Consider the following 72089-nt stretch of genomic DNA (forward strand, 5'->3'; position numbering starts at 1 on the left):
AGCGCTCGGCAGCCACCCGGCCTATGGCCGGACCCTGCGTTGCAACAGTGGTAGCGTCCATCTCCGCTCAGTATGCTTTAACACGGGCAAGGGCCATTCGCGAGCCTTCTATGCACGCTGACCTCTTCATCGCATCAATGCGCGGCACCGCACCAAGGACCTGCTGCACTAAGCTAAAATAGCTATTCGGCTTTGGCTTTTCTGGCCATAGCTGATCCACGACAAACCTCATAGCGAGTCCGGACAACCTATTTAGTTCGGCCCATTCGGCTAGCTGATCAGTCAAAGGAAGCGGACACTCTGGAACGTTGAATTGCGACCAGAACAGCTTGTCCACCCCACGATATGCTTGACCATGGAAGTATTTGGCCGCATCGGCAGTGCTCGCCGCCAAGTCCATATATGCATCTGCCGAACTCCACAGCCGATCCAGAGGGGCATACCGTGGATCTCCGAACTTCCTCCGTAGCATGAAGGGATTCCCAGCCGCAATATCCCTGGCTTCCCACAGCTCCTCCTTCTTCGCTCTCATAGCAGAGCGGGTGTCTTTGTCCGCCATCATGGCCTTCTCAAGGTCCGTTGCCTTCACTCGGTTTTCTTTTTCAAGAAGGTGGCAACGGTCGGCAGTGTCTTTAAATTCTACGGCCATCTTGGCCATCTTCTCTTTGCTCTCGCAATGTGTGGCCTTCTCGGTTTTCAACTCTTCGGCCGCCTTCAAAGCAGCCGCATTACTAATCCTCGCTTGTTCCTTGGCTCGGGCGAGCTCCGCCCGAAGGGTCTCCACGGTGGCAGCTCCGTCTGTAGTCACAACATATTAAAGATACTGGCATCATGCTGCTCTTATTGTGTGACATTCACCAGAAAGCATTACTTACCCTGTGATTCGTCAAGCCTCTTGTTAACAAGCTCGATGTCGACGTCTGCCGCATCCAGTTGCCGTTTTAATTCGGCAAACTCACTAGTCCGGCTAGCCACCGGAGCTTCCACCGCATACACATAAAGGCAGTCTAGTTATTGCCTGGGACTATGATCCTCTGTTCGCCGCCGTTCTCGTCGACAACCAGAGTCTCAGGGGCTACTATCTACACAGGGCACACCTAACATGTGCGGTACCATCACGTACCTCAAAGCCTGTCAGTAGACTCATAAAGGCTTCATGTAATTCGCTTTTGGCGGATGAAATTCTTTCCATCACCATACCCATCAGCGTACGGTGTTCTTCTAAGATGGCCACTCACCCCAACAGCTCCCTCAGAACATCCGACCACATACCAGACAGTGCCAGACTCTTTTGTTCGCTCTCCTCGAGAGCCGGACGCTGGGGACTTCGGGGGTCTATGGGATTATCTTCTGGCCTAACCGGATCCGGAGAGGCCCTCCGTGATGACACTTCGGGGTCGCCCGCTTCTTGAGAGGAGGAGTCCGGGGGAGGCGTTTTGCTCTCCATCATCTCTAGAAGAAGATCCCCCGAAGACGAGCTCAGCTGAGAGGGGCTAAGACCTGAATTGCAAGATATATGCGGCAGTTATTTTCTCAGAAGAAAGATAGTATACCTTCACTATTAAAGTATTTTTGGATCATTTACGACTCATTGGAGGGCTGATCCCCCCGCGGACTTTGTGCGGCAAGAGCACCCCCCGAGGCAGGACCCTCTGTTGGAGACTTCTTCTCCCGTTTGGAGGCCTCGGCTTCCGGATCCACGGAAGCAGTCCTCTTCCTCCCTCGGTCATCCTCCTTTATGGAGGCACTCGTTCCCTCGGTTGGAACTGGCAGCGATGGGGGCCCGCGTTTGCCCATATTATCCTCCCCTGTATCTTCCTTCGAGGGCTCCGGGCAAGGTGCGAGCTCGAGCATCTTTTCCAATACCGGATTTTCCAAACCCTCAGGGAGGGGGGCCAGACACCGAATCATCTTCGCCTTTGTCAGCCAGTCCTGGTCAAAGAGCGAACTCTCAGAAATAACTTCATGATGAATAAAAGACGATGTGTTCGGTTAGAGGGTTTCTTACTTGTTCGGCGGCGCGGTTGCTGCTCAGGCCCACGTCCTCGGTAGTATTCGGACACTCTATTTGAGGTCCGAAGAATGACTTGTACATCTCCTCGTGCGTCAAGCCGAGGAAACTTTGAATGGCACGCGGTCCTTCTGGGTTGAACTCCCACAAGCGAAGGGGCCGACGTTTGCAAGGCTAGACTTGACGAACCAGCATAACTTGCACTACCACAACCAAATTAAAATTTCCTCGAAGAGATCTTGAATGCGGCTTTGCAGTATAGGCACGTCCTTGGCTGGACCCCAGCTCAGACCTCTGCTAATCCATGACATCAGTTGTGGTGGGGGGGCGAGCGGAAAGCAGGGGCAGCCGCCCACTTGGCACTTGTGGGAGCCGTAACGTAAAACCACTCCCGTTGCCATAATTTGGACACCTCTAGAAAGGAACCTTTCGGCCATGGAGCTCCTGCCATCTTGCTTATTGATGTGCCTCCGCATGCTGCATGTTGCCCCTTGATCATCTTCGGCTTCACTTCAAAGGTCTTGAGCCACAGGCCGAAGTGAGGGGTAATGTGGAGGAATGCCTCACACACGACAATAAATGTCGAGATGTGGAGAAAGGAGTCCGGAGCTAGATCGTGGAAATCTAGCATGTAGTAGAACATCAAACCCCTGACAAAGGGATCCAGAGTGAGGCCTAGGCCTCGGAGGAAGTGGGAGACGAACACAATGTTCTCGTTGGGCTCGGGGGTAGGGACGACCTACCCTCGAGCAGGCAGCCGATGCGAAACCTCGGCGGTCAGGTATCTGGCCTCCCTCAACTTTTTGATGTCCTCTTCCGTAACGGAAGAGGGCATCCATCGGCCTTGAAGGCTGGATCCGGACATGATTGAAGATCCGGAGCACCTAACCTGGGCTTTGGGTGTTAGAACTCGAGGCGGGGGAAGGGTTCGATTGAGCACGAGAGGGAAAAAGCGAAAACCTTGTCCCTTTATAAAGGGGGTGAGTATCAAGCGTCCTCTCCGTAGCCGCTTAGGACTTGCCTATAATTTAGGAGTCCTAGACACGGTTGGGTTACCCATGCCCGTATTAATGAGAATCCCGTAATAAGGGGACATGATCTCTGCTTTGACAAGACGTGTCGAAAAACTGCCTCGCGTTATGTGCGGGGCTGGTTAAAGGAAACAATTCGAATAATCATCGGGCCATGACATAATGTCATGCCGCCAAAACAAGCCAGCAAATTAGATCTGCGAAAATATTATTCTCTCTATGGTGGAATGTGGAACTTATTTTGCAGGGTCGGACACTATCCTCGTATTCAAATTCTTCTGTGTATTCGGAGAAGGAACCCGCCTTGCAATGCCGAAGACAATACTGCGCGCCGGACTCATCGTCATTGAAGCCTGGTTCAGGGGCTACTGAGGGAGTCCTGGATTAGGGGGTCTCCGGACAGCCGGACTATCTCCATTGGCCGGACTGTTAGACTATCAAGATACAAGATTGAAGACTTCGTCTCGTGTCCGGATGGGACTCTACTTGGCATGGAAGGCAAGCTAGGCAATATGGATATGGATGTCTCCTCCTTTGTAACCGACCTTGTGTAACCCTAACCCTCTCCGGTGTCTATATAAACCGAAGGGTTTTAGTCCGTAGGACAACAACCATAACATACAATCATACCATAGGCTAGCTTCTAGGGTTTAGCCTCCTCGATCTCATGGTAGATCTACTCTTGTACTACCATATCATCAATATTAATCAAGCAGGATGTAGGGTTTTACCTCCATCAAGAGGGCCCGAACCTGGGTAAAACATCGTGTCCCCTGCCTCCTGTTACCATCCGGCCTAGACGCACAGTTCGGGACCCCTACCCGAGATCCGCCGGTTTTGACACCGACAACCATGGCGGCCCCTCAATAGGCGAAACATAAGCAGTAACGATGTGGGAGTCATTGAGATAATTCGTCAACCGAACCCTCGTGGTGTCCCAAGCCACAAAAATGCCTCCTCTAGTCTCCGACGCCGGTAAGTAAGTGAAACCATCATAATTAGGTCCCATGCATTGCAAGGTTACATACTTGTCCACCACTTCTAACTTAGTTTCTAAAATACAAACGATCGCCGCATGGACAGATTGCACGAACCCTCTAAGGGCCTTCCTCTTGGCTGGATTGTTAAGACCTCTAACATTCCAGCACACTAACTCCAAGGCGTTGCACGACAATAGGAAAAGATGACTCCAACACCACGGCGGCTAACGCCCCTACTGCGCCAAAAGGGGTTCGGCCATCCCTGTCTCTCCCGCTAGATTTAGCGGTATTGCCTTCCTGAAGATGGCCGCTATAGCCCTCAATTGCGGCTCCTGTAGTGACGAGTCGAAGACCGTACGTAGCTGACCTAGCGCGTCATCGGAGACCGCCAGATCATCGCAGTCAAATCCCAGGGTTTTTAGCAGCACCATTTCCGCGGCCGAAGCCTTCGTCTTCCTGGCGCCACCAAAGCAAACGGACCGAGTGGTGCGGCGTGGTGTGAAAGGATCCTGACCCGCTTTGACGCCTCTCAGACCCTCGAACTCCTTAAGAAGAGGTGGTGCAAGCTTCTTGAGAAGGCCCACACAGAAAGCCTTGATGTTACCTAGCGCCAGAATTTCCTTAGCCGGGAGATGCCCCTCTTGGTGTTGCGTTGCCACCACACATGCCACAGCCAACGCGTCCTTTCGCCATGCAGCGGCTCCTGCATGCATGCGCTAGACGTAGTCACATCAATGCACTCCAACTCCTGTAGCGTGGGTCAGTTGTCCAACGTATCATCTCCTGGAACCACCTCCCCTTCCTCTGTCGCAGGGTGCGTCAAATCCGCCACCGGCGCCCACCCGTCTGCTGCTTTGTCGGCCAGCATCGCCTCATGGGATCGTTGCATTGTCTCCTCCTCGGATTCCGCAGCATGATGGTATTTGGTGGCCCCCACCGGCTGGTCCATGCTAGCCTGAATTGGCTCCACCAATGCCGCAACATCCTTAACCTTATCTGTTCCCTCGGGATCCACAGAAGGCCCCATATCAATCATCAATTGCATGCATCCATTAGTGGCCACGCGATCCCCAGTCCCTCCTTGGTCAACGGTTGTTTCAAATGAGCCAATCGAATCATGCTGTACCAGATCAGCCACCGCAGCCTCTGGCGTAGGCCTGGCCCCACAGCTCTGAACCGGATCTTCTGTGGCCAGCCTCGCTACTGGTGGCACACTACGGCCGCACCCTCAACCTCTCGTTGCGCAACTGGTGGCACATGCGCAGCCGTGCCTTCAACATCATGTCTCGCTCCTGTTGCCGCAGTCACGGTGGTGATCACCGGCGCGCGCACCGTCGCCGCTGAGCCGCGTGTCATAGGTGGAATCCTCCATTCAGATGGCCCAATGCGTCCCGTCAGCGCATGCAGATAGGAACCGTCGTGCACTCCGCTTGCCGGCGCCCCACCGCGGTGATCACGAACTCCCCTTGTCCACGGCAAGACACGCCACTCACCCCGACCAGAGAAGTCTGCAGAGTCATCCGGCATCCCGCTTTGGCCGCTCCCATCAGAGCTAGGCGGCTGCAGCCAGCGCTTCGGACCCTCATGATCTCGCATCTGCCCTATGTGAATGAGCGTCTTGTACTCCAGCAAGGCTCACAACGTAGGCCGCCGCGCCGCCGGACCTCCGAACACCTCCGGCTCCGGCACCCAGATACGCTTGGCCATCGGCACCTCGTCCGGGTCAATGCACCATGCCCGAAGCTTGAAGAGGGACAAGTCCTCTCTGTTCTCCGTCTTCGGCGCCAAACTCTCCACCTGACATGACGAGCCAAGGATCTCCACCATCGTCTCGGTCGTCCACGCATGAGATGGGATCCCCTCAATCATAATGTCCACTTGTGTGCGCATCACTCTTGTAACAGCTTGAGCTTGTTTGAGCCACGTTTTGACGAACAACTTGAAGAACTCGTGCTCGATGGTGCCCTCCGCCAAAGCCCTGTTGCGCAACTCCGGCGCCGCAAAGACAACCAAGAAATCCTCATGGTGGTATTTGTGGACAGAGAAACGGTGATGAGGGATGTGCAGCTCCTCCGACAAGGCTTCCGCAGCCTCCTGGCAAGACACCGTTGGCCGTGTGCCTCCCACATAGGCCACCACCGCCAGCCTCAGGCGTTGCTCGAGATCCTCCATCTCCTGCGTACGGCGAAGCATGCAGATACTCCTGGTAGCAGCAGCGACAGCTGATGCCTGCCCGGACCCCACAGGTGTTGTGTCAGCCGGGACTGACGAGGGCCTCTCCAAGGGAGTGGCCTGCCTAGTCGTCGGTGATAGCCTGTTTGCAGGTCCGGCCTGCATCTACGGCTGCGACACTCGCACTACCTTGGCCACCGCATCTCACCGGAGATCCTCCTCTGACCTGGGGCTCCTTGGCCGCTTGCAGTCCGTGGATATGTGACCCTCCAAGCCACATCGGATGCAGAGCGGAGGGAACCAGCAATCTTCCCGACGATGGCCCTCGTGAAAGCAACTGAAACAGAGCCCAAACAAGTCCACCGGGATCTCCCTCCGCTCCGGCGACGAAGTCGGGGAGCGCGACGAACGTGGCCGAGCACCGCCCACCGCGGCCTGCTTCTGAAAGGCCTTCCTTTTGTGCCATAGAGCCTTGCGCGACGGCCCTGGCTTGCGCCATGGGACGGCGGCGCCCGCGGCTTGCCCAGGATTGGCCCCGGCCGGAGCGCCTCCAGCCCAGATCCCGACGACGCAGACAACCCCATACCGGAAATGATGGGCTGGGGTCTGGATGAAACCAAGGCCGGGATAGCGGAGCCGGAGGCCATGGTGATTGGCGAGCCCCGCGGGGAATGGACACAGGCGAAAGAGGGGGGCCGGGGCCCGAGCGGCCACCGGCAAGGAAGGGAGGACGCCGAGGCCGGGATGGACGCCGACGGAGGAGAGGGTGGACGCCGGGGCCGGAGTGGCCGCCGGCGGGGACGCGCTCGCTAGGCGGGGACGCGCTCGCTAGGGGACGCGCTCACTAGGGGACGCGCTCGCTAGGCGGGGACCCATTTGACGTTTCAATTCCGCAGAGAAATTCTTCATACATTTTTAGGGGTCATCTCTGGTAGGAAAACCGAATCAATGAGGGACTTCTACCTGTGTTATCCTGCAATTCTCACAAACACATTAGTCCCTCAACCAGGTTTGTCATCAATACTCCAAAACCAACTAGGGGTGGCACTAGATGCACTTACAATCTCCCCTTTTTTGGTGATTGATGACAAACTGGTTGAAGTTTTACAACGGGGAATAAAATATGTGAAATTGTAAAGGATAGGGTATTGTCTTCATAAGTGGCAAAGGCTCCCCCTGAAGATGTGCATATAAGTAATTTTCTTTTGGAATGCAAATGCACATGGCAGGTTGTACTTGTGGAGATCCTCTTCAACTTATGATGACAATTCATCATGCATGATTTGATATTACGAAGATAATGACATGCATAATGAAAAATGGATGTCTGCAAAATGACCTAAGTGTGGAAGTTATCATCGCACATGCGGAATTTATCATCGCATCACAGAATAGCAAATAAGTAGCAGACGACCATCGAGTTTAAGTGTTACAACTCAAAGAACCAAATGTATCAAAAAGCGAGAGTTGTAAGCACTTGGCAAAAGTAGCAAAAAGTAAAGTGATCACCCATATGGACCCGCTTGAAGACTATCAACTCGTATGCTTCTCCCCCTTTTGTCAGTAATGACCAAAAAGGTTTGAAGACATAGAGCTTCTACTCGTTCCCATGTGGTGTAGGCGAGGCAGCAGGGTCGTCGTTGAGGTCCGGTGGTGCAGAAGAGCTCGGTGCAGTGTCGACACGTGTTGTAGTTGGAGGAGGTGAAGTGGCATCATCTTGGTCATCGATGACTCTGGCATTCACCATCGCAGCTGAGGACGAATAGTCAGAGTCTTCAAGTGAGGGAGTCCGACGCAAGTGAGCATTCCTTGGAGGAGTTGAGTCAAACTTGAATCTTTCTGTGAAGCCATCGTCTTGCAGATCAGCTTCAGCACTAAGCAATGTCAAACTCTTCCAAGACCTCCGACAGGTTTCATGTGTAACAAAGGCATTCTTGGTGGCAAGATTGCGAATGCGATTGACGTCCACCAAGAGGCTTTGCATCTGACGCTTAAGCCAGTCATGATGCTTATCCTGTTTCTGATGTAGCGCGACGAGAAGCTCTTGGTCATTGAGAACACGAGATCGCTTCCGAGGCCTTTAGGCAATGGTGCTTCCACTGGTGCCAGTTTGAGCGCAAGGGGCACATGTGTTACCAGCCAAGGGATAAACACAAGAGACTGCCTGAACTCCTTCAATGGGCTGGGTGAAGCTTTGACGATCAACATTGTGAAGATAAATGGGATCCTTAGCAGGCTCTGGGTAAATAGCTTCAACAGACATATCAACCTCTGGCAAGAATACAAGATGATTGAGCGCAAACGGCTGCTAGTTGAAGGCAGAGTGCAGCTTGATAAGACACATTACCCATGGAGCATAGAACTTCAAACCAAAAATGTCGGAGCCAGATGCAGCCAATTGTCTGATGAAGAAGTCTTGAGCATTGAAGCTGATGCCACTGAATATATAGAAAACCAAAGTCTTCATTGCTCCTTCAAGCTTCGCTGCAGATGAATGTCCTTTGATAGGCCATAGAGTTTTTCTGATGATATGGTAAATGGTGCGAGGCAGATACTCTAGGTCTTCAACAAAGAATTCAAATGGGTAGTCATCGTCGTGAGGCGAATGCTTCATCATGCTCAACATTTGGCTCATGTTGGGTTCTGGCTTCTGAAAAATGCTCTCCAAAGCATTCTGGTGTTGTTGACAACCTGGTTCATAGTATTCACCAGGAGTGGGTAGGGCTGTAAGCTCAATGATATTAAGAGCTTTGGCTTCATGATGGACATTGCCTGTCATCCACTCAAGGACCCAAGTCTTTGGATCCCTGTTGTAGCCTCGAATGTGAAGAGTGGCAGAAAACTGTAATAGAAGCTCTTCATTCCAGTGTTCCTCGTCTGTGACAAATTGTTGGAGGCCAGCGTCTCTGAAGCAATCCAACGCTTCTTCTAGATAGGGCAGGCCAGCTATAGCTTCAGTGCCGAGACGCATATGTGGAAATATGCGCCCTTGATTGTATTTGACGCATGAATAGTAGCTGCGCTGCTGATAGCTCCAGAACCGATCCGATGAAATGCGAGGTTTGGAGTAAGGGTTCTTGGCGCTGTTGAAGAAGGTGTTATGTGTCACGAAGCCATTCACATTGAAGACCCCAGGTGAGGTTGCAGTGCCTGGGAATCTTGGAAGTCTTGGCTTGGGCTTCTGGACTTGAGGCTTGTGCTCGACATGATAGTCAAATTGTGGACCCGCAGTAGGTGGAGGAACCAGAATGGGCCATCGGACCATAACAGGCTGACCACGATCAAATGCCAATTCAATAGTATGAGGTCTTGGAGGGGGTACAGGAGCATTGGCATTTTCATTGACATGGGCTGCAAGTGGCACAATAGCTTCAGGAGGAATGATTACGTCTGGTGCTGCATTGGCTTCAGGGGCCACATTGGCTTCAGGTGCTTCATTATTGGCTTCGGGCATGACGACATCAGTGTCATCAGCAGTGTTGTTGGTGGTGGTGACGTTAGCTTCAGGCACCACATTAGCTTCAGCCGTGACAATATCATTGGCTTTAGTGTTGATGTTGGTGGCCGCCTCAGTATTGGTAACCTCCACTTCAGGAGCTGGAGGGTCGGACACGTTCTCCTCGAGAACAGCTTCAGGAATGGTTGGTGGTGTAGCAACTCTTTCTTCATCATGTGGTGCTTCTTCTTCATCGGCTGATGTAGCCGGAATATCTTCAGCCGTTTTGGCTTCAGACTCAGAGGCGTTCACAGTTGGAGTGGCTTCTGGAAACACTTGACGTGCAACAGATTGGTGGGGCACTTCTCCTTCTGGAACGCTCGGAAGAGTGACTTGGGGCCTTGGTCCTTTGTGAAGCCTGCGTAACACTGGCGACGCCTGTGGAGATGGAGTTGGCTGAGCCTCAAAGTCATCTTCATCTTACACCGGTGAGGTGACTTGTGGTTGGGGAGAACTTGGGGTGTCTTGTTGTTGTGGGTGATCAACCCACGATGCATCCTGAGCAGTTGGCATCAGATCACGACCAATGCTGATGAGCTCGTTGTGCGTGAGCATAGGCGATGATACCAAATTGTGCTCGATCTGAGGAAGGACTTCATCATCTTCAACATTGTTGTGAGGACCAATGTCTTTAGCTGCGGTGGGGTCAACAACTGGATTGTCTTCAGCTTCAGGAGCCTCTGTGGAAGCAGGCTCATGAACTATCAACTGGCGCTCTCGATGTTCAGACGCAGGACGAGCAACAGAAATTGGCTCGAAAAGAAGGGGCTCTGTGGGAGCAGCCCGATCTCTCTTCTTTGTTTTCCTTTTCTTGGTTGGGGGAACATCATCAGTGGTGGCTTTGGTCTTGCACTTTCTGGCTTCGGCTTCAGCTGCTCTAGTTTTCTTGAATTCTGAAGTCACTATGGGGACCTTAGGCTTCGAGCCTGTCATACTGGCTGGGAAGACAATGCGAGGTTCTTCCTGCCTTGATGCTTCTGGTTCTGCCACAGCTGGCTTCTTCTTCTTCTTGGCAGCCATTCGGGGGTCGATGCCTGGTCGCCCCAAGACCTTGCGCTTTTCAGCTTCATTGTAGCCTTGAACACATTTATCAGCAAGATTTTTCATGCGCTCACGAGAACCTTTTGGTTCTTCTCATTTCTTGTGGAATGCCTCCTTGAGCTCATGCATCATGACCTTGAAGTTTTGAATGTCTTCAACATTGAGCTTGGCCATGTGCTTCTTGAACTGAGCCTTTTCATAATCGATCTTATGCTTCAGCTCAACATTTTTCTAAGCTAGAGCCAGCTCAGGAGCAATGGCTCCGTGGAAGGCAATGCTGAGGCCAATGGGAAGCTGAGGATCATCAAAGCTGACATCTGGGCTGTCAAACCACTCATCAATGAACTTGTTTAAGATTTCCACATCAAAGAGAGGAAGATCATTGAAGATTTCCGCCTCTTGCTTGCTCTTGATCAACTGCTCAAGAGCGTCATCGCCAAGATCGTCGTCGTTGGACAGATCAATGGCATCATTCTCGTTTCTCAAAACAGCAGCAGGGGTCAATGCTTGACCAGTGAGTTGCACGGGCTTTTTCAACTTGGAAGACTTGGAGATGCGTGAGAGATCTTCAGACTGCACACTGGCTTCAGGAGGTGCAGTGGCCAGAGGCTTCGCCCGTGAGACATTTGGTGCAGATGAGGGCTTTGAAGCCTTTGGTACTGAAGAGGGCTTTGAAGCCTTGGGTTTCATTTGCTTCACAGGCTTCGGTGGTGCAGGCGCTTCGTCAGAATCCGCGTCGTCTACAGGTTGATCCACGTCTGCCCCTTGAACTATTATGTGAGTGATGAGACCTTCTAAGTTGTAGAAGGGCCCAACAAGATTGGGTTCAGCTTCTCGTGTGCCATCGACACGTGGCGCAAAGGGGCCTGGGTTGAAGTCTAATCCCAAAGACTTCTTGTTTTCCTTGGCCGAGTTCTTTGCAAACTGATAGTTGCGCTTGAAGAGATTATCTTCTCGACACCATAACAGAGAGGATGGGTCGGCATTTGCAGACTGAGGTCCATGAATCATGCAGGGGTAGAAGCCTTGAGCAATAGCTTCGGACTTCAACTTAGGCTGAAGACCTTTGTATATTATATCTCCCCAGGGGGCCTTGATGGCACTCTTCTCAGCATATTCATCGGTGACGAATCTGTACTTGAACCATTCCTCTGCCCAATGTCTTCGAATCCATTGGATTTGGTTCTTGCGTTCTCCATAGGTCTCTTCTGGATCTGACTTGTATAGCTCATAGAGATCTGGTGGCAGGTCCTTAGCAGTGTTTCCACGGCGCTGTCTGCCGCCCTTCCTGACTGATTTTTCTGTTGCCATGAAGTTTCGACGGAAAGGCTTCAACACTGTCAAAGTCTTCCGTACTGGTCAGACAAGAATTGGCTTCAGGAGAATTTATATGATGATGTAAGAACTCTGCAAATGAATGCAGACTATGAGAACCAAGGGATTCTCCCACGGACATGTACCTGTGACTGCATTAAAGGTGCGAGGGAAAGGGAAGAGGTCATATGCATTCTCAGAAGATTTTGAAGATAAATCAGTTTAGAAGACATTGACCTCATAGTGCGAAGACATTCACTCATATGTAGAGAGTTGGTTCCAGATTTGTACGAATCCACGAATAAGTACAAGTGAGGAATCTAACTACTTTGTGAAGCATAAGTGAACATACTAGGCATGCTATGAGATGCAGAATGAGATAGATCCAACTTGTGGGAACAGAAACCACTTGTGGTTGTAAAGGATGAATCTCTCGGATCAAAAAGACTGTAAAAAGAGGTTTTATTTACCACGCGAGGAACTGCTAGACGGAGTGGGAGAGGAGGCCGAGCAGTTCGATCTTTCGTGCCCTAACTTGGCGACGGAGGACACCTACGGCGACGGCGGAGAAGACGATGTCCGCGGCCGGTGTGAGGACGGCGTCGGTGAGGTCGCGGCAGCTAAGAGCTTCGTCGCCGGCATAGTCGAGGGCTAGTGGTGGCGCTAGGGTTTGTGCGAGAGTGGAAGAAGAGATAATGACTAGGGTGAGGCGTGTATTTATAGAGACAGGGATGGCACATCGTTATTAAGCAGGTGCCCCTGACGGTTCACATCTGAAGGACACGTGGCGATCATGCAACACATTGGAGGTTGTTCCACGTTCCCACGCACGTCTGGATTGTCGGGTGGTCTTTCCCACTTCTTCGGGTTTCAGGCAAAAGGATTGAGCATTTAAAAACGGATTTAATGTTTGTCTCTGTATCTCCTGCTGACAAGGACACAGTGAAGACATTCGACAGTTTCAATAGAACGCATATGATTTGGATAGATAGACTTGAGACAGAAGCATAGAAAGGTTAGGGTCCGATCACATTCACTTAGTTCAAAAGATTCAACGTGAAGACATAGCTATAAGTGAATGCTGTAGAGGACAGAAACTAAATCAGTACATTGAAGATAAACATGAGGCCATATTAACATTGAAGATAAACAAAATGCGAAGACTTTGCAAATGTAACGCCATGAGAAAAACACTTCTAAGGGAAGAATTTGGTGGTGGCGTTACCCACCGTATAGGAAGTATTAGACCCAAACACGGCGCACAATTATCATGGCGCTCCGAAGTCAAATTCCACGTTAATGTATTCACACTCAGAATGTAAGTCTTCATTGATTGAAGACATACTTTACTTCGTGTGTTGCACATCTAAGTCATCAACATGCATAAGTGTTAGGATGTGTGCCTGATCATAGGACATTTGAGGATTCCAAGATATTTAGCTCACACCGTAACTTGCAAAACCTTTTCTCATCCAAGGGATTTTTCAAGATATCTGCCAGTTGCTCTTCAGTGTTGACGTGTATGATATCAATATCTTCCTTCATGACATGATCTCTGAGAAAGTGATGACGAATTTCAATGTGCTTTGTCTTCGAGTGCTGAACTGGGTTGTTAGCAATCTTGATGGCGCTTTCGTTGTCACAGTAGAGTGGCACTTGCTTCAGAAGAATGCCATATTCTTTGAGTATTTGCTTCATCCATAGAAGCTGAGCGCAGCAAGATCCAGCAGCAATGTATTCAGATTTAGAAGTGGAGAGAGATACACAGTTCTGCTTCTTTGAAGACCAACATACAAGTGATCGTCCCAGAAAGTGACATGTGCCTGATGTAGACTTGCGATCCACCTTGTCACCAGCATAATTAGCATCCGAGAATCCAACTAGATCAAACTCTGAGCCCTTTGGATACCATAATCCTAGTGTTGGGGTGTGAGCCAAATATCGAAGAATTCGCTTCACAGCTAAGTGATGCGATTCCTTTGGTGCCACTTAGAATCGGGCACACATGCAAACACTAAGCACGATATCTGTCCTAGATGCACATAAATAAAGCAAAGAACCAATCATGGAGCGGTATACCTTTTGATCGAACTCTTTATCATTGTCGTCGGGACCCAGATGGTATTTAGCTGGCATTGGTGTCGTGTAACCTTTGTAGTCTTGCATTCCAAACTTCTTCAGGCAATCTTTGAGGTATTTCTCTTGAGATATGAAGATGTCGTTGCGTTGCTGTCGTATTTGAAGACCAATGAAGAACTTCAACTCTTCCATCATGGACATCTGATATTGCTCTGGCATCATGTATCCAAACTCATCATTGTATTTCTGATTAGTGCAGCCGAAGATAATGTCATCCACATATATTTGGCACACAAACAGTTCACCATCATATGTCTTCGTGAAGAGTGTGGGATCTAGGGAACCAGGTTTGAAGCCTTTGCTCTTCAGGAAGTCTTTGAGTGTGTCATACCAAGCACGAGGGGCTTGTTTGAGGCCATACAATGCCTTGTTGAGCTTATACACCATGTCAGGATGTTTTGGATCTTCAAAGCCAGGCGGTTGTGCAACATACACTTCTTCTTCAATCTTGCCATTGAGAAAATCACTCTTAACATCCATTTGATACAGAAGGATGTTATGATGATTTTCATAGGCTAGCAGTATGCGTATAGCTTCAAGCCTAGCCACAGGAGCAAATGTTTCATCGAAGTCATTTCCTTCAACTTGAGTGTATCCTTGAGCAACGAGACGAGCTTTGTTTCTGACAACTTGGCCATGCTCATCTTGCTTGTTGCGATATATCCATTTAGTGCCTATGATATTGTGCTTACGAGGATCAGGATGCTTGACCAGTTCCCATACATTATTCAGCTCAAATTGTTGAAGCTCTTCTTGCATAGCTTGAATCCATTCAGGTTCCATGAAGGCTTCATCAACTTTCTTGGGTTCAGATATTGAGACGAATGCGAAGTGCCCACATAAATTTGCTAGTTGTGTTGCCCTTGAACGAGTGAGCGGACCAGGTGCATTGATGTTGTCAATTATTCTCTCAATCTGTACTTCATTTGCAACACGAGGATGAACAGGATGAAGATTTTGCTCTTGCTGGTCATTGTCAATGTTAGAAGGATTGTCTTCAGGTTGATCAGGTGCAGAGATGATGAGTTCCTCTTCGGGCTGTGCTTCAGACGGTATGATCTCTCCAGTTCCCATAAGCTTGATGGATTCACTGGATGGAACTTCATCTAGCACATTTGGCAGGTGCTCTCTTTGCGAGCCGTTAGTCTCATTGAACTGCACATCCACAGTTTTAGCCACTTTATAGTGAAAGAGGTTGAAGACTCTGTAGGAGTGTGAATCCTTTCCGTATCCAAGCATAAAACCTTCATATGCTTTCGGTGCAAATTTTGAAGTGTGATGTGGATCCTTGATCCAGCACCTGGCACCAAATACTCTGAAGTAACTGACATTTGGCTTCTTACCAGTGAGGAGCTCATAGGATGTTTTGTTCAGAAGCTTGTGAAGATAAACACGGTTGATGATATGGCATGCAGTATCAATGGCTTCAGGCCAGAACTTTCTTGGAGTCTTGTATTCATCGAGCATCGTCCGGGCCATCTCAATGAGTGTTTTGTTCTTGCGTTCCACGATGCCATTCTGCTGCGGCGTGTACAGAGCTAAGAACTCATGAGTGATGCCCAAAGTATCAAGATAAGTGTCGAGGCCGGTGTTCTTGAATTCAGTGCCATTGTCACTTCTGATGTGCTTGATCTTGACACCATAGTTGTTCATGGCTCGATTGGCGAAACGTCTGAAGACATCCTGCACTTCAGTCTTGTAGAGAATTATATGCACCCATGTATATCTTGAATAATCATCAACAATGACGAAGCCATAGAGACAAGCAGTAGTAGTAAGAGTTGAGTAGTGAGTGGGACCGAAGAGGTCCATGTGTAGCAATTCGAAGGGTTGAGTCATTGTCATGATTGTCTTCGAGGGATGCTTGGCCCTCGTCATCTTTCCAGCTTCGCAGGCACCGCATAAGTGATCCTTCTTGAACTTGACGCCCTCGATGCCTATGATATGCTTCTTCTTTGCAAGAGTGTGCAAGTTCCTCATGCCAGCATGCCCTAGCCTCTGATGCCAGAGCCAGCATTCTAAAGTTTTTGCAAGAAGACATACGGCAAGTTATGGTCCTGCTGAGAAATCTACCATGTACAAATCATCTTTCCGATACCCTTCAAAGACTAGAGATTTGTCAGATTCCATTAGAACAAGGCAACGATATTTTCCAAACATCACAATCATGTTTAAATCGCAAAGCATTGAGACAGACATTAAGTTGAAACCAAGGGATTCAACAAGCATCACTTTACCCATGTGCTGATCCCTTGAGATTGCAACTCTTCCTAGACCCAATACCTTGCTTTTACCAGTATCAGCAAATGTGATGTGACTCTTGTCAGATGGACATAAGGTTGAGTCCATGAGAAGACTTCGCTTGCCAGTCATGTGATTAGTACATCCACTATCAATAATCCATTCTAAAGCAGCTGGTGTCATACCCTACAGTGCAGTTAGGGGGATAGGCTTCACGAAGAGAATTGTGAAGCATAAACATTTGACGAGCAAGTGGATTATGAAAGCTTAGATCGAGGTTAGGACTGATAGGGCAAGTAGCAAGCGACTCAGGAACAAAATACATAATAAGACCATTTGGGCATTTGATCTTGCGCCCTACAAGATGTTTAAAGTCCCCAGCAATAGCTTCAGACGCATTTGATTTTCGGTTGGAGACCCTTCCCTATAAAAGAGAGTTAAGCTTTCTTAGCCACCCACATCTTCAAGGGTGGCTTTGAAGCAATGAGTCTAAGTGCAGCATCTGAGAACTTTGGCTTTGGAGCCCTAGTAAATAGTCTTGCAGGTGGACAATAGTACTCATAAGAATAAGCAGAGTAGTTCTTGGTCTTATGAACATGGCGGTTTGATGAAACACGCTCATATTCATAGGCCCGAGTATGGTTTCCCTGCAAAACATTTGCGTTAGTGCGAGTCAGGTGAGTCCTCTGTCTGTATGAAGCCTTTGGACCATATGAAGCCCGTGGTCTGGGGTTTGTCTTCTTCACTTGTGGTGTCATGACGACATACACAGGAAGATTTTCTAGACATTTTTTCGGCACCCAGACCTTCTTCATAGGTGGCCCATACCTGCAGTTAGTACCAATATACCTGGCAAACACTTCACCATTCTGATTCTTAAACATTTTATAGTTTGCATCAAAGGATTCATCAATAACAATGGGATTAGCACAAGTGAAGCCAGATAGGGTGGATGGATCCACTTAAGGTTCCTTTGCAGCAACCCATGTGGTTTTGGGGTACTGCTCAGGTTTCCAGTAAGAGCCATCAACATTCATTTTCCTTTCGAACCCAACACCCTCTTTCCTAGGGTTTCGGTTCAGGATCTGTCTTTTGAGGACATCACATAGTGTCTGATGCCCTTTGAGACTTTTGTACATCCCTGTTTCAAGCAATGTCTTCAACCTAGCATTTTCATCAGCAATAGCAGTGGCATCCTCAGCAGAGGGATTAGTTACCACATCAACAGTTGAAGATATTGCAATAGTAGCAGCAGTGGAACATCCAGCAATAGAAGTAGCGTTGTCATGCTCAATGCATTTAATACATGGTGATTCAAATCCTTCCTGAGCGGAACTGATCTGTTTGGCGCGAAGCGACTCGTTTTACTTTTGAAGATCTTCATGAGCCGCTCTCAATTTCTCAAGATCTTGCTTCCTTTGAAGATAATCATAGGAAAGCTTTTCATGAGTTGTTGAGAGCGTTTCATGACGACTTTCAAGTTCCTCATACTTAACATGAAGATTTTTTATATCTTCAATTAAGGACTGAGATCGAGTCATTTCAGCGTCTAACAGGTCATCGCTTTTGTCTAACAGTTTTTGAATATGTTCCATAGCTTTCTGTTGTTCAGTTGCAATTTTAGCAAGTGTTTTGTAGCTGGGTTTGGAACCACAATCAGAGTCATCTTCATTGGATGTTTGATAGTGAGTAGTGCGTGAGTTTACCTTGGCACCACGTGCCATGAAGCAGTAGGTGGGAGCGGAGTTGTCCTGGTCATCAGCATCGGCGTCGGTGATGAAGTCATTGTCTTTAATGTTGAAGATGGACTTGGCAACGTAGGCTGTAGCCAGACTTGCAACGCCAGAATTGGACTCCTCCTCAGACTCCACCTCTGCCTCCTCAGAAGCAGACTCCTCCTCTGAATCCATTTCCTTGCCAACAAACGCACGAGCCTTGCCAGATGAGCTCTTCTTGTGTGATGAAGACTTTGATGAAGACTTGGAAGAAGAATTTGAATATTTCTTCTTCTTCTTGTCGTCAGAATCATATTCCTTGCTCTTATTCTTCTTTTTGTTCTCATTGTCCCACTGCTGACACTCAGAGATGTAGTGACCAGGTTTCTTGCACTTGTGGCATGTTCTCTTCTTGTAGTCATGAGCAGAAGCTTCATCATTCCTTGAGCTGGATCGTGAGGACTTTCTGAAGCCTTTCTTCTTGGTGAATTTCTGGAACTTCTTCACAAGCATAGCAAGCTCCTTTCCAATGTCTTCAGGATCATCAGAACTGCAATCAGATTCTTCTTCAGATGAGGAAACAACCTTTGCCTTCAAAGCACGAGTTCGCCCATAGTTGGGACCGTAGATGTCTCTTTTCTCAGAAAGCTGAAACTCATGTGTGTTGAGCCTTTCAAGTATGTCAGACAGATCAAGTGTCTTGAAGTCAGGGCGTTCTTGTATCATCAGGGTTAGGGTGTCAAACAAGCTGTCAAGTGATCTCAGGAGTGTCTTGACGACTTCATGCTTGGTGATATCAGTAGCGCCGAGGGCTTGAAGCTCATTTGTGATGTCAGTGAGTCGATCAAACGTGAGCTGAACATTCTCATTGTCGTTTCTCTTGAAGCGGTTGAAGAGGTTGCGAAGGACATTGATTCTTTGATCTCTCTGGGTTGAGACGCCTTCGTTGACCTTGGAGAGCCAGTCCCAGACTAGCTTGGATGTTTCCAGAGCACTCACACGGCCATACTGTCCTTTGGTCAGATGACCAGAGATGATGTTCTTGGCAGTGGAATCCAATTGAATGAATTTCTTGACATCAGCAGCAGTGACACCTTCACCAGCCTTGGGGACGCCATTCTTGACGACATACCAGAGGTCGACATCAATGGCTTCCAGATGCATGCACATCTTATTCTTCCAGTAGGGATATTCAGTTCCATCGAAGACTGGGCACGCAGCGGAGACTTTGATTATCCCTGCAGTCGACATAGCTAAAACTCCAGGTGGGTAAACCGAATCCCACAGAATAAGGGAGTACCTTGCTCTGATATCAATTGAAAGTGCTAGTGATCGACTAGAGGGGGGGTGAATAGGCGATTTTTATGAAAGTCTTCAAAACATGGAAGTTTCGAAGACAAACGATAGAAATAAACCTATAACCATGCAGCGGAAGGTAGACTACACTAAGCAAGCCATAGTCAAGTATTCAATAAAATGAAAGCACAAAGACTAATAGCAGCTAGGCAGTATAGATCAAGATGGAAGATAGTATGAAGCCAATCAGAACAAGCAGTCACACAGTGAAGACAAATAGATAGTGCAAACAGGCAATGACTTCACAAGGACCAATCTACAAATAAAGAGATGGGAAGGATAGAATCGGTGGCTCGTTAAAGACAATGATTTGTTGGACCAGTTCCAGTTGCTGTGACAACTGTACGTCTGGTTAGGGAGGCTGAGATTTAACTCAGAAGACCGCATCTTCACCTTATTCCCCTTGAGCTAAGGACACCCAGTCCTCGCCCAATCACTCTGGTAAGTCTTCAAGGTAGACTTCCAAACCTTCACAGACTTCGTTCACCTGCGATCCACAATGACTATTGGATGCTTAGAACGCGACGCCTAACTGGCTGGAGGATTCACAGTCCTCAAGTGTAATAAGTCTTCAGATCACACAGACAGGAAGACTTCAGTGATGCCTAACACTCTTTGGCTCTGGGTGTTTAGGGCTTTGTCCTCACAAGGAATTCTCTCTCAAAGGCTTCGAGGTGGGTTGCTCTCAAACGACAAAAGCCGTACACTAACTCTGAGCAGCCAACCAATTTATGGTGTAGGGGGTGGGCTATTTATAGCCACTAGGCAACCCGACCTGATTTGTCCGAAATGACCCTGGGTTACTAAGGAACTGACACGTGTTCCAACGGTCAGATTTCAAACACACACGACAACTTTACTTGAGCTACAAGCAAAGCCGACTTATCCAGCTCTGGATAAGATATGCTCTCATTGTCTTCGCTCGAAGACATAGGATTTTGGTTAAGCATCACTTCAGTCATTCTGATTGGTTCACTTGGACCCCACTTAACAGTACAGTGGTTCCTATGACTCAACAAAGAAGAAAAAGAACGACGAAACAACTAAGTCTTCGCGCTCCATAGTCTTCACGCAATGTCTTCTCTTGTCACAGTCTTCAATGTGAATGTCTTCACATATCACCTTTGACTTCATTGTCTTCATACATTTTTAGGGGTCATCTCTGGTAGGAAAACTGAATCAATGAGGGACTTCTACTTGTGTTATCTTGCAATTCTCACAAACACATTAGTCCCTCAACCAGGTTTGTCGTCAATACTCCAAAACCAACTAGGGGTGGCACTAGATGCACTTACACATACATGATAGAACCTATGGCTGAGGCATAGAGAATGACTTTCATTTTCTCTCTATCTTCTGCAGTGGTCGGGCATTGAGTCTGACTCAACTTCACACCTTGTAACACATGCAAGAACCCTTTCTTTGACTGGCCCATTTTGAACTTCTTCAAAACTTTATCAAGGTATGTGCTTGTGAAAGTCCAATTAAGCGTCTTAACCTATCTCTATAGATTTTGATGCCTAATATATAAGCAGCTTCACCGATGTCTTTCATTGAAAAATTCTAATTCAAGTATCCTTTATTGCTATTCAGAAATTCAATATCATTTCCGATCAACAATATGTCATCCGCATATAATATCAGAAATGCTACAAAGCTCCCACTCACATTCTTCTAAATACAGGCTTCTCCAAAAGTCTATATAAAACCATATGCTTTAATCACACTATCAAAGCATATATTACAACTCTCATGAAATGAATTTTTTTTTAAATTAATGACATGTGTGTTGTCTCCTACTGGATTGATACCTTGGTTCTCAAAACTGAGGGAAATACTTACGCTACTTTGCTGCATCACCCTTTCCTCTTCAAGGGAAAACTAACGGATGCTCAAGGGGTAGCACAAATGGACTTTGGTGAATATTTTCATGTATCAAATCACGCCGCACTTTCCACAAAGGCAAGAGAGGAAAAAGGGAAGGAGAGAAAATGGGAGGATGATGGCCTGGGGTCTGGTAGGGGTTTAGGGTGGGTCGGAGGTGTCGGAGACTGCTGTCCGGACTCTGATAAAGAGAACCGAGTTTGTCTCGGGTTTGCCGGAAAAAGTGCGTCCAAACCGATTGAAAAATGTGAACTATTTTTGAAATTTATAAACATAATTCGAAAATTAAAACTTAATGTTTTTTTGAAATATTGATTTTCTTTTGGAAAATGCAACATATTTTGAAATTCCCCAAATATTTTTGAATTTACAAACAGGTATAATTAATGACATGAACAATTTTTTAATTTGTGCACAATATTTGAAAACCAGAACAATTTTTAAGTTTGTGAACAAATTTTGAATTCTAATCTTTTCTTAAATCTACAAACAAAATTCCAAATGTGTCCTAAAAAGAAGAGCAAAGCAAAGGTAGAATGACCAAAAGTGAACCAACCCCTTTGAAAACAGGAATAGTTTTTGAAATTTTGAACACCTTTTTAAAAATGCAATAATTTTTTAAATTTCAGAACTGTTTTGAGATGGAAATAAACTTGAAAAAATGAAAAAGGGAAAGGAAAGGAAAGAAAAAGAAAATAGAACAAACAGAAAAAAACGAAAAAAAAAGGAAAAGGGGAAAACCAAAAATAAAATAAAATAGTAATCCAGAAAACCGAAAAGGAAACAACATAGAGAAAAAACCCGGTTCAAGGAACCTTATAGAAGGTTCCCAAAACCGGTTGGCCGCACCTGTGTAAATCTCCAAGTGAGCCGGCTCATGTTTCTGGCTCACTTAGTGGGTTTTGTGTGGAAGGAAATGTTGTAATCTGAAATGCAAATGCGGTTTTTGTGGAATGGAGTTGTCTGGAATGCATTTCAAACTTGGTGGCCCATGGCTGTAACTAACCTAATTATGGCCGGAGATTTGAAATTTAAATAGTGATGACTAGTTGAGAGGGCCACCAGATGACTATCTAGCTAGCTAGTAGACCAGACTAGAGTAGAGTTCATTCAGTTGTAAAGCAAGGCAAGAAGCAAAGCAACGCATAGGAGTGCCTTGAGCTGTTGAGCATGCAGAACTCAAAAAGGAGGCGTGACGGTGAGAGAGAGCAAAGAAGATTCCAAAACCCTCCCTCTCATCCAAGCTTAACAAATTATCCATGGACATGCACCGCTCCATCCAGCTCCCGTTTCCTTCCTTAATGCGCACTCCATCCCTCCGGCCGATATCAACCCAGCCCAGCTCGATCGAAGCGCCCGCGCGCGGCATGAGATGAGGGCCGGAGACAGCAGGATGGAGGCCGACCGCCGCCACCACCACGAGAGCGAGAGGGCGGCTGAGGCGGGCGCGGGCCATCACCACCGCCACGGGAGGCACAGGCGGCGGTACCCGGACGAGGACAGGCAGCGGTACCCGGACGAGGACAGGCAGCGGAGCTCCCCGTTGGTGTGGATGGCGGTGATCCTGTGCACGCTGCTGGCCATCGGCATCATCGTGGTGGGCGCCGCGGTGTTCGCCGTCTACCTCATCTACAAGCCCCACATGCCCTACATGGTGGTGACCAACGCGTACCTCCAGCAGCTCGACTACAGCCCCGCCGACGGCGTCATCCGCGACATCCAGGTGAGGGCGGACGTGCTGGCCAGGAACACCAACTCCAAGGTCAACGCCTCCTTCTCCAGCTTCAACATCGACGTCAGGTTCCACGGCACCACCCTGCTGCAGCTGCGGGCCGAGACCTTCAGCGTCGCCCGGGAGAGCTCCATCACGCTGCCGTACAGCGGGAGCTCGCGCGGGGCCAAGCTGGACCTCGCCGGGATGCGGGCCATGGAGGAGGCGCTCAGGTCCCGGGTGGTGCCCATCACCCTCTCCGGCAAGGCGCGCACCCGGTGGAGGATGGGCATCTTCCTCAAGGTCGCCTTCTGGACGCGCCTCAACTGCCCCCTCAGCTTCAGCTACCCGCCCGGCAGCGTCATGCCCATCGACCACGAAAGCTGCCGCTCCAGGTCGCCGTAGCACGCCGCTCCTCCTCTGGCTCTGCTTCGCCCTCCTTTGCTCCACCCTGCTCTGCTCTGCTCTGCTTAGCCCGCCAATGGCGTATACTCTGCTATTCTATTCATTATAGGTTCATTCGTCGTAGCGACAGGAACGTACATATCAACATATGCAGTTCTTATACAGCATTCCCGAAGAAGAAAATTACTTGTACAGCCATACAGGCAAACAATGCTGATAGCAGTACTGTGTAAATAGCCGCAGCCACATAGAGTCGGGCTAATTTGTGGTTCTGTACAGAGTTCAACTCCATCTCCTTCCGTTTACAGTTTAATTTATTGATTATTACTTGCAATCGAGTTGTGGTGCGAAGATCTACTTCGTAAAAGAAGCGTAGATTGTTAAGACGCGGCACGATATCATATCAGCATGTAATTTGATGAAATGTCTCTGTAATCCAATGAGAGTTGTCGGTTCTGAAGCCATCACCGGAACATTGTGACTTGTGAGTGGCCGTCCGGCTCAGCTGATTGAACAAATCAACCTGAAAGTCTGTAGCATTTCTCTGTTGGCATCACGAAAAGTACTTCATGTGAAAGCATTGCCAATTTACCGTCTAGCACGCTCCTTCTGAAAGCAAAAAGCACAATCTGAATCCCTGACGAAGTAACCATAAAACCCAATAAGAGTCGCCACAATGGCGCATCCTCGCGCGTGCCACGTCATCCCAAACGCACTGTGCATGCCAGCCAATGACGAGAGAGCTTGTGCGAGAGAGGAGGGAAGAAAACATCGGTGAATGGGGACGAAAGAGAGAGAGAGCCACGAGCAGTTTTTTTTATTCCCACGCAACTTCCTCTCTTTCCCATCCCGACCGGCTAGGGTTCCGCCGGCGCCATCCCTTCTCGTCCAGCGCTGGCCAACAGAGAAGGCGGGCGCGCGGAGGGGATTCAACCTCGACCACGTCTGCGGCAACGGCGAGGGCCTCCGCTCGCAGGTCTCCGTCTCGCTGCTCGTCCGGGAGGCTGCACGGAGGGGATTCGCTGTGAGCGAGGTGCCGTGGATCGGCAAGCGAGCGCTCGGGACGAGGACCTTTTCTTCTTCTCCGGCCTCTTGGCAGTTGGGATCCTCTGTCTTCTCGCCGTGGCTAGGGTTGCCGCCGTCGCCGCCCTCCCCATCCTGACTCCTCTAGCGCCGGCCTCGACCCGCTTGGCGATAAGGCACTGGTACTTCAGCTCCTATGTCATCCATGATTGACAGTGATCAGGTACGTGCCATGCTCCTCCTTGTCATCTCCCTTCTCTGGTACATATTCATGGAACTGTTTTTGTGTTCTGGCCCTTGCTATGTCGTTGGTTTTGAATGTCTATATGCAGTGCTAGCTGGATGGATTAATAGATATGTTGAACGTATACATTTTGTATTACCTAGATGAATTAATAAATGTGCTTTTTTTGTTTTCTTGATGTGTCCCAGCTAAGCATCTTCTTTCCTTGCTCATAGTATTTTCTTGTGTGCTGATGGCTGCAATTATATCTGATACAAGTTGTCCTGCTTGTGGTGGTTGCCCAGATGCCAACAATGCATGGGAGTGGATGTCATCACCCAGTGACGTGTCTCTTTGCCGATTATGGTTGGACCCTTTGCTGTTCGCGAAACCCATAATTCATCCCATAGTTCTTCCTCAACATTGGTTGGGGGCGGGATGGACCTACACATCCGTCAAGGTAACTAGCGGGGGTGGTGTTCACGAATCGGGGCAGTACGAGATAAGATCGATTACAAGGGTTGTCCCTTTGCAGCAGGTGTTTTGGATGGGAGGGACATCCAAGTTCTATTCTTGTTTTGATCTCTTTTTTGATAAGCTGCAAGTAATTGCTATCATCATGAACATTAGGCTCGTCAGTATATACTCACAAAATCTGGTCAAACTGACAATACTGGTACATCAATACTATTTTGGTGATATCTCAAGTTCTCAACAACCATTTATTTGAATTGAGCAAACTCAGTCCCTTTGGAAAGATATCAACAAGCTTAGCAAAACTGATTTTGGTGTCATCTCGAAATTATGTACAGATTAATACCAGTTTTCAGAACACTAATCTTGTCCAATGATTCAGTCATCGGAAGCAATTCAATGCACCTACTTAGATCAGCAAACTGCATATTTAGGAACTAGGGACTGTCAAAGAGGTTATCCTTATGTTGTAGAACAGAGATTCGAAATCAGTTGATATGTCCAGATCCAATCCGGTAGTCCTCTTCGTTTCTCTCTTTCTATTCCTTCGTGTCCTGATCCTTCTCTTTCTCCTTGCTGCTTGTGCTATGCTGCAGCATCAGGCAAACCTCCTGGGCGAGGCTTCCTTGTACAACAGAAAGCACATCTGTGTGCCCTCCAGATTCTCTTGTAGCACCTCCTGCTGCTTGCCCTTGCACGGTAGCAAGCCTAGCAGGTAGCATCAACACAGGAAGGTGAGGTTGCCAGCGGCCGGTGGGTGGCTGCTCCAGCAAGAAACTAGCAGAGCCTATCATGTGGCAACATGACTTAAGGTGGAGGCACACTGTATTTTTTACTATTACATGAAATTCCACTAACACCTGCATCTGTTCTCTGTTCTTTGTTATTTTTGTTTGTAATCCTTCTGGTTCTGCTAATTAGCCCCTTCATGTTTTTCTTCAACTATGGTTGTTCTTGTCAGGGTATATGGCTTTGCTTGAGAAGCCCACACAGAGCCAACAGTCGAGGTAATTCTTTCTTTGCTTTTTCCAAAGGCATCTAAAAGATTTTCTTAAAGGCTTCTGTCTTGGTCCTCTCAGTCTGGGATATTCAAAGCACTTGAAAGAGCAAACTACTCGATAGAAGTAGGAAAGATTAATGATATTCTGGGTGTGGAAGAACCAACAATGGAGTTTCTGCTACTGGACAGGTAACTGCATATGCGTAGGTGCCTCATTGTTGGACTGCCAGCTCACACATGATAATTATGCTTACAATACTAATAGTACTGGCTCGTATATGTTCTAGATTTATTGTTGTCTCTTATTTTTATTTTTAAGTACCAGTTTCAAGTCTCTATACAGAAATCATGTCTTTTGAATTGGTATTGCTACTATTTATCGAATGTCATGTGCAGAAGTACATGACCACCTATGTGATAAGATCGTTGTAATGTCACAATTATGTACTCCGCCATGCAACCACATCTTTATTGAAATATATTGCCAAAAAAATATGAAAAAAATCATAGGATGTTAGGAGGCCAAAGGAGCACTATAGCAAGAGGATAGGGACAGAGGGAGTCCCTAGCCCCTAGGTACCCTCCAGCCCAGGGCGCCTAGGAGGCGTGCTTGCGCACCCTCTGACCTCTATCATATCTATCACCATTTTTCCTCCGCCGCACATCCGTATGTAGTCCATATTGGAATCTCTAAAAGGTCTTGTATTTAGGAATGGAGGGAGCAGTTGACATCTTGAAATTAGGACAATTTTTTTGAGAAACAAGTAAGATATCTTTTAGCTCGGGCCTTAAGCTAATCAAAGAAAAGATCTACGACTATTGCATCCTTTGGATTGTTAGGCCTCTATATAAAGGGGATCCTCTATGAGGAACAACTAAGCAGAGCATAAGCCAATATTATTCATGGTCTCCTTGTATGCAGCAGGCTTAGTTTATCTTGTACTCCCTCCGTCCCAAAATTCTTGTCTTAGATTTGTCTAGATACGGATGTATCTAACACTAAAACGTAACTAGATACATCCGTATTTAGACAAATCTAAGACAAGAATTTTGGGATGGAGGGAGTATTTGTCCAGGTAAAAACAGCTGCACGTTCGACCTGAAGCTTCTCAATTCTTTCCAGATGCATTAGATAATTGTACTGCCATGTGTTTTTGGCTCCCATGTATCCTCCAATTCATCAGGTATGCCTTCTTGCTGAACTAATTAATCACATTTAACTATAGCATCTCAGTTGCATCATACTAGCTTTATTCTATGATTTTGGCTTTCTATGTGTATGCCGAAATATGTGATCAGATAAGAATATCCAGTTGCAAAAGAATATGAAATTGCCAATTTACTTTCAAGGGTAGGCGGAGCTAAAATAGTTTTGGTTGGCGACGTTTTTCTGTGAATCCCTTTCACCCTAATAGGTGACATCCCTTCCTTTTTGTTATCCACCCCATGCATCAGGCCTACCTCTGACTAGCTCCCTGCAAACATTTTGGGCATTTGATAGCAAACTGGCGAAGTGGTTTTGTATAACTATAATAAATGGGGTTGAACTGGTTTTGATATTGTTTCTGGTACTAACCAGTAGGCTGTTACAATTTTGTCCTTGTTCCCTCATTTAAAGACTCATTTTTGTCTTATTTAGCAAGCATCCTCTGGAAGTCGGCCATGGTTTTGGTTCCCTACTCCTGACAGTAGTTGGGGTAGTGGCGGTTCGAAGGATGAACTTCCATGGAAGATCGAAGCTTTAGTCCTTGACTCAGCTCGTGCACACCCTGGGGCTCTACGGTCATTCGAAGTCCATCATGATGATTGCACACTTTTTACTGGGGGAGTTGGACATGGTTTTAAAGGGTGTATACATCATTGGGAGTTGTCCAACGTGTCAGTTTGTCTCACTACCTGCACATGACTTTCTTTTTTGCAATTATTGTTGGATGGTTTTTGAATTAAATGTAGTTTGTACAGATCTTGTACTGGTGTTTGGCTTAGTGTATGAAATACTAATATAGGATTAATGGTTTATGAATTATTATATGATAGATAGTGATGGTAAATTATTTGAAGATTGTTCTGTGTAGATCAGAGTTAAACATGTTTATAACGAAGCCTTTTCTTGGAATGAAATTAAATTTATGACTTCAAAAGTACACCTCTATATCAAAATATAAGATGTTTTTGCAGTTCAAATTGAACTAAAAAAACGTCTTACATTTTGGCATAGAGGTAGTAAGAATTTAGCATTTGCTTGATTGTCTAATTTGAGAGCCTTCATGTTCTCGGATGTCTTTGTTTTCAACTCTTTGTTGATGTCACCATGAAGCTTGAATATTTTCCATTCCTTGATAAATACATTGCTCTACAGAATTGGTTGATTAAAGAATTAACTCTTCTTCATAGTAGTATTTTCCTCAAATTATGAAACCTCCAACAACGTAGAGAGATAACCATTTTGTTAGTTTTTCAATCAAAGCTTCCATCAAATAATTTATTACAATTGTCCTCCAGCTTATTCAGAAACTGCATGATTTGAATGACGGATCAGATGAGGCCGCTGGCCATGGCGCATAGGCCTGCTTACGGCGGGACATGAATTAGCTGATGGCGACGCGTGCAGGCAGAGCTCGCCACCTTGAACCCAACACGAGGCGAAGCTGGAAACCGGCATCACAGGCGCGCACGCGTCCATGCCACGCTCCCCGATGGCGGGTGGCACACCAAGCCGTCGTCTCCGTCCACCATGAAGTGCCCCACCCTGTTAAGTAAAGGTGGAGAATCCTCTTTGAAGTGTATGGTGTTCCCTATGTAGAATTTTTGTTGAGCAAACAATGTTGAGTGACTTTTTGAATCAAGTATGATCTGGATTGCACAGGATACCGCCTGCTCTTTGTTGAATGACTTTTTGAATGAAGTGTGATCTGGATTGCATGTAGTTCTTTAATCAGATCTTACACTTGATGTGTTGTTCATAACCGGGTTGTTCATAGCCTGTTCACAAATGTAGTGTACTAATGAGTTCAGTTTCTAAGCTACTGTTATGGCCGGCCGGCTTAGGCCCGCAAGTTATCTTAGTTTTTATTTTCAGATTAGGCAAGTTATCTTAGGCAAGTTATCTTAGGTTGATTCTTCTACAAGTTATCTAGGATATAAATATAGGTTGTAAGACTCTTTTTGAAAGCAAGCAATAAGAAGAATATTATCTCCTATTGCCCGGCTCCCTGAGGAGCCGGAACCCTAGCCGCCAACAGCCCTAGCCGCCGCCCTTCTCCTAGCCGCGACGGCGCCCTGCCGCCGGCGCGCCCGATCCTCGCCACGTCTCCCTCCATCCTTCCCTTACCACCTACGCCCTAGACCTGGTAGAGTACTTGATCCTGCCAATTTGGTATCAGGTAACCGGGTTTCGACCATGTCTCCGCCAATTCCACCGCCACCACCACCGCTGCCCGCCAACTCCTCCACCACCGCCGCCTCTGCGCCGGGCATCACGGCCTCGCTCTCGGCGGGCACCACTGCGTCGCTCTCAGCGCCGGTCCTAACGGCACCCGGCACCACGCCGGGCCAAGGGCAGCCACAGGCCCCCGTCCAACACTCGTCGCCGCCATCACCTTCCCCGCAGCCGCAACAGTTCACGCCGGAGGCCATGGCGGGCGTCCTCAACGACCTCGTCACCGCGGTTCAAGGGATCCGCCTCTACCTGGCAGGTCCGTACGGGCCGCCCCCACCACTCCATCCAGCCATGGCCGCGGGTCAGCAGGCGCTTCCGTGGTACTCGGCATCGGGGGCCATCACCGGACTCCATCCAGCCATGGCCGCGGGTCAGCAAGCGCTTTCGTGGTACTCGGCACCGGGGGCCGTCACCGGAGGCTACCCGGCGCTCCCCGCCCCAGCGGCCGCACGGCCGCCTTGGGCGCAGTGGCCGCCGCAGATCGCGCCGGCAGCCCCGCCACTTCTCGCCACCACGGGGCCGCAGTGGCCCACCTGGACCGCGCCGGCCGCGCTGTCCTCCGTCGCGCCCTACCTTTCAGCGGCCTCGGAGCAGGGTCCTCCACCGGCCCCGCCCAGCCCTAACCTGGGCACCGGCGCCTCGGAGCAGGGCCAGACCCAACAGCTTCTTCCGGCGTCACCGCCGGCCCCCACGCCGCAGGCGCCGCCGCCATCGACAGTACCACCACCCGCGCCTAGGGCTACGGGTCGGCCCCTGCACCAGGTGCAGTTTCCACCGTCACCATCGCCGATCCCCACTTGGGCGACCGGCTCGTCTTCGGGGCCGGTCTACTCCACGGCGCCGGAACACCCGACGCCCTCCCTGCGGTTTGATCACCCCTCCAGCTCGGCGAACTACGCCCCGGCGCTTCCCGACCCAGCATACGCGCCGGCGGCAACTACGGCCGCCCCCGGGCACGGCGGGCCGACACCCCCTCGCTTCGCCAAACTGGACTTCGCCACCTACGAGGGCACGGAGGACCCCCTCAACTGGCTCAACCAGTGCGAGCAGTTCTTTCGAGGGCAGCGGACGCTCGCTTCGGATCGCACCTGGCTCGCGTCCTATCATCTTCGAGGCGCAGCGCAGACCTGGTACTACGCCCTCGAGCAGGACGAGGGTGGCATGCCACCATGGGAGCGCTTCCGGGAACTCTGTCTCCTCCGGTTCGGGCCTCCTATCCGCGGGAGCCGACTGGCGGCCCTCGGCCGCTTACCCTTCACATCCACGGTGCAGGACTACGCCGACCGCTTCCAGGCCCTGGCGTGCCACGCGCCGGGCGTCTCCGCAACTCAGTGCGCCGAGTTATTTGTGGGCGGTCTACCGGACCATATCCGCGTGGACGTGGAGCTTCGGGGACCCCAGGATCTCCAGTCGGCCATGTATTACGCCCGCGCATTCGAGCGCCGCGCGGTGGCCATCCAGCAGGAATCACCGTCCCAGACTGCTGGGTCGCTACCCGGACCGGATTCCGCGCAGGGTCGGCCTGTGCAGGCTTCTGCGGCACCCCTCGCCGCGACCGCGGGGCGCCCGTTCCGCCGGCTCACCCCAGCTGAGATACTCGAGCGTCGCCGCCAAGGGTTGTGCTTCAACTGCGACGAACCCTACAAGCCCGGCCACGCCTGCCCGCGACTCTTCTACCTGGAGGTGGCAGACTACATTCCGGAGGACGCCGTCGCCGCCGACCTGGCCGCCCCAGATGTCGAGAAGGTGTTTGACGCTGGTTGATTACCTCGAAGAGTTCAAGCAAGCGCTTCCCCACCTTACAGCTCGAGGACGAGCTGTTTGTGCAGGCGGGGAGAAGTGTTATGGCCGGCCGGCTTAGGCCCGCAAGTTATCTTAGTTTTTATTTTTAGATTAGGCAAGTTATCTTAGGCAAGTTATCTTAGGTTGATTCTTCTACAAGTTATCTAGGATATAAATATAGGTTGTAAGACTCTTTTTGAAGGCAAGCAATAAGAAGAATATTATCTCCTATTGCCCGGCTCCCTGAGGAGCCGGAACCCTAGCCGCCAACAGCCCTAGCCGCCACCCTTCTCCTAGCCGCGACGGCGCCCTGCCGCCGGCGCGCCCGATCCTCGCCACGTCTCCCTCCATCTTTCCCTTACCACCTACGCCCTAGACCTGGTAGAGTACTTGATCCTGCCAGCTACCCTATTGATCATGTCATGAAGCTGACAAAAACAGAGAGTTGGCCAACGCGGCTTAGGAAGCGGCGCACCTGTGAAGCGACAATGAACACTGCTAATGCCAACACTCCAAGGAGAGCTTCCCCTAATTCCTCTCTGTATATATGCAAGCCTGTGTGATGTGCTCTGCTTCCTCCTCCCTTATTTAATTAATGAATCTATTACTGAGCAGAGCATGTGCTTTAGGTTCGCAGCACAAAAGATATAGTTGAATTAGTGCTCTTTTACTGGCAGTTTTTGGTAATAACCTACTATGCTTCACATATTTGGAAAGCCTATGCATTTACATTCCTGCTGTCAAATTGTGCTATGTAAATTACAGGAGGACAATCTACCTTTGCCTTTAAATATGAAATTACTTACGTGCAACTGAATGCAATCTAAAATTCATAGCTATGAAAGAAGGCCTTGATATTCAAATAACTCTCATTTTAAATCGTGTAGAGTGCAGGTGCTATCCTGCTAAGTGAATTATGGCCACCAAGGAAATTTCCTACTAGGAACATATGCAATGTTTGGTTATCTCTGTCATCTTACTGTCAAAAGCATCTGTGGAATGCAATGCGGACTATGTAATACTTCTTGAAGAGACAATACTTGTTATCTGTATGCAAGTTTCTAACTGCCCTGGCAGGAGAAAAGTCCGGTTTATGTTAATGTAATCTTCAATACATCTTTATCTGCTGCTTGCAACTTTAACTTCTGTTCCACTTTCTATTTATTCTCTGGTAAAATAAAAGAAGTGTGATCCAATAACAGCATACTTAGTATAAATAAGAAAGTGAAAGGAGTGCATCCCACCTGGCACCGCCTCAACTTCTTCTCAAGCGGCGCACCAACCACTAGTAGTAAATAAACATCCTGGTGAAACAGCAACCAAGTGGCAACAAATTATTTTTTTAGGGAACAGAGTGCTTTCATTCCTTTATTGCATCACAGGTTACATTGTCAGAACCAACAGGCTCATACAAAAGGATCAGGAATACGGTCTAACCAGGTTTCATCTATGCCCTGGCTTCTAGCCAACAAAGCTAGGTGATGAGCTACCGAATCACACTCTCCAATATTTCTCACCCAAAAGTCATCATGACGAGACTTCACTTCTGATGACTCCAACAAGAGCAGAGTTATCAGACTCTAGGACAATACGTGCCTGAGTAATGTTATTAGCAATTTGCAAATCTACAGCACATGTCTTTGCTTCATCTTCTTCAACATCTAAACATCTGCTAATTTGACAACATATTTCAACCTAACCCCAGAGATTTCACTAATTAACACAAAGTAGAAAGAAGATGGAGGATTTGTTGAGAGCCTGGAGAAGGATGGTAGAGCAGGCTCCGGCTCTTTCACTGAGAAATCATCTATTTGCAGCAAATTCTGTATACCACTCTTTGTGAGCAATAGCCCGTGGTCGCCTAGGCACGCTCCGCCGTTGGTCCGCCTGGTAGCGCCGGGTTTCTTCCTTGCCCTTTCTTTTCATTTTTCATTTTCCTTTTTCCTATTTCCATTTGTTGTTATAATAGTTTTTATTTTTATTTTTCTGTTTTATTTTATTTTTGTTTATTTGTTTTCCCTTGATGTTACTTTACCCTTTTTGTGTATTTTATGTTTTATTTTCTTTATGTTTTGGTAGAAGTAATGCATGTATATTATTTAGAGATACATTAACACTGTTTTTGCAACATGTTAATATTTTAGGAAATCTAACCATGTCTTTCAAAACATATATGAACATTTTAAACACATGAAAACACATTTTTGATACGCATTAAATATTTTCTGACACCTCCGAAAATGCTAAACAAAGCTCATATATTTTTCACGTGTATTTTTCTAAAAACAATACATGCATTTGTAAGGAAATTTATATTTTGAATTTTTTCACTCATATAAAACTAATGTTCTTTATGTTTTAATACATTTTTTTACAAAAACAGATGTACATAAAAGATCTCCATATAGCTTAAAAAATGGATCATGTTTTGAAAAAGAATATTCACATAATTAAAAAATCAGGGTTCATACATGTGACAAAATATTAGTGTATTTTACTCAAAGAACAGAGAAAAAAGATACAAAAAATGTAAAGAGAAAAAGAAAACGAAAGAAGAGAAAAATAACTGCACTGCTGGACCCAGCCCATTTGAGTCGCGGTATAGGAGTTCCCCCATTTTTGCCGGACTGACTGAACAGGCCTCTTCAAATTGCGACGTTGGAATTTGGCCCGCGGGCGTGGCCCAAGAAACCAACCAGTCAGTGGCTTCCAAAAAAAATAAACTCGCGAGTGACGACGCGAGCCGTGCACGCCTGTGCCCTGTGGGGCGCCGACGAGAGAGTCCGCGGAAAGGAGTGGCCGAGGCTCGCCGGGTAAGACGACGACGACGACGACACGAGGCCGCCAGATCATCGCCCCGAGCGCGGAAGTATCTCCATCCCTTTCACCAACCGGCCGGACGGGATGCACGGCGCTGGAAAGGGGGGACTCTCTTCGTCCCCCGCCAACGTGGGCTCGTCGGCCCGCAACCCGACGAGCGAGAGCCGTCGCCGTCGCCGTCGCCCTCCGCGTCCGCACCCGACACGGTGCGCCGAACGTGGCGCCCCACTTGTGGCGCTCCCTCGCTCGCGGCTGCCTACTTAGCCACCAGCTCCGCGCCGTTGAAGGGTTGAATCGAAGCGGCAGTGATGATGAGGCCCAGACCCTTCGGTTCCGGTGTGGCGTCGGCGGCCGCGGCCGAGGCTTCGGTGGGCGCGGGGTGCCGCGGAGGCTGGGCGTGGAGGCCGAGGCCGAGGGCGCGGCCGGGGCAGCGCGTGAGGGTCAGGGGGGAGCCTGGCCCCCACGCGGCCGCGGCGGCGGCGGCGAGCGCCGTGCACGCGGAGCCCGACCACGGCGTGCGGTCCCGCCCGTTTGGGCTGCCCCGCGCGGGATTCGGGTCGGACCTGGAGGCGGGCATCGAGAAGGTCATCTACGCTTGCCGCTTCATGGCCTTCCTCGGCATCGCCGGATCTCTCGCCGGATCGGTCCTCTGCTTCCTCAAGGTGCTTTTCCTGCTTGATTCATCGGCCTGCCAAGTTCATCTCCGTGGCTCCCGATCTGATTTTTAACCCGTGCACTTGGTTGGTCACCCAGGGCTGCACTTTTGTGATGGACGCCTTCGTGGAATACTACTTGCGCGGTGATGCAAAGGTGGTGCTCATGCTGATTGAAGCCATTGGTAACCAAACTGTCTCATCTCATTAATCTTTGCACAATCCACCACCAGTACCTTCAAGTTCACCACTGGCATAAGTTTTACATGTTGGCACAATTGTCACCAGTTTTACATATACATACCATCAGTTTATATAGTTGTGATGCCTGACCATTGTGCATTACTTGTCTCACCTCAGATATGTATCTCATCGGCACGGTCATGTTTGTCTTCGGGACGGGCCTGTACGAGCTGTTCATCAGTAACATGGACATCGCAAAACAGTCCCATGACCGCTCCAGCCTCTTTGGCTTGTTCAAGCTTCCGGTTGGTCTCCTCTCAATTATCATAGAGATAATGTGGTCGATTCAGTGTCCTTATATCTCTGATTCTGTCGGCAGGAACGGCCCAAGTGGCTGGAAATCCGCTCGGTGAGTGACCTCAAGACAAAGCTGGGTCATGTAATCGTCCTGGTTCTGCTGGTTGGCATCTCCGAGAAGAGCAAGAGGGTGACCATCACGTCGTGTACTGACCTCTTCTGCTTCGCTGGATCTATCTTCCTCTCTTCAGGTTGCCTCTACCTACTATCCAAGCTCGGTAGCACCAAAGGAGGGAGTCATGCCTGAAACAGAAAATCTTCTTCATAAGAGATAGATCTGTTGTGTGTCCTTTTCAGCACTTCAGGTTGTGTATGCCTCATGTACTGCTTGTATGGATTGACATTAGGCACTATATAGTGGTATATAGAGATGTACATCGTCTGATATTGTAACTTGCTGCTAGATGGTGTCCATGATCAATTACAGATATGTTGTGCCATGAACTGATTGGTCTGTCATGATTTATGTTGACTTCACAAATGGAGAACTCGACTACTTAATTAGTTTTACATCAGAAGGAACCTCTTGTTACATTTTCTGTTGTCTTCTGCAAAATACTGGAATTAGTCGTCTGCTTTTAAATCATCATCTGTATTATCGCTTGGCGTTGAAATCATTAGCAGGTCAACACATATGTTTCTCCTTGGTCTTCCTAACACAGTAATATGGAAGTGCTCCTACATACTCACTTCTTGCATTTTGATGTACGGATGGTGCTTTTATGGGGCTGGCGTACCCTGTTCTTGTGCGGGTATATTGTCAATGAAATGAACCTGCAGAAGCTAATTCCTTGTAACCATCCTGTTGTAATAAGTGATAAATTGGGGTATCCTGATTTCAGGTAACTATCTGGCAAAACAAACTATAACAGATTTTGGTTTGAATAAGAACCTAGGTTACTTTATGCGCTAACTGTAGTTTTGACAAGGAAAAGAATATCTGATATTGCAGTTTGGTGAAAAGACTAATATGGACGATTTACCAGTTCTGTAACTTTTCTGAGACCAAGACATCTTTATTAGTTGCAGATTGTGAATGCTTTGCTTTTGTGATATATTTCATTGTTTCTGACCTTAAAGGCCTCTCTGATTGGAAGGATTTTTTTAGGATTTCAATCCTGAGGAAATTTTCCTATAGTGATTGTTGGATTTATAGAATGAGAAATTTTAGGAATTTTTAGTATGTGCCACTTTGCATTCAATACCACAGAAAATTTACCTCAAGTCTAAGATCTTGAAGAACTCATATACCTCTTGAGTTCTTGTGTTAACTCTATGGTGTAATACTGTAATCAAACATACTTTGGTGCCACGTCCGTGGGTTTCAATCCTGCAGGATTCAGGAAGGTATGCCATTGGAATCCAGCATTTTTCATATGTCTTTGTTTCCAGAATCCTGTGAATCAAAGAGGCGCTAAGTTCACAACTCTTTGCGGCATGTAGCGAGGTGAGTTTCTCACCTTAAATTTTTGCTCTCTTAGCGTCGTTCAATCATATCCAGTTGGATGCACACTTGATGACTACTGGGAGTTGACACTTCCTTTTCAAGAAGTCCTGGTAGTTCCTATTTTTGGAACAGAGGTTGCTATTACTGTTTGTGATTACTGAATAAGAGCCTAGATTACTTTATGCATCAACTGTAGTTTTGACAAGGAAAAAAAAATCTGATATCACAGTTTGGTGAAAAGACTATAGCTGATTTACCAGTTCTGCAACTTTTGTGAGATAGTATAAAACAAAAACTTTTGTGAGACCAAGTGCCTAGACATCTTTATTAGATGCATATTGTGGATGCTTTACTTTTGAGGTATTTTTCTGACCTTAAAGGCTTCCTTGAGCGCAAGGAATTTTCTAGGGTTTCAATCCGTAGGAATTTTTTCTATAGCGGTTGTCTGATTTGTAGGATGAGAAAACTTAGGAATTTCACTGTGGGCCACTTTGCATTCAATTCCACAGGAACTTTGCATCAAGTCTAAACACTCTTGGAAGAACTCATGTGCCTCCTGAGCTCTTATGTTAAACTCTATTATGGTGTAATACTGTAATCACACACAGTTTGAAGCCGCTTCCTATGGTTTACAATCCTACAGGATTCGGGAAGGCATGCCATTGGAATCCAGTGTTTTTCCTATATCTGTGTCTTCAGGATCCTGCGAATCGAAGAGGCCTTAAGTTCACAACTCTTAGTGGCATCTAGCGAGGTGTGTTTCCCACTTTAAATATTTGTGACTCTTAGCATCTTTCAATCATTTCCAGTTGGATGGACACTTGATGACTACTGGGAGTTGGTATTTCCTTTTTCTAGAAAGCCTGGCAGTTCCATTTTCGGAACAGGGGTTGCTATTTACTGTTTGCTAACAACTGTAAAAAACGTCGTGGCAATAATGATGAAAATTCCCATGCTTTTATGTCATATGGTGAAGTTTACCACACTTTCTGGGTTACTGAATTAAAGGAGGTGAATAAAATGAGATTACCTGTATTGTGTCACCAAGGCTGAGGGACCTCAAATAAATTATTTGCTTAATTGCAAGCCAACCGGTAGGAAGCAAGGTTCCAAATAAAAGAAGAGGGATAGCAACCCCTGAACTGATTAGCCTGGCAAGATTTATGTTGACATCACAAATGGAGAATTCGAGTACTTAATTAGTTTTACATCAGAAGCAACCTCTTGTTACATTTTCTGTTGTCTTCTGCAAAATACTGGAATTAGTCGTCTGCTTTTAATTCATTATCACTATTATTGCTTGGCTTTGCAAATCATTAGCAAGTCAACACATATGTTTCTCCTTTGGTCTTCCTAACACTAGTGATAGGGAAGTGCTCCTACATCCTCACCTTTTGGGGTCTGTCATTTGACCACAAGTTCACAATTCCCTGTTGAGGCGTATCAAATTAGTAATATGGTGCATATTTGATGTATCGATGGTGCTTGTATGGTGATGGTGTATCCTGTTCTTGTGTAGGTGTATTGTCAATGAAATGAACCTGCAGAAGCTAATTGCTTACTAAGTGATAAATTGCGGTATCCTGATTTCAGGTAACTATATGGCAAAACAAACTACAATATATTTAGTTTGAATAAGACCCTAGGTTGCTTTATGCACTAACTGTAGTTTTGACAAGGAAAATAATATCTCATATTGCAGTTTGGGATGATTTACCAGTTCTGAAACTTTTGTGAGACCAAGACATCTTTATTAGATGCAGATTGTGAATGCTTTGCTTTTGTGATATATTTCATTGTTTCTGACCTTAAAGGCCTCTCTGATTGAAAGAAATTTTTAGGATTTCAATTGTGAGGATTTTTTCCTGTACTAGTTGTTTGATTTGTAGAATGAGAAAAAAAAGGGCAACCTGGTGCATGTAGCTCCCGCTTGCGCAGGGTGACTTGAACCCATGACCTCATGGTCACAAGGCAGCAGCTTTACCACTGCGCCAAGGCTCCCCTTCATTTGTAGAATGAGAAATCTTAGAATTTTTAGTATTTGTCACTTTGCATTCAATACCACAGAAATATTTACGTCAAGTCTAAGCTCTTGGAAGAACTCATATACCTAATGAGTCATTGTGATAACTCTATGGTGTAATACTGTAATCAAACGCACTTTGTTGTCACTTCCATAGGTCTCAATCCTGCAGGTTTCAGGAAGACATGCCATTTTAATCCAGCATTTTTCATGTGTGTGTGTATGTGTTTTCAGAATCCTATGAATCAAAGAGGCCCCAAGTTCACAACTCTTTGCGGCATCTGGCGAGGTGTGTTTCTCACCTTAAATATTTGCTACTCTTAGCATCGTTCAATCATATCCTGTTGGATGCACACTTGATGACTACTGGGAGTTGGCACTTCCTTTTCTAGAAGACGTGGTAGTTCCTATTTTTGGAACAGAGGTTGCTATTACTGTTTGCTAACAACTGTAAAAAAAGCGTTGTGGCAATGATGATGAAAATTCCCATGCTTTTATGTCACATGGTGAAGTTCACGACACTTTTAGGGTTATTGAGTTAAAAGGAGGTGAATAAAATGAGATTAGTTGAATTATAGGATGAGAGAACCTTAAATAAATTATTTGCTAAATTCCAAGCCAACCAGTAGGAAGTAAGGTTCCAAATCAAAAGAAGACTTCAAAGCACCTTTTCCAAATGCAAATCAAAGCTTCCGAAATTTTAGAAAATGGGGATCCACAGAAAAGGAACAATTTTTGGTGGTGCAATATCCTATACATATATGATAGCTTTAGGCATTTGCTACTCTTTTCTATATGCAGCTATGAGCAACCAAAACAATTAGAAGCTCCAACTTGCTGTTTGTTCCCTCCACCTAAGACTTGATGAGTTCTGATAGAAGATCCAACTTGCTGTTCTTCCTTAAACTTTGACTGGAACATGTCACTTTGATAGTTCAAGCTTGCAAGTTGCATGCTTACTGAGGCTTCCATGACCCCCAAAGTATGCCATACTAGTACAACTGGGTCAACTTGTGCGTTAAACTTAGGTTGTCGAGGAGATCTTTCGTTAGAATAACGGATGATATGCTGGTGACTAGATGATTCGTAACTGCCCCTTCAGTCTTTGGTAACACTAAATAAAGAAAAGGTAGTAGTTGTTTGTTTGATTGATGCACTGGCAAAAAGATTAGTAAATTACCATGCTGGTAAGAAGGATAATTCACATGAAAGTATCACTCTGACTGGTCATGGAAACAATATCACACTGATACCTGTCAGGCTGTCACAGAGTTCAGGCCAAACTTGAGGCATATTCACATGCCATTGCTTTTTTTAATAACCCTCACTTCATACAGTGTCTATCCAGGTAGAAGAAGCTTATATGTTTCTTAGAATAAAACTGGATTGGGAAAAGGTGTTCCCTTGAGCATAAAATTCGTGAAAAAAAATATGTTGAGACATCCAAGTTGTAAACAATGGGCTGGAGATTGTTGTTATCACCTCCCTTGTCCTCCCATCACTCGACTCCTCTAAAGGTATCTTTCTTGAACTAAAATAATGACAAAATCTGTATATATAAAGAAGGGAGCTGGCTCTAGAGGTAAGCCATCTTAGTAGTGAGTGAGTAACTTGTGTCTTCAGCTCTTATTCTTGCCCGCTTCCATTGTTCAAGCTAGCTACCACTAGCTACTTCTCTCATCGATAGCATGGCCATTTCATCAAATACGGTCGTGGTTTTCATGTTGCTGCTCAGTACTGCCTTCATGCAGCTTCCTGTGCCAGCTGATGCAAGGAGGCTAGAAGTGAAGGCGCCTATCATCAGCGTGCGTCCTCCCTGCACTGGAAGGGGCACTCTGGAGGCGCCTGCTGAGCAAGTCGAGTCGACAACTCCAGGTCATAGCCCTAGCATTGGCCATAATAGTCCACCAAACTGAGATGGCCCGATGCTGCTTCGTTCCATACCAGGACTTTGCAGCTTGGTATATGATACTCCTGTGGTGTATTCTCTGTGTGTTTGTTACGAAAGGCATAAGGCATGCGATCGACGCTAGGGGAGATTTTGTTTCCCTTATATTTGTTTTGTCACCAGTGAAACTTGTGCCTGCATTTTCTTTCGCTCTTACGTGAAAAACTTTTGCTTACCGCTGTCTCCGAGGAGGGCCTATTGATCTGTAGCAGTTTGGTTTTAGATTTTTTTTACTCTTCCTATGTTGTAAACTTGAGGAGGTATATGTGAGCTTGTCGAAAGTTTTCCTGCAATGATGACGTAAAGTTGAAAGAGATCCATTGTGAATGGCACTTTGGTTTCCCATCTAAATGGAACAGCTTAGCTCGGTACTGGTCTACTGGATCCATCTATGTAACCGTTGCACAATACCTTCAATATAAACATTAAGTTTGTGTAAATTGGTCAAGGCTAAAATATTTGTTAAGAAAGCCCTTAGAATATAGGGGCATACTTTGCTGAAGGAACAGATGCATCTTCACAAACAAGGCCTCGTGTCCAGCCTCTGTTGTTGGTGGTCTTGTCAATGATCTGCACCTGATCCGGCTGAATGTAGCAGAACATTAGCTGAAACATCCATGTACAGGCAGCCCCTGGGGTCACTGCTTTTTCGTTTTTCTTATGCTTCCTCCCTCTCTTTCTCCAATGTGTTTTCCTCTTGTACAATCCTAATCTATAATGCAAAGGCAGAGCACCTGCCATTTTCCCCTCAAAAAAGAATAACACAAGTTTGTAAATTGTTTGGTTTCTTACTTCCCTTGGAACTCTATGTACTTGACCATCTATTTTCCTAACCAGTTTCATTCTTATGGCTGTATTCCTGTTGCATACACTTGATTCAAACAGCTAGCCAGGATACACGCTCGTTGCGAAGTGAGCTAATCTGTCCACAATTATTTTGCCTCACTGAGTGTTTTCATTTGCAGTTACCCTGGAAATTCATGCCATAAAGGAATTAAAAGAATCATAGTATAGTCAACATTGTTGCCCAGGGTCTCTCTTTTATGTTTTATAGATGTCCCTTTTCTTGTACTGGGTTGCATTCTGTGTGTGAGAGAGACAAGTTGGCTGTGTCGTACTACAATTCTAAAGAACTTTGTTATGCTGTACACCTTTTTCTCTTTGGTTCAGGGCCAAAGCATGCAGCAGCAGCTGTACTATGATCTTAAAATACTTCAGCCAACTATGTGCACAGATCACTTGCTGGTCCCAGTTCATAATCAAATCACAGTGTACTAGGTAGTACTCCGTGCTAATGCAACTCTTGTATTGCTACTAAAAACCGCGGCATCATGTACCAAACTTTTGGTGACAGCTCTTGTAGCGGTTCATGGTTGTAAATTGCCTGATATTTTCCCACCCTAGCAGTCAAACATTTAACATATCGTATTGTTTTATATATTTAACATATCGTATTGTTTTATATACATTAATGTTCAGTTGGTGTTGCACAAACTTGAATAAGACAGCCAGCTAGTATGTTCATTTCAAAGTGGTCTGATCATGTTCAAAGAAAAAGTTGTCTGACCTCTGCATAAGATATCTTTCTGCCAAGGTTTTCTTTTTTCTGGAAGTCTGTGTTGTACTGAGTTACACTTCTAAAGGACTTGCCTGGATTATACATTTTTTTTCTGTACTGATAGAGTGATTGTATACAACTCTAAAAGACTAGTCTGAGTTATACAACTCTGTACAGACACATAGACGGATCGGCGCCCTTCATGCCAGAGTGAGAGGGTAGGGAGCCGCCATTGGAGATGGAGAAGGTTATTAACTTATTACTGAATCGGCTTGAGCCCATGGAGCTGACGAGGGCGTTTCTTCACCTGCTGGTTGTTTCTTCTCCTAAAGACCCGGCTTCTGTCTGTCTGATTTTTAGCAACTTCAAGCTGAGCTTGTGCTCTAGACTTCAGATTTTTGCTGCTTGTCTGATTGATGTTTGTTAGCAGTTTGCACAGCATTACGTATCTTTCAACCGCCGCGTTTGTTTCTTTGTAAGTTGTTGGTCCTTGTAAACCTGGCCGGCCCATGACTTTGTTAATTCAGAGATGAGCTCATCGCGAGCCTCCGTTTTACAAAAATGGCTGTATTGCACACTTGTGAAGTTGGGTCTTTTATTGTACTGTATACTCCTCTGTAAAGAAATATAAGAGCGTTTGGACCACTACAACGCTCTTATATTTCTTTACAGAGGGAGTACTTCTAAAGATCTTGGCTGTGTTATATCCATTGGTTTAGGGGCAAAGCATGCATGCAGCAGCAAGTGGTACCATGATGTTAGAATATGAAGGAAGTGCACAGATCACTCAATGGTCCCAGTTTTTAAACAAATCACAGGGTACTAGGTAGCACTGCATGCTAACGCATCTCATCACTTTTGCAAAAGGAAACCTAGTTGTTGCTAAAAATTGACCGGCAACTGCTAGTGTCTGAGAAGGTTATTTCCTGATTAAGGCATGTGGGAGTTGTGATAGCTTATGTATAACACATCTTGTTTGTTTTTTAATCTTCCCCAGATCTGTTGGAATCTCCATCATCTGTGTTCAGCAATACCATGCTGCTTTTCTGTGGGGGAGAGCAGAGCTAGTGTGTGATGTCCTAAGCTTGCTGAGATATTGTATGTATATATTTTTATTTTGCTTTTGTAGAAAATAAATGGTTTACCTCAGCGCGCCAGGTTATAAAGTTTTCCTTTTGGTCATTACTATGAACTATATGTCGTAGGCTTTGCCCATTAACTGCAAATGTCAACTGAATGGTGATGCATGCCATCAGTCCTATGTGTCTCCACATCAGTCACTTTGACAACCCTAATATATGCGGTCAAATTACACCCGCTTGTTCGATCCAACTGCATGTCTACTTCAGTTGCTCCTAGGATTTCAAGAGTGGCCACTGAATTGGAAAATCTTATCCTCCGGTATGGAAAAAATACTTATTCCGAAGTGCTTCCTTTTTTTGTTTTGCGAGGGAAGTGCTTTCTCTGGCCCTTGAATAGCTGATCATGTGAACAAAGGTGTGAATGTGTGATCAAACATTCCATAGGTCAAGAGAATGCTATGAAACGATAACGTGTAAATTTTGTGAAAAATCGTAGGTTAAGGAATGCTAACCATTTTATTATCTCGTCATGGAGGACACGAACCATTTTACTATCTTATTTCTCATCTGCCGAATATGCTGAATTGGGTTGTCATGTGTGCGAGAACCACCCACATGTCACCTAAAAGATTGAAATTCTGAACTGTTGTAGCTTTAATATGTAGGGACATGGTCTAAATTCGATGGATCGCTGTTAAAAATACACACTCAGTGAACTCTCGTAGCTTGTGCACATAGATGCTGTTCTTTTTTCTTTTCTTTTTTGCGGGTGACATAGATGCTGTTCAAAAGCAGCCCAACAGCTTTAGGACATCTCCAACGTCCACCATGCAAATTTCCTCCCTCATCCGTCCGCAGACAGAGGGACCAGTTCACAGATACGGACGCGAAAGGCAGCCATCCAACGCTGCGTGAATATATCCGGTCTCCCTATTTTTTTTAAAGTCCACACTTCAATGGCAGCATACATAGACTACACACGTTCAAATGTTTAAATGCAGCGGTAGTTTAAATTAAAAAAAACAAATATTACATTCTAACATTGTTGTTCCTTTAACAACCCACAGATGTTCAATAAGATCTTTCTTCGGCTGCTCGTGAGTTGCTCGATGCCGAATTTATTGATGCGTTTGAATAAACTCTTCAAATGTGGTCATATTCTGGTCTCAAAGTTTGATAGGATCACCCATGTTCTCAAATTCTAGAGCTACGACAGCATCCTCACCCTCATCCTCCACGATCATGTTGTGCATAATCACACAACATGTCATCAACTCCCACAAGGTCTCTGGATCCCATTACTTAGCAGGTCCACGAACAAGTGCAAAACGGGCCTGCAGAACTTCAAATGCCCTCTCGACATCCTTTCTAGCTGCTTCTTGTCTTTGAGCAAAGTGATATATTTTCTGGCCAACTGGGTTATAGATGATGTTGACAAAGGTAGCCCACAGATGATAGATACTGTCAACCATATAGTAGCCCATGTTGTACTCATGTCCATTGAACAGTATAGTGGCATGAAGTTTTTCCTTCAACCAGCCTTGCAAATAATGGTGATCGATGCAACACATTGATGTCATTGTGAGACCAGGGCATGCCAAAGTAAGCGTGCCAAATACAAAGATCATGTGATGCAACTGCTTCAAGAATGATATTGTTGGGGAACGTAGCATGCAATTTCAAAAAAATCCCTACGATCACGCAAGATCTATCTAGGAGATGCATAGCAACGAGAGGGGGAGAGTGTGTCAACGTACCCTAGTAGACCGAAATCAGAAGCGTTAGTTTAACGCGGTTGATGTAGTCGAACGTCTTCTCGATTCAGCCGATCAAGTACCGGACGAACGTCACCTCCGAGTTCAGCACACGTTCAGCTCAATGACGTCCCTCAAACTCTTGATCCACCAAAGTGTCGAGGGAGAGTTTCGTCAGCATGATGGCGTGGTGACGGTGATGGTGAAGTGATCCGCACAGGGCTTCGCCTAAGCACTACGATAATATGACCGGAGGAGTAAACGGTGGAGGGGGGCACCGCACACGGCTAAGAACAATTGATGTGCCTTAGAGGTGCCCCCTGCCCTTGTCCAATTCGGACTCCCCATGGGGGGGACCCCTTGTGGGCTGCCTTGACTCTTCCCTATGGCCCATGTGGCCCATTACTTCCCCCGGGGGGTTCCGATAACCTCCCGGTACTCTGATAAATACCCGAAACCATTCCAGTGTCCGAATACTATCGTCCAATATATCAATCTTTACCTCTCAACCATTTCGAGACTCCTCGTCATGTCCATGATCTCATCCGGGACTCCGAACAATCTTCGGTCACCAAAACACATAACTCATAATACAAATCGTCACCGAACGTTAAGCGTGCGGACCCTACCGGTTCGAGAACTATGTAGAAATGACTGAGACATATCTCCGATCAATAACCAACAACGGAACCTGGATGCTCATATTGGTTCCTACATATTCTACGAAGATCTTTATTGGTCAAACTGCAATGACAACATACGTTATTCCCTTTGTCATCGGTATGTTACCTGCCCAAGATTCGATTGTCGGTATCTTCATACCTAGTTCAATCTTGTTACCGGCAAGTCTCTTTACTCGTTCCGTAATGCATCATCCCATAACTAACTCATTAGTCACATTGCTTGCAAGGCTCATCATGATGTGCATTACCGAGAGGGCCTAGAGATACCTCTCCGATACTCGGAGTGAAAAATCCTAATCTCGATCTATGCCAACCCAACAAACACCTTCGGAGAACCTGTAGAGCATCTTTATAATCACCCAATTACCTTGTGGCGTTTGATAGCACACAAGGTATTCCTCCGGTATTCGGGAGTTGCATAATCTCATAGTCAAAGGAATATGTATAAGTCATGAAGAAAGCAATATCAATAAAGCTTAACGATCATTATGCTAAGCTAACGGATGGGTCTTGTCCATCACATTATTCTCCTTATGGTGTGATTCCATTCATCAAATGACAACACATGTCTATGATTAGGAAACTTAACCATCTTTGATTAACGAGCTAGTCTAGTAGAGGCATACTAGGGACACATTGTTTTGTTTATGTATTCACACATGTATCAAGTTTCCGGTTAATACAATTCTAGCATGAATAATAAACATTTATCATGATATAAGGAAATATAAATAACAACTTTATTATTGCCTCTAGGGCATATTTCTTTCAGTCTCCCACTTGCACTTGAGTCAATTATCTAGATTACATTGTAATGATTCTAACACCCATGGAGTCTTGGTGTTGATCATGTTTTGCTCGTGGAAGAGGCTTAGTCAACGCGTCTGCAACATTCAGATCCGTATGTATTTTGCAAATCTCTATGTATCCCTCCTTGACTTGATCACAGATGGAGTCGAAGCGTCTCTTGATGTGTTTGGTTCTCTTGTGAAATCTTGATTCCTTCGCCAAGGCAATTGCTCCAGTATTGTAACAAAAGATTTTCATTGGACCCGATGTACTAGGTATTACACCTAGATCGGATATGAACTCCTTCATCCAGACTCCTTCATTTGCTGCTTCTGAAGCAGCTATGTACTCCGCTTCACACGTAGATCCCACCACGACGCTTTGCTTGGAACTGCACCAACTGACAGCTCCACCATTTAATATAAATACGTATCCGGTTTGCGAGTTAGAGTCATCCTGATCAGTGTCAAAACTAGCATCAATGTAACCATTTAACACGAGCTCTTTGTCACCTCCATAAACGAGAAACATATCCTTAGTCCTTTTCAAGTATTTCAGGATGTTCTTGACCGCTGTCCAGTGATTCACTCCTGGATTACTTTGGTACCTCCCTGCTAAACTTATAGCAAGGCACACATCAGGTCTGGTACACAACATTGCATACATGATAAAACCTATGGCTGAGGCATAGGGAATGACTTTCATTTTCTCTCTATCTTCTGCAGTGGTCGGGCATTGAGTCTGACTCAACTTCACACCTTGTAACACAGGAAATAACCCTTTCTTTGACTGATCCATTTTGAACTTCTTCAAAACTTTATCAAGGTATGTGCTTTGTGAAATTCCAATTAAGCATCTTGATCTATCTCTATAGATCTTGATGCTCAATATATAAGCAGCTCCACCGAGGTCTTTCATCGAAAAATTCTTATTCAAGTATCCTTTTATGCTATCCAGAAATTCTATATCATTTTCAATCAACAATATGTCATCCACATATAATATTAGAAACGCTACTGAGCTCCCACTCACTTTCTTGTAAATACAGACTTCTCCAAAAGTCTGTATAAAACCACATGCTTTGATCATACTATCAAAGCGTATATTCCAACTCCAAGATGCTTGCACTAGTCCATAAATGGATTGCTAGAGCTTGCACACTTTGCTAGCACCTTTAGGATCGACAAAACCTTCTGGTTGCATCATATACAACTCTTCTTTAAGAAATCCATTAAGGAATGCAATTTTGACATCCATTTACCAGATTTCATAATCATAAAATGCGGCAATTGCTAACATATTTGGGAAGACTTAAGCATCGCTGCGGGTGAGAAGGTCTCATCGTAGTCATCTCCTTAAACTTGTTGAAAACCTTTCGCAACAAGTCAAGCTTTGTGGATAGTAACATTACCATCAGCGCCAATCTTCTTCTTGAAGATCCATTTATTCTCTATGGCTTGTCGATCATCGGGCAAGCCAACCAAAGTCCACACTTTGTTCTCATACATGGATCCCATCTCAGATTTCATGGCCTCAAGCCATTTCGCGGAATCTGGGCTCATCATCGCTTCCTCATAGTTCGTAGGTTCGTCATGGTCTAGTAACATGACTTCTAGAACAGGATTACCGTACCACTCAGGTGCGGAACGTACTCTAGTTGACCTACGAGGTTCAGTAGTAACTTGATCTGAAGTTTCATGATCATCATCATTATCTTCCTCACTAATTGGTGTAGGCATCACAGGAACAATTTTTTTGTGATGAACTACTTTCCAATTCAAGAGAAGGTACAATTACCTCATCAAGTTCTACTTTCCCCGCACTCACTTCTTTCGAGAGAAACTCCTTCTCTAGAAAGGATCCATTCTTAGCAACAAATATCTTGCCTTCGGATCTATGATAGAAGGTGTACCCAACAATTTCTTTTGGGTATCCCATGAAGACACACTTCTTCGATTTGGGTTCGAGCTTATCAGGCTGAAGCCTTTTCACATAAGCATCGCAACTCCAAACTATAAGAACAATAGCTTAGGTTTCTTGCCAAACCACGGTTCATATTGTGTCGTCTCAACGGATTTAGATGGTGCCCTATTTAACGTGAATGCAGTTGTCTCTAATGCATAACCCCAAAACGATAGTCGTAAATCGGTAAGAGACATCATAGATCGCATCATATCTAATAAAGTACGGTTACGATGTTCGGGCACACCATTACGCTATGGTGTTCTAGGTGGCTTGAGTTGTGAAACTATTCCACATTGTTTTAAATGAAGACCAAACTCGTAACTCAAATATTCGCCTCCACGATCATATCGCAGAAACTTTATTTTCTTGTTACAATGATTTCCACTTCACTCTGAAATTCTTTGAACTTTTCAAATGTTTCAGACTTGTGTTTCATTAAGTAGATATACCCATATCTGCTCAAACCATCTGTGAAGGTCAGAAAATAACGATACCCGCCGCGAGCCTCAACACTCATCGGACCGCATACATCGGTATGTATTATTTCCAATAAGTCAGTGGCTCGCTCCACTGTTCTGGAGAACGGAGTCTTAGTCATCTTGCCCATGAGGCATGGTTCGCAAGCATCAAATGATTCATAATCAAGTGATTCGAAAAGTCCATCCGCATGGAGTTTCTTCATGCGCTTTACACCAATATGACCTAAACGACCATGCCACAAATGAAGGAAATATGCCCTAGAGGCAATAATAAAGTTGTTATTTATATTTCCTTATATCATGATAAATGTTTATTATTCATGCTAGAATTATATTAACCGGAAACTTAGTACATGTGTGAATACATAGACAAACAGAGTGTCCCTAGTATGCCTCTACTTGACTAGCTCGTTAATCAAAGATGGTTAAGTTTCCTAGCCATAGACATGTGTTGTCATTTGATGAACGGGATCACATCATTAGAGAATGATGTGATGGACTAGACCCATCTGTTAGCTTAGCACTATGATCGTTTTTTTATTGCTATTGCTTTCCTCATGACTTATACATGTTCCTATGACTATGAGATTATGCAACTCCTGAATACCGAAGGAACACATTGTGTGCTATCTGACGTCACAATGTAACTGGGTGATTATAAAGATGCTTTACAGGTGTCTCCGATGGTGTTTGTTGAGTTGGCATAGATCGAGATTAGGATTTGTCACTCTGTGAGGTATCTCTGGGCCCTCTCGGTAATGCACATCACTATGAGCCTTGCAAGCAATGTGACTAATGAGTTAGTCATGGGATGATTCATTACGGAACGAGTAAAGAGACTTGCCAATAATGAGATTGAACTAGGTATGATGATACCGACGATCGAATCTCGGGCAAGTAACATACCGATGACAAAGGGAACAACGTATGTTGTTCTGCGGTTTGACCGATAAAAGATCTTCGTAGAATATGTAGGAACCAATATGAGCATCTAGGTTCTGCTATTGTTTATTGACCAAAGATGTGTCTCGGTCATGTCTACATAGTTCTCGAACCTGTAGGGTCCGCACGCTTAACGTTCGATGACGATATGTATTATGAGTTATGTGATTTGATGTAACGAAGGTTGTTCGGAGTACCGGATGAGATCACGGACATGACAAGGAGTCTCGAAATGGTCGAGACATAAAGATTCGTATATTGGGAGGTTACATTCGGACACCGGAATGGTACGGGTCGTTTCGGATAAGTTTCGGAGTACCGGGGGTTACCGGAACCCCCTCCGGGAAGTTATTGGGCCTTATGGGCCTAGTGGTGGAAGAGAGGAGGCAGGCCAAGAGGTGGCGCGCGACCCCTAGCCCAAACCGAATTGGAATAGGGCTAGGGGGGCCGGCCCCCTTTCCTTCTCTTCTTCCTCTCCTTCCTTCTTCTCCTACTTGGACTAGGAAAGGGGGAAACCTAGTCCTACTAGGAATAGGAATCCCCCCTTGGGCGTGCCCCTTGAGGCCGGCCCTCCTCCTCCTCCCCTCCTTTATATACGGGGGAGGGGGCACCCCATAGACACACACATTGATCTTTAGCCGTGTGCGGTGCCCCTCTCCATAGTTTTCCACCTCAGTCATATTGTCGTAGTGCTTAGGCGAAGCCCTGCGTCGGTAACTTCATCATCACCGTCAACACGCCGCCGTGCTGACGCAACTCACCGTCGGCCTCAGCTGGATCAAGAGTACGAGGGACGCCATCGAGCTGAATGTGTGCAGATCGTGGAGGTGCCGTGCGTTCAGTACTTGATCGGTTGTACCGTGAAGACGTTCGACTACATCAACTGCATTACTAAACGCTTCCGCTTTCGGTCTACGAGGGTACGTAGACACACTCTCCCCTCTCGTTGCTATGCATCTCCTAGATAGATCTTGCGTGATCGCATGATTTTTTTGAAATATGTGTTCCCCAATAGTGGCATCCGAGCCAGGTCTATGCGTAGATGTTATATGCATGAGTAGAACACAAAGAGTTGTGGGTGATAATAGTCATACTGCTTACCAACATGTCATACTTTGATTTGGCGGTATTGTTGGATGAAGCATCCCAGACCGACATTACATGACCGCGTTCATTAGACTGGTTCTACCGACGTGCTCCGCACACAGGTGGCTAGTGGGTGTCTGTTTCTCCAGCTTTAGTTGAATCGAGTGTGATGATACGTCTCCAATGTATCTATAATTTTTGATTGTTCCATGCTATTATGTTATCTGTTTTGGATGTTAATGGGCTTTATTTTACACTTTTATATTATTTTTGGGACTAACCTACTAACCCAAGGCCCAGTGCAAATTGCTGTTTTTTGCCTATTTTAGTGTTTCACAGAAAAGGAATATAAAACAGAATCCAAACAGAATGAAACCTTCGGGAGAGTTATTTTTGGAACAAACATGATCCAGAGGACTTGGAGTGGACGTCAAGAAACAAACGAGGAGTCCACGAGGCAGGGGGCGCGGCTACCCCCCTGGGCGCGCCCTCCCCCCTCGTGGGCCCCTCATGGCTCAACCGACCTACTTCTTCCTCCTATATATACTCATATACCCTGAAAACATCCAGGAGCACCACGAAACCCTATTTCCACCGCCACAACCTTCTGTACCCAAGAGATCCCATCTTGGGGCCTTTTTCGGAGCTCCGCCGAAGGGGGCATCGATCACGGAGGGCCTCTACATCAATTCCATGGCCTCTCCGGTGATGTGTGAGTAGTTTACTTCAGACCTTCGGGTCCATAGTTATTAGCTAGATGGCTTCTTCTCTCTCTCTGGATCTCAATACAAAGTTCTCCTCGATCTTCTTGGATATCTATTCGATGTAACTCTTTTTGCGGTGTGTTTGTCGAGATCGGATGAATTGTGGATTTATGATCAAGTCTACCTATGAACAATATTTGATTCTTCTCTGAAATATTTTATGCATGATTGGTTATCTTTGCAAGTCTCTTTGAATTATCAGTTTGGTTTGGCCTACTAGATTGATCGTTCTTGCAATGGGAGAAGTGCTTAGCTTTGGGTTCAATCTTGCGGTACTCGATCCCAGTGACAGAAAGGGAAACGACATGTATTGTATTGTTGCCATCGAGGATAAAAAGATGGGGTTTATATCATATTGCTTGAGTTTATCCCTGTACATCATGTCATCTTACCTAATGCGTTACTCTGTTCTTATGAACTTAATACTCTAGATGCATGCTGGATAGCGGTCGATGTGTGGAGTAATAGTAGTAGATGTAGGCAGGAGTCGGTCTACTTGTCACGGACGTGATGCCTATATACATGATCATGCCTAGATATTCTCATAATTTATTCACTTTTCTATCAATTGCTCGACAGTAATTTGTTCACCCACCGTAATACTTATGCTATCTTGAGAGAAGCCACTAGTGAAACCTATGGCCCCCGGGTCTATCTTTTATCATATAAGTTTCCAATCTATTTTATCTTGCAATCTTTATATTTCAATCTTTATCATAAAAATACCAAAAATATTATCTTTTCATCTCTATCAGATCTCACTCTCGTTAGTGACCGTGAAGGGATTGACAACCCCTTTATCGCGTTGGTTGTGAGGTTCTTATTTGTTTGTGTAGGTACGAGGGACTTGCGTGTGGCCTCCTACTGGATTGATACCTTGGTTCTCAAAAATGAAGGGAAATACTTACACTACTTTGCTGCATCACCCTTTCCACTTCAAGGGAAAACCAACGCAGTGCTCAAGAGGTAGCAAGAAGGATTTCTGGCGCCATTGCCGGGGAGTCTACGCACAAGTCAAGACATACCAAGTACCCATCACAAACTCTTATCCCTCGCATTACATTATTTGCCATTTGCATCTCGTTTTCCTCTCCCCCACTTCACCCTTACCGTTTTATTCGCCCTCTTTTCCGCCCCTTCTCTTTTCTAGTTTGTCTCTTTTTGCTTGTTTCTTGTTTGCTTGTGTGTTGGATTGCTTGCTTGTCATGATGGCTCAAGACAATACTAAATTGTGTGATTTTTCCAATACCAACAATAATGATTTTATTAGCACTCTGATTGCTCCTCTTACCGATGCCGAATCTTGTGAAATTAATGCTGCTTTGTTGAATCTTGTCATGAAAGATCCGTTTTCCGGCCTTCCTAGTGAAGATGCCGCTACCCATCTAAACAACTTTGTTGATTTGTGTGATATGCAAAAGAAGAAATATGTGGATAATGATATTGTTAAACTGAAGCTATTCCCGTTTTCTCTTAGAGATCGTGCTAAAACTTGGTTTTCGTCTTTGCCTAAAAATAGTATCGATTCATGGAATAAGGGCAAAGATGCTTTTATCTCTAAATGTTTTCCTCCCGCTAGATCATCACTCTTAGAAACGATATTATGAATTTTAAGCAACTTGATTATGAACATGTTGCACAAGCTTGGGAGAGAATGAAATTAATGATACATAATTGTCCTACACGTGGTTTAAATCTTTGGATGATTATACAATTTTTTTATGCCGGATTGAATTTTACTTCTAGAAATCTTTTAGATTCGGCCGCCGGAGGAACTTTTATGGAAATCACTTTAGGAGAAGCTACTAAACTCCTAGATAATATTGTGGTTAATTATTCTCAATGGCATACCGAAAGATCTACTAAAAAAAGTGCATGCTATAGAAATTAATGTTTTGAGTGGAAAGATGGATGAGCTTATGAAATTGTTTGCTAGTAAGAGTGTTTCTTCTGATCCTAATGATATGCCTTTGTCTACCTTGATTGAGAATAATAATGAATCTATGGATGTGAATTTTGTTGGTAGGAACAATTTTGGTAATAATGCGTATAGAGGTAATTTCAATCCTAGGCCGTTTCCTAGTAATTCCTCTAATAATTATGGTAATTTCTACAACAATTCTTATGGAAATTATAATAAGATGCCCTCTGATTTTGAATCTAATATTAAAGAATTTATTAGTTCGCAAAAGAGTTTCAATACTTTGATTGAAGAAAAATTGTCTAAGATGGATGAGTTGGCTAAGAACGTGGATAGAACTTCTCTTGATGTTGATTCTTTGAAACTTAGATCTATTCCCCCTAAGCATGATATCAATGAGTCTCTCAAATCTATGATAATTTCCATTGATGAGTGCAAAGAAAGAACCGCTAGGATGCGTGCAAGAAAAAGATTGCTTTGTGAAAGCGTGTTCTTCTATTTTCCATGATAATAATGATGAAGATATAAAAGTTATTGATGTGTCCCCTATTAAATCTTTGTTTTGCAATATGAATCTTGATAATGATGGGATTGGAGATGATTCAACTTTAGTTAAAAGGCGTCCCAATGATTCGGAGTTTTTAGATCTTGAAGCTAAAATTGATAAAAGTGGGATTAATGAGGTCAAAACTTTAAATAGCAATGGACCCACTATCTTGGATTTCAAGGAATTTAATTATGATAATTTTTCTTTAATAGATTTTATTTCCTTGTTGCAATCCGTGCTAAATTCTCCACATGCTTATAGTCAAAACAAAGCTTTTACCAAACATATCGTTGATGCCTTAATGCAATCTTATGAAGAAAAGTTTGAATTTGAAGTTTCTATCCCTATTAAACTTCATTATGAGTGGGAACCTAGTATTAAAATTAAAATTAAAGATCATGAATGCTTTGCTTTATGTGATTTGGGTGCTAGTGTTTCCATGATTCCTAAAACTTTGTGTGATTTGCTAGGTTTCCGTGAATTTGATGATTGTTCTTTAAACTTGCATCTTCGGATTCCACCATTAAGAAACCTATGGGAAGAATTAATGATGTTCTTATTGTTGCAAATAGGAATTATGTGCCCGTAGATTTCATTGTTCTTGATATTGATTGCAGTCCTTCATTTCCTATTATTCTTGGTAGACCTTTCCTTAGAACGATTGGTGCAATTATTGATATGAAAGAAGGGAATATTAGATTCCAATTTCCGTTAAGGAATGACATGGAGCACTTTCCTAGAAATAAAATTAAATTACCTTATGAATCTATTATGAGAGCCACTTATGGATTGCATACCAAAGATGACAATACCTAGATCTATCCTTATTTTTATGCCTAGCTAGGGGCGTTAAACGATAGTGCTTGTTGGGAGGCAACCCAATTCTATTTTTGTTTCTTGCCTTTTGATTCTGTTTAGTAATAAATAATTCATCTAGCCTATGTTTAGATGTGCTTTTATGATTTTAATTACTGTTTATGCCAAGTAGAACCTTTGGGAAGACTTGGGGGAAGTCTTTGCGATCTTGCTGTAAAAAAAAGAAACTTTAGCGCTCACGAGATTTGCTGCCATTTTTTTACTGGAGAGTGATATTTAGTTAACTTTTTTGAAGATGATTAATAGATAAATTCCTCACCTCCAGCAATTTATTTTAGAATTTTTGGGGTTCCAGAAGTATTCGAAACCTACAGATTACTACAGACTGTTCTGTTTTTGACAGATTCTATTTTTCGTGTGTTGTTTGCTTATTTTGATGAATCTATGGCTAGTAATAGAGTTTATGAATCATAGAAAAGTTGGAATGCAGTAGGTTTAACACCAATATATATAAAGAATTATTTCATTACAGTACCTTAAGTGGTGGTTTGTTTTCTTTTACTAACGGAGCTCACGAGATCCTCTTTTAATTTTTGTGTTGTGAAGTTTTCAAGTTTTGGGTAAAGATTTGATGGATTATGGAACAAGGAGTGGCAAGATCCTAAGCTTGGGGATGACCATGGCACCCCAAGATAAAATTCAAGGACAACCAAAAGCCTAAGCTTGGGGATACCCCGGAAGGCATCCCCTCTTTCGTCTTCGTCCATCGGTAACTTTACTTGGAGCTATATTTTTATTCACCACATGATATGTGTTTTGCTTGGAGCGTCTTGTATGATTTGACTCTTTGCTTTTTAGTTTACCACAATCATCCTTGCTGTACACACCTTTTGGGAGAGACACACATGAATCGGAATTTATTAGAATACTCTATGTGCTTCACTTATATCTTTTGAGCTAGATAATTTTGCTCTAGTGCTTCGCTTATATCTTTTAGAGCACGGTGGTGGTTTTATTTTATAGAAATTATTGATCTCTCATGATTCACTTATATTATTTTGAGAGTCCTTTAAAATAACATGGTAATTTGCTTTGGTTATGAATTTATTCCTAATATGATAGGCATCCAAGATGGGTATAATAAAAACTATCATAAAAGGTGCATTGAATACTATGAGAAGTTCGATACTTGATGATTGTTTTGAGATATGGAGATGGTGATATTAGAGTCATGCTAGTTGAGTAGTTGTGAATTTGAGAAATACTTGTTCTAAAGTTTGTGATTCCCGTAGTATGCACATATGGTGAACCGTTATGTGATGAAGTTAGAGCATGATTTATTTATTGATTGTCTTCCTTATGAGTGGCGGTCGGGGACGAGTGATGGTCTTTTACTACCAATCTATCCCCCTAGGAGCATGCGCGTAGTACTTTGTTTCGATAACTAATAAATTTTTGCAATAAGTATATGAGTTCTTTATGACTAATGTTGAGTCCATGGATTATACGCACTCCCACCCTTCCACCATTGCTAGCCTCTCTAGTACCGTGCAACTTTCGCCGGTACCATAAACCCACCATATACCTTCCTCAAAACAGCCACCATACCTACCTATTATGGCATTTCCATAGCCATTCCAAGATATATTGCTATGCAACTTTCCATCATTCCGTTTGTTATGGCACGCTGCATCATTGTCATATTGCTTTGCATGATCATGTAGTTGACATCGTATTTGCGGCAAATCCAACATTCATAATTCTTTCATACATGTCACTCATGAGTCATTGCATATCCTAGTACACCGCCAGAGGCATTCACATAGAGTCATATTTTGTTCTAAGTATCGAGTTGTAATTCTTGAGTTGTAAGTAAATAAAGTGTGATGATCATCATTATTAGAGCATTGTAGCAAGTGAGGAAAGGATGATGGAGGCTATGATTCCCCCACAAGTCGGGATGAGACTCCGGACGAAAAAATAGGCCATAAAAAGAGAGAGAGAAAAGAAGGCCCAAAAAATAAGAGAAAAAGAGAGAAGGGACAATGTTACTATCATTTTTCCACACTTGTGCTTCAAAGTAGCACCACGATCTTCATGATAGAGAGTCTCATATGTTATCACTTTCATATACTAGTGGGAATTTTACATTAGAGAACTTGGCTTGTATATTCCAATGATGGGCTTCCTCAAATGCCCTAGGTCTTCGTGAGCAAGCAAGTTGGATGCACACCCACTTAGTTTCCTTTTGAGCTTTCATACACTTATAGCTCTAGTGCATCGGTTGCATGGCAATCCCTACTCACTCACATTGATATCTATTGATGGGCATCTCCATAGCCCATTGATACGCCTAGTTGATGTGAGACTATCTTCTCCTTTTTGTCTTCTCCACAACCACCATTCTATTCCACATATATTGCTATGTCCATGGCTCACGCTCATGTATTGCGTGAAGATTGAAAAGGTTTGAGAACATCAAAAGTATGAAACAACTGCTTGGCTTGTCATCGGGGTTGTGCATTATTTAAATACTTCATGTGGTGAAGATAGAGCATAACCAGATTATATGATTTTGTAGGGATAACTTTCTTTGGCCATGTTATTGTGAGAAGACATAATTGCTTAGTTAGTATATTAAACTTTTGTCTTGAATCTTTCAGATTTGAATATTCATGCCACAATAAAGATAATTACATTGAGAATTATGCTAGGTAGCATTCCACATCAAAAGTTCTGTTTTTATCATTTACCTACTCGAGGACGAGCAGGAATTAAGCTTGGGGATGCTTGATACGTCTCCAACGTATCTATAATTTTTGATTGTTCCATGCTATTATATTATCTGTTTTGGATGTTGATGGGCTTTATTTTACACTCTTATATTATTTTTGGGACTAACCTACTATACCAAGGCCGAGTACAATTGCTGTTTTTTTTTGCCTATTTCAGTGTTTCGCAGAAAAGGAATATCAAACAGAATCCAAACGGAATGAAACCTTCAGGAGAGTTATTTTTGGAACAAACGTGATCCAGAGGACTTGGAGTGGACGTCAAGAAACAAACGAGGAGGCCACGAGGCAGGATGGCGCGCCCTCCCCCCTTGTGGGCCCCTCGTGGCTGAACCGACCTACTTCTTCCTCCTATATATACTCATATACCCTGAAAACATCCAGGAGCACCACGAAACCCTATTTCCACCGTTGCAACCTTCTGTACCCAAGAGATCCCATCTTGGGGCCTTTTTTGGAGCTCCGCTGGAGGGGGCATCGATCATGGAGGGCCTCTACATCAACTCCATGGCCTCTCCGGTGATGTGTGAGTAGTTTACTTCAGACCTTCGGGTCCATAGTTATTAGCTAGATGGCTTCTTCTATCTCTTTGGATCTCAATACAAAGTTCTCCTCGATCTTCTTGGAGATCTATTCGATGTAACTCTTTTTGTGGTGTGTTTGTCAAGATCCTATGAATTGTGGGTTTATGATCAAGTCTATCTATGAACAATATTTGATTCTTTTCTAAAATATTGTATGCATGATTGGTTATCTTTGCAAGTCTCTTCGAATTATCAGTTTGGTTTGGCCTACTAGATTTATCGTTCTTGCAATGGGAGAAGTGCTTAGCTTTGGGTTCAATCTTGCGGTGCTCGATCCCAGTGACAGAAAGGGAAACGACACGTATTGTATTGTTGCCATCGAGGATAAAAAGATGGGGATTATATCATATTGCTTGAGTTTATCCCTCTACATCATGTCATCTTACCTAATGTGTTACTCTATTCTTATGAACTTAATACTCTAGATGCATGCTGGATAACGGTCGATGTGTGGAGTAATAGTAGTAGATGCAGGCAGGAGCCGGTCTACTTGTCACGGACGTGATGCCTATATACATTATCATGCCTAGATATTCTCATAATTATTCGCTTTTCTATCAATTGCTCGTTAGTAATTTGTTCACCCCCCGTAATACTTATGCTATCTTGAGAGAAGCCACTAGTGAAACCTATGCCCCCGGGTCTATCTTTTATCATATAAGTTTCCAATCTATTTTATCTTGCAATCTTTATATTTCAATCTTTATCATAAAAATACCAAAAATATTATATTTTCATCTCTATCAGATCTCACTCTCGTTTGTGACCGTGAAGAGATTGACAACCCCTTTATCGCGTTGGTTGCGATGTTCTTATTTGTTTGTATAGGTACGAGGGACTTGCGTGTGGCCTCCTACTGGATTGATACCTTGGTTCTCAAAAACTGAGGGAAATACTTACGCTACTTTGCTGCATCACCCTTTCCTCTTCAAGGGAAAACCAACGCAGTGCTCAAGAGGTAGCATGTGACTATGCCCGGTCCTTGTTGAAGGTTAAAACAACACATGACGAATAATCGTTGTGGTTTTTGATGCGTAGGTAAGAACGGTTCTTGCTAAGCCCGTAGCAGCCACGTAAAACTTGCAACAACAAAGTAGAGGACATCTAACTTGTTTTTGCAGGGTATGCTGTGATGTGATATGGTCAAGACATGATTATATAAATTGTTGTATGAGATGATCATGTTTTGTAACAAAGTTATCGGCAACTGGCAGGAGCCATATGGTTGTTGCTTTATTGTATGAAATGCAATCGCCATCTAATTGCTTTACTTTATCACTATGCGGTAGCGATAGTCGTGGAAGCGAGACAACAACATTGCTACGATGGAGATCAAGGCACTACTGCAGGATGCTGCTAACGCAACACTACGATCAGAGACCCTTCGAGAAACTGTGTGCGATGCAATAATCGCAAACGGTGGTGTATGAAAACCTTCAAAAAAGGTGAAAATGTTTGCGATGGAGGATGCATCAAACACGGTTCAGATTTTAGTTGCGTGTGCGATGAAGGGCATACGATTCAGTTTAATTAACTGTTTGCGATGTGGAGGAACAAAAGAAACGGGTAGCCAGATGAAGGCGTGTGCGATACACAGCATACAGTTCACTCGGATGAACTGTTTGTGATTAGACAACACAAAAGAAACGGTCAGCCAGATGAAGGTGTGTGCGATATACAACATATGGTTCACTCGGATGAACTATTTGTGATTAGGCAACACAAAAGAAATGGTCAGCCAGATCAAGGTGTGTGCGATATACGGCATGCAGTTCACTCGGATGAACTGTTTGCGTTGACACAAGAGAACAGAAATGGTTCAACTTAACAAGATGTGTGTGTTGTGCGATGGGATTGCATGCGGTTCACTCGGCCGTTGTCATCAGTGTGTGACCTCTGTGGCAACCGTTCGCTCCCCAGGTGCCTCTTCGTGTACCGTGGCAACCGTCCACCGACTCTTCGCCTTTCCCTCTCGATTTGGAACTGCTGTCGCACGCTAGCTCTTCGTCCCTCCTCCATTTGCCTTCACCATTCCTTCTGCCATTGTTTGATCATCTTCTCCATGGAGGGAACAAGCCGGAAACGACCCCGTTATTCTTGCCCCGACCTGAATGATGACGCTGTGGAGGAACTCATTGATTGGTGTGATGTCATCACCTCGGCTAGCATGGCAGGTTCGTTCAAGACCATTCTCGACTCAACTAATAACATCATTACAAGGAACCCAAGGGTTGAGGAGCAGTTTGATATCCCCTATCTTCTTCGCCGTGACCCTGCTGACTGGCACGGGGACGAGGGAAGCCTCACCTTGTGTAAGTTGATGCCGCTTGATAATGATACGTATGATGTTAAGATGCCATCGCTTGAGGGAAAGGCTTGGGCAGGCGCAAATGGAGATTGGGTTGTTTATATTGGGTACAACTGCGAGTGGGAACTTGTGAATGTGTACATTCGTCACCAGGTTCCACTTCGAAAAATCTTAGACGACTGCCCAGAGGTTGAGTACACCGGTATTCTATGTGAGTTCAAATACGATCATGCTGACTGTCGTCTACGGAAGATAGCAATTTGTCGAGTTCCCAACCGCTCTTGGGGTTATAGGAATGCTTATGTTGTCGCTATCTTCGACAAGCTTGTTGCCGTCCTTCATGGTTCGACTCAATGGATATTGCTCAAAAATCAGTTTCTATACACGGATGAGTATTGTGATGCAATTCAATACGAGGGTCTTGTGTTTGCTGCCACCACTCGTGGAACTGTTTTTGCATGGAATCCTCATGATTTCGGTACGTTTGTCTCCCACCCTAATTATAATTGTTTCATCCACATGCATGCGGGTTAGCTAGTTTCCCTTTACTAATTAACCTTCTTGTGTTTCCAAGGTCATGTGAACATTCCATCACCTATACTTGAAAATTTTATTCACGAGCATGAGGACGAGCAGGACCCATATACTCAGTGGCGCCTGGCAACTTATTCTGATGGATCAGCTCTTCTTGTCTGTATACAGGGCACTCCTGATGTTACTAAGGAAGCAGGTGTTGTCTCATATGGTCGCACTCTCCAGACCTATTACAACATCCGTTGCAGGGTATTCGGGATGGATACTAGTGTACTAGTGCCAACACCTTCTCCCTGGTTCAGTATTGAAAGTCTTGGAGGAAACTCGCTCTTCCTTGGACAAAACTATCCAATGATGGTGGAAGGAGATCCAGCTGCTGTTGACACAATGTTACTAGCATTTATGAGAAGCAACTGTATCTATACCTTGGACATTACTATGCTTCCCTATCGTCCCAATATGGGTATTGAAATAGGCCGCTTCAGCTTGGATGATCAGTTCCACGTTGGTCTCGAGATTGACAGTAGCTGGCCCTTCCGAGAGAATCACTTCTGGTTCAAAGCAAGGGTTTCCAATGCCGACGAGTGGTTGAGCCGAAGTTCATTTCATCGCTTTGTTATTTGTTGTGTGAGAAAAACTTTACTAGAATGTTTTGTTGGAAATGATCTATAATCCAATGTGTATCCTCGTTGTCGTTGTGGGTTGATGACTTGTTGTATGCAATCAATGGTACATTTGCATATCCGTCCATGAACTCACGCCTGCTAGTGGTGTCCATATGAATAGTGCTAGTGATTTTATATGCAAAAATTAGATAGTGCTAGTGATTTGTAGCTGCATATTTTGACAAATCGCAGTGTTACAAGGTTGACAAATGGCAATGTTACTAGATAAACAAATGTCAATCTTTCTAGTTTGAGAAATGGCAACATACCCAAAATGACAGATATGCAAATCTTACCCAATTGTTTGTACGTGGTTGCACACGGGTCATGCAAAACAACCGTTTGCGTTGAAGGGATGCAGAAATCCTGCTCGACACATTTTCCCTTGGCTTCCTGGGGAAGCTGTCGATTTGCATACGGGTGTTCTAACTAAAACATTTGCGATGAGTGTTTTATATTTAAAAACTGTTGACATTTTTTTAAAAAGAAAATCATTTGATAAGTTTGTACATTAAGAGAGAAAAACGCAAGTTCGTTCATACCATATCTTTCATTCAGTCACACTGCGAATTTATATTCATATGATCGAGAATTCAAGATACAGTATTAAACCCCAAAAAACTATTTCCGGCGGCGGCGGAGGCGGCATGCCACGCCGTCGTTGTTGTTGTCGTATTTTGTTCTAAGTATTGAGTTGTAATTCTTGAGTTGTAAGTAAAAAGAAGTGTGATGATCATCATTATTAGAGCATTGTCCCAATGAGGAAAGGATGATGGAGACTATGATTCCCCCACCAGTCGGGATGAGACTCCGGACTAAAAAAAGAGAAAAGAGGCCCAAAAAAAAGAAAGAAGGACCAAATAAAAAAAAGAGAGAAAAAGAGAGAAGGGACAATGTTACTATCCTTTTTCCACACTTGTGCTTCAAAGTAGCACCATGATATTCATGATAAAGAGTCTTCTATGTTGTCACTTTCATAAACTAGTGGGAATTTTACATTATAGAACTTGGCTTGTATATTCCAATGACGGGCTTCCTCAAATTGCCCTAGGTGTTCGTGAGCAAGCAAGTTGGATGCACACCCACTTAGTTTCTTTTGTTGAGCTTTCATACACTTATAGCTCTAGTGCATCCGTTGCATGGCAATCCCTACTCACTCACATTGATATCTATTGATGGGCATCTCCATAGCCCATTGATACGCCTAGTTGATGTGAGACTATCTTGTCCTTTTTGTCTTCTCCACAACCACCATTCTATTCCACCTATAGTGCTATGTCCATGGCTCACGCTCATGTATTGCGTGAAAATTGAAAAAGTTTGAGAACATCAAAAGTATGAAACAATTGCTTGGCTTGTCATCGGGGTTGTGCATGATTTAAATATTTTGTGTGATGAAGATAGAGCATAGCCAGACTATATGATTTTGTAGGGATAACTTTCTTTGGCCATGTTATTTTGAGAAGACATGATTGCTTAGTTAGTATGCTTAAAGTATTATTATTTCTATGTCAATATTAAACTTTTATCTTGAATCTTTCAGATCTGAACATTTATGCCACAATAAAGAAAAATTACATTGAGAAATATGTTAGGATGCATTCCACATCAAAAATTCTGTTTTTATCATTTACCTACTCGAAGACGAGCAGGAATTAAGCTTGGGGATGCTTGATACGTCTCCAACATATCTATAATTTTTTTATTGTTCCATGCTATTATATTACCTTTTTTGGATGTTAATAGGCTTTATTTTACACTTTTATATTGTTTTTGGGACTAACCTATTAACTGGAGGCCCAGCCCAAATTGCTGTTTTTGCCTATTTTAGTGTTTCACATAAAAGGAATATCAAACGGAGTCAAAACGGAATGAAACCTTCGGGAGCGTCATTTTTGGAACAAACGTGATCCAGGAGACTTGGAGTGGATGTCAAGAAATAATCGAGGAGGCCACGAGGCAGGGGGCGCGCCTACCCCCTGGGCACGCCCTCCACCCTCGTGGGCCCCTCATTGCTCCACCGACCTACTTCTTCCTCCTATATATATATCCATATACCCTGAAAACATCCAGGAGCACCATGAAACCCTATTTCCACTGCCGCAACCTTCTGTACCCAAGAGATCCCATCTTGGGGCCTTTTCCGGAGCTCCGCCGGAGGGGGCATTGATCATGGAGGGCCTCTACATCAACTCCATGGCCTCTCCGGTGATGTGTGAGTAGTTTACTTCAGACCTTCGGGTCCATAGCTAGTAGCTAGATGGCTTTTTCTCTCTATTTGGATCTCAATACAAAGTTCTCCTCGACTCTCTTGGATATCTATTCGATGTAATCTTCTTTTGCGGTGTGTTTGTCGAGATCCGATGAATTGTGGGTTTATGATCAAGTCTATCTATGAACAATATTTGAATCTTCTCTGAATTCTTTTATTTATGATTGGTTTATCTTTGCAAGTCTCTTCGAATTATCAGTTTGGTTTGGCCTACTAGATTGATCTTTATTGCAATGGGAGAAGTGCTTAGCTTTGGGTTCAATCTTGCAGTGCTCGATCCTAGTGACAGAAAGGGAAACGACACGTATTGTATTGTTGCCATCGAGGATAAAAAGATGGGGTTCATATCATATCGCATGAGTTTATCGCTCTTCATCATGTCATCTTGCTTAAGGCGTTACTCTGTTCTTATGAACTTAATACTCTAGATGCATGCTGGATAGCGGTCGATGTGTGGAGTAATAGTAGTAGATGCAGGCAGGAGTCGGTCTACTTGTCACGGATGTGATGCCTATATACATGATCATACCTAGATATTCTCATAATTATTCGCTTTTCTATCAATTGCTCGACAGTAATTTGTTCACCCACCGTAATACTTATGCTATCTTGAGAGAAGCCACTAGTGAAACCTATGGCCCCCGGGTATATTCTACATCATACAAGTTTCCAATCTATTTTATTTTGCAATCTTTACTTTCAATCTATATCATAAAAATACCAAAAATATTTATCTTATTACTATTATCTCTATCAGATCTCACTCTTGCAAGTGGCCTGAAGGGATTGACAACCCCTTTATCACGTTGGTAATTGGTTGTCATAGCCCTAGCCTTAGCCTTTGCTTGTCCTTGCATGATCATCATGTTTAAGTTTTATGAAACTCTGAAATGGGGATGATCAAGCCCTAGCACAAATGCAATTCAAAAGTTCCAAATAAAAATATTTTCAATGAACTCAAAATGCCTTTTAAAAATGTTCATCATCTCTGGTTTAAGGTGGAAGCATCTACCCAAGATGATTTGCATTTTTGTTGGACACATTTGGGCTTTGAATTAAATCCCTAGGTATTTGAATTTGGGCATTTAATCAATATAAATATTTTAAATGCTCGAATAATCCTGGAAACAATTTTGGGCAGTCGTAAATATTTGAAATAGAGCCCAAAATATATCCCAGGATTTATGGAAATGAGTTAGTATTATTACTAATTCCAAACATATCAAATAAATAGAAAACAGAAAACTAATAGAAGGACAAAGAGAGAGTTTCCTTACCTGGCGCTCACCTGGCGGCCCAGCTGGCCCAGCCAGCCCACCAGGGGCATGGGCGTCTTCTTCCCCGCGCCAACGCACGAAGCAGCTCGCTGGAGCGCGCCGACGACGCGCTGGCCACCTCTTGCTTGCAGCCGAGCGGTTGGACGCGTGGCTGAACCGCCTTGACGACGACCCGAACCCGCCTGGCCCGTCTTTCCTTTCCCTCACTCTCTCCCTCGCCCCTGCTCACCATGGCCGACGCTGTCGCGTCCGCGTCGCCATGAAACCGCGGCCACCGCCTTCCCCATGCTTCGCCGACGCGCCCAGAAGCCCCGCCACTTCTTCCTCGACCTTCTCACTGAGCCGCGCGATGCCTGAAGCCCCCAAACGACCTTGCCAAGCTCGTCTTCAACCTCCCGACGCCGGAGATCCCCCTCGCCGCCCTGCTCGCTTCAGCCCCTCCCCGAGCTCGCTGACTCGCTCCTCGTGTTCACCGTGAGCTGCTGATCATTCTCCCCCTCTCCGTTTTCTATCTTGCACTCCGTAGCCACTGCGCCCCTTTCATCCGACTGCACCGCCGCCCGCACTCATCGCCGACGCAGCTCCAGTGACCATTGGCCCGGGCGTCGTGTCCAACATGCTCGCCGCCTCGCGTAGCTGCTGTAGGTGCCATGAACGCGCTACCACGGTCACTGCAGCCCCTTAGCCACAAACACCCGAACGCCGGCGCCGCCCCGAGCTCGTTTCCGGTGAGCTCGACCGTCCCCGCTGCTGCCGCATGCCGCCCTGGATGCGGGCGAGCCCCAGCTCCCCGTGCGTGCCCTCCGCTGCTCGATTGGGCGCCGGAGGAGCAATCCCGCGCCCTCCGCCGCGTCTGCTGCCGCCGGCGGCTAAACGCCGGCGCGTTAGCCCCGGTTGACCAGGGGATTTGACCTCCCCTGGGTCTATGACATGCGGGCCCAGCCCGACTAATTAATCTAGTTTAGGTTTAAACTTAATTAGTTTAACCTAGGTTAGTGCTAATTAAACTAGGTTAGTTTAGTTAGTCACTGACACACGGGTCCCACTGGTCAGGTTTGACCTGGACCGCGTCTGTTGACCAGATGACATCAGCATGATGCAAGGCTGACGCAGTAAATGCTTTCTGTATTTTAAATAAATCTAAATGATTTATTTATTTTCAGAAAATCCCCTAAACTTCCAAAAATCATAGAAATTCAACCGTAACTCCAAATGAAATAATTTATATATGAAAAATTATCATAAAAATGCAATCTATCCATCTGTACCATTTTCATGCATGACAAAATAAGTTATACCCGCTGTATAACTGAAAACATGTTAATGGCATTTAAGTAACCACATGTGGAGTTTGAATTTGAACCTTGGGTTCAAACCAACTTCACTTAATCTGGTTTCTAGTTGCATTTGCTCAAACACAAGCATATTGCCATGTCATGATCATGCATCATATTGTGCATTGCATTAATCGTGTGTTCTTTCTCTGTTGCCGGTGGTTGTCCCCTCTCGATAGACGTTGTACCGACGTTGTGATTGTTGACACTGATGAAGACCCAATGATATCTTCAGAAGTGCCAGGCAAGCAAAAACCCCTTGTTCATCCTGATACAATCCCACTCTCTCGCTCCTGCTCTCTTTTACTACATTAGGACAACAACGATTCAACTGTTACATGTTGCGGTAGTTGAACCCCTTTCCTCTGCATGACCTACCATTGCCACAGTAAATAGATGAAACCCACTAGCATGAGTAGGAGTTGTTTGAGCCCTGATGTGCCTACTCATTCATGCTTGTTTGTCATGCCTGCTATTGCATAGAGTTGTGTCAGGTCTGATTCATCGGGAATGAATCGGAGGTGTGTGAACATGTCCTACTATGTGTGAGCTAAGTGTGTGAACACGTTTTGGTAAAGGTAGCGGTGAGAGGCCATGTAGGAGTACATGGTGGGTTGTCTCATTGAAACCATCCTCAGGAACTGAGTTCTGTGTCTGTGATCCATGAACAGCTATTACCACTCATTGGGATCCTTAATTGACCCTCTCGGCTTCTTAATCACCCTAGTACTCTGTCCAGGAGTTGCAACTAGTTTCTGGTGTTTGTAGGTTATGTGTTGGTAGCCGTGCGTAGCACTGACCCTAGGGGTGGGCTATGATGCGGTAGATACACCATGGCACGGTGTACCGGGCACCCGTTTGGTGTCTCGGGAACCCTGTTCACATCGTTCGGGGCCGTATGTGGAAATCTTGGCCGGACTCCCTGCGGATGGAACCTGGATAGACGATAAACCTGGACTAGAGACTTGAGTGTTTAGGTAGGCCGTGGCTGACACCCTCGTTGGGCTTCCTCTTGAAGGTTGCCGAGTACATGTCGTGTAAACGACGGTAAGTGGTGGGAGCATGTGTGAAGAACTACACCCCTGCAGGGTTATCATTATCTATTTGAATAGACGGATTCCTCGGATATGGAAACTTGGACCCCTTGCACAGTTCATAGATAACTTGAAGTGGATACTCTAAAACTCGCAAGATAAGTGTGAGTGCTATGGATGGCCTTCTCGTAGGGAAACGAGAGCGGATCCATAGTGATGTATTGAATGGTGAATATGTGGACTCGTGTGCGCCACCTCAAAAGAGTTGCTTGCAGTCGTAGTTTAGGTTAGCCACTGAGTCAAAGCTGGCTTGCTGCAGTTAAACTCCACCACCCCCTTTATTGATACCGATGCATATGTAGATAGTTTTGATGTAAGTCTTGTTGGGTACATTTGTACTCACGTTAGCCTATTTTATGTTTTGCAGAGAGACGTCAGTCTCGCTAGTAGTTCCGTGTGGACTTCGACGTTTAGCTTGATACCTCAGCTACGATCTTGTCCCCTCGGCAGGATCTGGTAGATAGTCAGGCTTCTTAGCCTTTTTTATTTGTAGATGTCTGTACTCAGACATGTTAATCTTCCGCATGTGCTTTGATTTGTATGTTATAAGTGTTGGGTCATGAGACCCATGTTTGTAATATCTCGCTCCTCGAAGCCTAATGAATAAATGTTTGAGTCGTAGAGTCTTGTTGTGATGCCATGTTGTATTTACACATGTCGAGCATATTGTGTGTATGATTGAAATGCTTGGTATGTGTGGGATCCGACAATCTAGTTGTTTATCCTTGGCAGCCTCTCTTATGGGGAAATGTAGTCTTGTGCTTCCATGAGCCATAGTAGTCCGCTACAGCCCGGTTCACCGAAGTCCTGCTAGCCCAGCACTACCGCTCCGGAACACTTGACTGGCCGACATGTGTTTCACTTCGTTCTTGTGTCTGTCCCTTCGGGGAAATGTCACGCGGTGACGTCCGGAGCCCTGCCTAGGCTGCTACAGCCTGGGTTCCCGGAGTCCTGTTAGCCCAGTGCTACAGCCCGGATTCACACGCTGCTGACCGACATGTTCGATGTGATTCATGTATGCCTGTCCCCATAGGTTAGTGCCGCTTAGGGTTCATGAGTAGCCATGTCGGCCCGGGTTCTCTGTCATATGGATGCTAGCGACACTATCATATACGTGAGCCAAAAGGCGTAAATGGTCCCGGGCCATGGTAAGGCGATACCCGTGGGAATACCGTGCGTGAGGCCGCAAAGTGATATGAGGTGTTACTGGCTAGATCGATGTAACTTGGAATCGGGGTCCTGACATTGGTTGCGAGGTTCTTATTTGTTTGTGTAGGTACGAGGTGACTTGCGCGTGGTCTCCTACTGGATTGATACATTGGTTCTCAAAAACTGAGGGAAATACATACGCTGCTTTGCTGCATCACCCTTTCCTCTTCAAGGGAAAACTAACGCAGTGCTCAAGAGGTAGCAGCCAACCCAACAAACACCTTCGGAGATACCTGTAGAGCATATTTATAATCACTGAGTTACGTCGTGACGTTTGATAACACACAAGGTATTCCTCCGGTATTCGGGAGTTGCATAATCTCATAGTCAAAGGAATATGTATAAGTCATGAACAAAGCAATATCAATAAAACTTAATGATCATTATGCTAAGCTAACGGATGAGTCTTGTCCATCACATAATTCTCCTAATGATGTGATCCCGTTCATCAAATGGCAACACATGTCTATGGTTAGGTAACTTAACCATCTTTGATGTCACATCCCTAGATTTACCTTGACCTAAACCTGCTAGTCATGTGTGCATCATGTTTAAATTTCAATGAATTTGAAATGGGGACATGTGAAAGCCTTAGAAAACATTTCTAAAAATGACCAAGGTAAAAATTGCTTCGAATAGGTCCAAGAAAATGTTCATGTTTCTCTCTAAAAATATTGGCCAGAGGTAAAATTAAAACCAATATTTTTAAGAGCTCATAAATATTTATTTTGGACATTTGAGTTAACTCAATAGTTATTTGCATTGGAGTTATATTTGTTATATATTAAATATAACTCCAATAACTCTGAAAGTTTGTAAGTGGCTTTGAATACTTTTTAAAAAGGCCACATAGTAATTTTCATAAGTTTATGAAATGATTTGGTATTTAGATAAAATCAAAACCAATCACAGAAAATAGAAAACATAAATAAATAGAAAAACCAGAGAGAGAGAGAGAGAGAAAACCTACCTAGCGCCTACCTATGCGGCCTGCTGCTGAAGTGGCCCAACCCACCACCGTTTCCCCCTCTGTCGTCTTCCTCCCCGCGCTAGTCGGACACCGTGCGTGGCCAACGCGCACGAGCACGCGCCCGGCCACCTCCTGCCTGCTTACCGCTGCTGGAGGCGGCCCTGAGCACCATGCACCACCCTGGAACCCCCCCTCTCTCTCTCGCTCTCCTCTCGCTCCCTCGCTCTCCCCCTCTTGGCCAAAGCCGCCATGGGCACACCGCAGAGAACCACCGCGGCCAGCCACTCCCTCACTCCATCTCTGTGTCCCCGAGCTCCGTATCATCGCCAGCTTCATCCTCGCCGAGCCAAGCATCGCCGGACGCTCCCGAACACCCCCATCGATGTTGTCTTCCACCTCGGGCTACGACCACCACCGCCATCGATTTGCCGCACGCAGGACGTCCCCAAGCCCGCTGATCTTGTCTACGTGACTGCTGTGAGCTCACCGTATTTTCCCCCTAGTTACCTTCGTCGTTTGCGACGTCTAGCATCCATAACCGCCGTGGCCGAGCTTTCCTTGCCGCCGGCCATGTCGCCGTCGTCGTTGTAGCCACTACAGCTCGCGCCTGAGCACGTCACCGTGCTCAGCATGTCTGCAGGAGCACGAAACACCCCACCGCTCAACCCGCCGTGCACCACAACACCGATTCCGAGCTTGACCGAACCACGGCCGCCGCAAACCTCGTCGCCGACATTGATTCCGGCGACCTCCGCATCCAACTCCGTTGCCCCTTGATGCGGACGAGTAAGGGCTTTTCCATGATGGCCAAAGCGCATCAAATCACTGCCCGTAGCGCGTTCCCGTGCATTGCTGCCCCGTCGGTGTGCTTGCCGGCGTTCAACTCCGGCGTGCTGACGTGGCAACGTCATTAGCCACTAAAGACGCCACTAATTAACCCCCCTCTCCCTGACATATGGGCCCCATGCCCTAATTAACCCTGAGATTCATTCCTTGTTTAGTTTAATTAAACCAGCATGCCCCACATGTCAGTTTGACCCTGCCACGTCGATGTTGACCTGGCCCCACTGGTCAGCCTCTGTTACTGCCTTGTTACACTGACGCACGGGCCCCACAAGTCAGGTTTGACCTGGACCGCGCCTGTTGACTTGCTGACATCACACCGACGTCATGCTGATGCAATAAGTCATTTCTGGATTTAGTTTAAATTAGAATAACCAGGTAATTCCAGAAAATGATTTAAACTTCTAAAATTCACAGAAATTCAACCATAGCTCAGATTGAAATAATTTATATATGAAAAATTATCAGAAAAATCCAAAGAATCAGTTTGTGGCATTCTCATGCATGTTTGAGTAACCTAAAGCTACTGCATATGACAATTTGAATTAATGGCATTTGAAATGCATTATGTGGAGTTTGAATTTGAATCTTGCGTTCAAACCAACTCCATTTAAATCGTTGCTAGCTGCATTAGTTCAAGTCACATCATATTGCCATGTCACATCCATGCATCATATTGTTGCATTGCATTGATTGTGTTCCCTCTTGTTTGCCGGTATCTGTCCCCTCTCAGTGGACGTAGTTCTGACGATGAGTTCGATGACACCGATGAAGAGCTATACTATCTTCAGAAGTGCCAGGCAAGCAAAACCCCCTTGTTCATTCCGATACAATCCCACTCTCTCACTTCTGCTCTCTTTTACTGCATTAGGACAACAACGCTTCAACTGTTACATGCTGTGATAGTTGAACCCCTTTCCTCTGCATGACCTGTTATTGCCACAGTAAATTGA

General features: G+C 45.2%; 2 protein-coding genes and 2 long non-coding RNA genes across 7 annotated transcripts; all 4 read left to right on the forward strand.

The window, feature by feature from the left end:
* Positions 1-22682: 22682 nt before the first annotated feature.
* On the forward strand, positions 22683-23953 carry LOC123152507 (uncharacterized). The gene has a single exon (XM_044572030.1). The coding sequence runs from the start codon at positions 22753-22755 to the stop codon at positions 23494-23496; it is 744 nt and encodes a 247-aa protein (XP_044427965.1). The 5' UTR covers positions 22683-22752; the 3' UTR covers positions 23497-23953.
* Positions 23954-24282: 329 nt separating this feature from the next.
* LOC123148515 (uncharacterized) lies at positions 24283-29209 on the forward strand. Of its 4 annotated transcripts, XR_006473946.1 has the most exons (5): positions 24283-24742; positions 25048-25202; positions 25813-26028; positions 26178-26223; positions 26296-29209. It is a non-coding gene; the product is annotated as an uncharacterized lncRNA (long non-coding RNA). The 4 variants fall into 4 exon arrangements; XR_006473947.1 differs by having other exon boundaries at positions 25813-28094; positions 28719-29209; XR_006473945.1 differs by having other exon boundaries at positions 25813-26223.
* Positions 29210-34186: 4977 nt separating this feature from the next.
* On the forward strand, positions 34187-35968 carry LOC123148516 (uncharacterized). Its single transcript, XM_044567945.1, has 4 exons — positions 34187-34919; positions 35011-35095; positions 35271-35398; positions 35473-35968. The coding sequence occupies exons 1-4, from the start codon at positions 34566-34568 to the stop codon at positions 35695-35697; spliced, it is 792 nt and encodes a 263-aa protein (XP_044423880.1). The 5' UTR covers positions 34187-34565; the 3' UTR covers positions 35698-35968.
* A 939-nt stretch (positions 35969-36907) lies between these two features.
* On the forward strand, positions 36908-43011 carry LOC123148517 (uncharacterized). The gene is made up of 3 exons (XR_006473949.1): positions 36908-37651; positions 38417-38490; positions 39155-43011. It is a non-coding gene; the product is annotated as an uncharacterized lncRNA (long non-coding RNA).
* Positions 43012-72089: the final 29078 nt, after the last annotated feature.

This window comes from Triticum aestivum, chromosome 7A, assembly GCF_018294505.1.
Source record: "Triticum aestivum cultivar Chinese Spring chromosome 7A, IWGSC CS RefSeq v2.1, whole genome shotgun sequence".
Classification (NCBI taxonomy): domain Eukaryota; kingdom Viridiplantae; phylum Streptophyta; class Magnoliopsida; order Poales; family Poaceae; genus Triticum; species Triticum aestivum.

Bases quoted from the DNA above. Each gene is read 5' to 3' on its own strand.
- LOC123152507 (XM_044572030.1), top strand. From the start codon at position 22,753: ATGAGGGCCGGAGACAGCAGGATGGAGGCCGACCGCCGCCACCACCAC.
- LOC123148516 (XM_044567945.1), top strand. From the start codon at position 34,566: ATGATGAGGCCCAGACCCTTCGGTTCCGGTGTGGCGTCGGCGGCCGCG. The intron at 34,920-35,010 runs GTGCTTTTCCTG...TTGGTCACCCAG, and splicing joins CGGTCCTCTGCTTCCTCAAG to GGCTGCACTTTTGTGATGGA. The intron at 35,096-35,270 runs GTAACCAAACTG...GTCTCACCTCAG, and splicing joins CATGCTGATTGAAGCCATTG to ATATGTATCTCATCGGCACG.